Genomic DNA, 63621 nt, shown 5'->3' with positions numbered 1-63621 from the left:
AGTCACGGTTTTAATACAAATTGGTGACTTTTTACTAAAAAGTCACGGAAAAATATACGGAACCAGTTCTGTGGAATTTTGCTGGTGACTTTTTCTTAAATGGTGACATTTCTATGACAATAAGTTATTGAATAATACCATGACATGTTCGTGACTTTATATAGCAACAGAAGCTGCAACAAAATTTCGTGAATATTTTATAATTGTGACATTTTCGTGACAATAAGTTACAAAATAATACTATTACACCTCCGTGACTTTATAGTAACGAAAGTTGTAATAATTTCGTGACTTTATAGTAACGAAAGTTGTAATAATTTCATGACTTTATATTTTTGCAAAAAAAAAATATATAATTATATTATAATTTTTGTTCAATGCAACCATGCACGATTATGTTTTTCGGAATTACTTCGTATCACACTATTTTTCAACCAATGACCTTATAGAACTAGTGACCTTATTAGTTATTAAAGACTTACTCAACCTGTCATGCCAACTTAGCTATCTACTCTAAAGTATTAATTTTTGTTTGTTATTATATTTTAACTATAAAAATATTATTGGTTATAAATTTATATTTTAACAAAATATACATATTTATTTAATATATCATCACGAATTTTCAACAAACAATTGAAGTTTGTCTATTAATATAAAAAATTATTAAATTTATTTAACATATAGTATTTTTTTAGTATTAGAGTTTTTCAATTTCATCTATTGTCAATAAATTATTTATTTTTATTTTCTTATACTCAATCATTTTGTTAAAACAAATCTATCATATAAATTTTCAAAATTAAAAATATATTTAAAAACATTATCAATAAATATATATATTAAGATTTTGCTAATATTCCAATACTTAATTTAAGCAGTGATGAATAGTTAAAAAAAATTATTCAATTACAGTACAAGTCAAAATAAATAAAAATATTGAAGATGATTTTATTATTTTGTTATTATTTTAAATAGCTACGAACGATAATAAGAAGTATTTATAGTTGTTTTCGTTACTTATGTTGTGACATTTGATTTTAAAAAGTCACATAAATTATACCATAACAATATCTGTAATAATTTAAAATGTTGCAATTATTTTGGTTATTTTTGTCGCAACTTAAAATAGTCAAGAAAAAATTTCGTGACAATTTTTGTGACGAAATAGTCAAAAGACACGGAATAGAAATATCTTGAACATTTTCGTTATATAAGTCGTTACTTTAAATAGTCACAGAAAGTTGTTTGTAATTTTTTCTACAAATATTACTTACGGAATAGTCAAAGCAAAAAGTTGTGACATAAATTTGTCACGAAATTACTTTCCGTAACTTTTAATTGTCGCGGATTAAAATTTACGACAAATTTCCGCAATTATCAACCATTTTTCTAGTAGTGAAAAAAAGCTACAAAACGCATAAAGAGAATATACTATCTTGCTAATTGAAAAAATAAATCGATTACTAAAAAATGATAAAGTAGATAAAAAAAAATATTATTGTATTTGTTAATTATATTTTTAGTTTGATAATTTATTTTAATAATAATTTATCTATGATATTTAATAAGGTTTTAATAATATAAAAATCATAAAAATTATACTATAATAGTAAGAAAAATAAAAATAAAAATAAGCATAAATTAATTTGTAAAAATTAAATATAAAAATAAAATAAACAAACATGACACTCTGATAAGAGAATTAAAATTGAAGAATAAAAAGTAATTTATTTTTCAATCTTGATTTTTCTGTCTCAACAATACTAACATATATAGAAAGAATACACTATATTAATATTTGAAAAAAATCAATCGGCAACTAAATATTAATAAATTAGATAAATATATATATTATATTTTTATTAATGTTTTATTTTGATAAGTTATTTTAATAATAATTTAAATATGATAGTATTTCATAAGATCTCTATAATATAGAGAATATAAAATAATAAATAATAGGAAAAAAGTTAATAAATAAATACAAATTAATTATAAAAATTAAATATAAATAAAATAAAATAAATAAACAACACTCTGATTCTTTTTATTTCATTTATCTCAATTTCTCTAGATAATAAACAATTATTTTGATATCAAATAGTATATCACAACAAAATACATGTATGTATCAAGCATGCATATTGTACCATGCATAATTTCATGATTGCAAAAGAAAAAGACTTCAAGGAAGTCCATAATATTTCTTCCGTCTCAAATTTATCCGTCTTATTCAAAATTATTTAATTTTTATATAGAAAATGAATCACATATTAATGCTAATTTGTGGAATAATTTTCGATATACCGTATCGATTCACCATTATATGCAACATATGTTTTAATTATAAACAAATACTCACTTCGTCTCTTAACAATCTATTCATTTTTCTATTTTGGTGGTCTGTCTCGTAACAAAGTATCAATTTTCTTTTTAGTAATTGTACCATCTAACATTACAAATACCTTTCAAATTTACAATATATTATACGAATGTCATTATCTTTATATTATACAATACTAATAGGGGTAATTTAGTCTTTTTACCTTTATTTCTACTTTATCCCAATATAATACTAATATTTCTAAAACCCTGTGAAAAAAGTAAATGGATATATAGATATGAGACGGAGGGAGTAACACGTAATTTTATTGTAATACTCCCTCCGTCCCACCTAATTTGTCCCTATTTTCTATTTTCGTCCGTCCCACATAACTTGTCTTTTCTATTTTTGGGAAATATAATTATGCACTTTAATCGCATTTTAAATTTTAAATTTTATAATTTTTTAAATTTTAATTAAACTATTTACTTATCTTAATCTTAATCTATAATTATTTTTACTAATATATTTTTTAATTTCTTACTAATTATATTTTACCTAAATTCTCATATCTACAGTAATACACCAACATTATATGGCACGGAGGGAGCATGTGTAATGAATACATGTACTATTTGTATAAGTTATATGTATTGATTTGGAAAATCGACACCATAATAATTTTTCCAAATAAGATAGATAACCATCCATGCACATATGGATAGATATACGTATATATATGTATGCAATTATGCATGTTTACCTTTTGAGAGACAAAAGACAGTGATAGAGAAATTGATCCCAAGTGGACATAACTATTTTTAGTTATCAAAGTAGATATCATTAATATACCGAAATATTATTTTAATTTTATTATAATATATTATACCCAAGTTGTACTACTAATAATAATAATAATAATAATAATAATAATAATAATAATAATAATAATAATAATAGTCTTCATGTCCTATAATCATTCTTTTAGCGCATTCCAAAAATAATGATATTTTAAAGTGTTTATACCACAATTATTTTTATTTTTACTATTTAATTCTTATGATTTATTCTAAAAATATATAGACATATCAAGACAAATGACAACTAACACACAACATAAATAGTATTCCCTCTGTCTCAGGAAATATGGACCTATTATCGTATATACAAGAATTTAGGTAAGATATAATTAGTAAGTAATTAAGAAGTGTATTAGTAAAAATAATTATTGTATAATAAAAATAATTATAGATTAAGATTAAAATAACTAAATAGTTTAATTAAGATTAAAAATATTATAAAATATAAAATTTAAAATGTGATTAAAGTGCAAAATCATATTTTCAAAAAAAGAAATGACAAATTATGTGGGACGAACGAAAATAGAAAATATAGACAAATTATGTGGAACGGAGGGAGTAATATTTCATGAAAATAAGAATAGGGCAAGTTGAACATATATCGTCGGAGTTGATGTACTGCATAACCAAATAAGAATATGATGTCCTAATCTTCCAATTTTTCAATATATACTTTCATAACTTTAGGATCATGGGCAACATTCCTAACACCTTCAACACGAAAGGGGTGAACAAAAGCAACCACATCACCCGTGACAATCCGCAACTTCCTACGTATGAGAAAATTTTCATCAATTGTGCCCACAAAATTATAATTATTTTCAAATAGAATAATATATATCGACATATGAACATCCATCTTTTTCATACAAGAAGGAGGTTGACCGCAGATAATTTTACTAATCCAAAATAAAAAATATCACAGAAGTAAAAACAACCAACAAATAATCGAATCAAACTAGAAAATAGTCCTGCTCTCATGCACTGGCGAGCTCTCCGACCGTAGGAATTTTCGGTGTGCATGTGTGGTCCCGTGAGAACCCGCAGCCTCTACTCGACGATGCAATTTGATTAAATCCTCCATCGAACCTAATACCCTGCAAACTAAGTCCGACAAGACAATTCACACTAAGAGTGTGTTTGTTTGGAGGATTGGATTTTGGATTGAGATTTGAATAGTAAAAATTTTAAATATGAAAAATTGTATGATGTGATATAAATATGGGTTGATGTGATGTTTTGAATATAAAATTGATTTTTAGTATAATATAAAAAATAAAAAATAGGTGTTTGATTTGATATTTTTTAGAGGAAAAAATTGAATGAATAATAAAGTTTGGGGAAAGACCTGGAGGCGTCGGAGTTTAAACCCATGATTCATTCTCACACCACCAAATCAATGATATGTATTTTGTTAATATAATACATGTATTGTTTGACTTGCTATTATGTACCCTTATATTATGTATTGTCAGTACTGTACTGGTTTTATGTATCATCACATAAAAACCGTAGTCATATATTAAATACAAAATCAAAACATCTAACATTCAATAAAAACACTCGTTATTTTTATGTCACTGCGACTTGAAGTATTGTAAAAATTAAACAAAGACATGACTTTTTTAAATATGTACTCGATCTGTCCCATCTTAATTAATTTTTTTTTATCATATAAGATTCATTCAAAAAATTTTAATTTTTATATCTCTCGTAATATATTTTTCTCATAAAATATATATATATTTATTTTTAAAACCCTAAATTGAATAGTTTCCACATTATAAATAAATAAATAAATAAAGAAACAAAATTTGCAGATATGGCCCGACCTTTGCAATAAATGGGCTGTATATCAGCTGTGGGCATAAATGCAAAACTATGTGCGCCACCAAATTATTTAAACATATATATATATATATAATTCAATAATTCATGTAAATTGATTCCACTTATCTGCTATTGCAATTATAAATTAAATAAAATAACGAACCAATATATTTATTTATATATGAACAGTTGGGATGCAATTAATTCATATACATTGGGCATTGATGTCTATATTATATATATATATATATTGACTGTAAAATATTGAGTGACACATTAAAGGGTGCACAAAGTCACATGCAACACAGTTTAAATAAACAATAACCTGAATATATATATATAATTAAATAAATATATAAATTAATGATCATCAGTCACTGCTGACACATGCAGCTGCCTTTAATTTCCTGTTTTCATTTACCTAACTTCAATCCCTCCTCTTTTTAATATTTTCACCTCATAAAAGATTGGACTTATTTTTATCATTTTCCTTCGAGCTTACTCTACATTATTTATTTTATATTTTAAAAAATATAATTATAAATTAATATTGAAATATTCTTAATTTATACTTAAATTATAAATATATTATTTTACGTATAATTATTTTATATATAAAGTCAAAGAATAATTATGTCAAAAATACTTATAAATTTTTATTAATTAATAAAATATTATTATTTTTTAATTTATTATAAAATTTTAAAAAAATTATTTGATTTGGAACGGAGGAAGTATAATTATTTCCAAAATAAATAACAAATGACGTGGATAAGTCGAAATGAAAATACTGAATAAAATACTACCCCATTTTGTCATATTTAGCTAGCCCATTTGGTAACATTTATTACTGTATAATTAAATATTGAATTATGATATTATTTTATTATTTTTTAAAAATATAATAATGGGATTAATTTAATGATAGGGAAAAAAAAATTGAATAAAATTGACGGACGACGAAGAAAGTAATTTAAACTATAGATGTGATTGTTCTGTGAAATAGTTTAAAATAATATTTTTTATGTGAGATATAGAGAATTATATGTAATATAAAAATAATAATGATGTGTAATATATTAATTTTTTGAAAAAATATATTTGTTTGTTTTAGCAAAAAGAACATACTCTCTATTTAAATGGATATTTATAATACTTTTTATATTATTTATTAATAGTATTGTTTTTTCAATAATAATTTATGTGGTTAGTGTTTTAGTTTTAAATATTTTTACCTAAAATAGAGAAATTATATTTTTAATATATAAATAATAATATTTTATGTTGAATTTTGATTTTTTAGTAAAAACTAATTTATATCTATATTATGGATAGTGAATCTTTATATATATTAATGTAATATTTTATGTAAAAATTTAATTTTTATTTTTAATATAAAATTAATATTTGTATTAAATGTTATTCCCTTCGTCCCACATATGATTATACACTTTAATTTTATTTTAAACTTTTTAGATTTTACTTTTTGTTATCTGAATATTCGAATTGAATTTTTATTTTAATAGTAATACCAATATTATATTTAATGAAAAAAATTTGAATATTTATTTATTTACTTACCCTTCATTTAATTAAAGCCATTGGACGATATAATTCATAAACTGTCTTAATGAAATTCAGCCGTTACGTTATTGTTATTATTATTATTATTATTTATTATTTATTATTTATTTTTCCATAGGATAGTATCTCATCCACGCACATATATAGCTATGTAATAATTGGACAAAATGGATAATGTTAGATGTCTATAGATTTTAGAGTTGAGTTTAAAATTTTGAATTAAAATAATTATTTGATGGGATATAAATACATATTAGATATGATTTTTTAATATAAAATTTATTATTAGTATTATATAAAAAAATTAAAAATTTGATTTAATATTTTATAAGAAAAAATTAATGAAGAATAAAGTTAGGGTTGGAAACAGAAACAACCAAAGTTTGTGCCAAATGATCAAATTATATGCAAACACAATGACATGATTCTTGTGATTCTTATCTTAACAAGCCATAAAAAGGGTTTAATGTATGGTGGATTTGTTTATATGTGTTTTAAGATGTTTACGATATTAAATTAGGCGACAGATTATGATCCCGCCAAGTCAACATGATATTGATTTGACCAAATCAGCATATGCTATAGAGGTAACCAACATATGTTTATACATATCTCAACATATGTTATGTTATAAAATAACATATACTGAGTTATATATAATATATATTTTATTATAAATACACTGAGATATGTGTAAATATTGTTGATCCCGTCAGCAGCTGATCTTAGCCCATTAAATTAAGTTTTGAATATAATATTTTTAATAAAAATAAATAATTACTAAATATTCAATATTATTTATAAAGAGGTTGGTTACTCCGTTGTTTGAAAATCTATTTGTCAGTCTATATATTTATAAGTGTGTTGTATAAAATTTTTTTTATGCTGAGTATTAATACAATATATATATCATGTAAATTATATCACATATTGTCATTTTATATATTGTCTGTTTTATACCATAATGATGTTAGAAATGTGCTTAATTGTAAAATTCAGTACAGTAATCACCGTATATTACACGAATATAAAATATAAATAAAAGAACAGGTTAGAAAACAACATCCTTGATTACCCGACCCTACCCGGGCCCGGACTGTCTCAAATTCCTGTGCCCAATGTCCCTGAGAACATGGGAGCAATTTAAGGGTGTTTGTTTCAATTTTCCCTTTAATACAATTTCCTCTATAAGTTGTGTATGTCCTCTCCCACAAGTCTTTCGTTTCGTTTTTCCGTCAAAAGTAAGTGTGTTTTTACATTATTGCAATAACATTACAATTACAATGGAGATTGAATTGGCTAAGTGTGAATGTTGTGGCCTCAAAGAGGATTGCACACAACACTACATATCTCAAGTTAAGGCTAAGTTCCAAGGCAAATGGCTATGTGGCCTTTGCTCCGAAGCCGTCGCCGACGAGCCCGATAAATCGACCGACGAGGCCGTCAAAGCCCACATGTCGTTTTGCCGAAAGTACAAGTCGAATCCCGCCGTACGCGTCGCCGATGGAATGAGGCAAATGCTCCGGAGGAGGTCCGAGGAATCGGGTTCTTCTAACTCGTCCCCGTCGCCGTCGTCGTCGAAGAAGTTTTCGAGATCGGCGAGCGCGTCACAAGTGGGTGACGGGTCGAGATTTCCGTACTATTAGGACAAGATCAGAGTGCGCGCGACTGAGAATAAATAATTGATGCGGTGTTTTTCACTTTCTTTTGATTTAACAATGTTTTCATGGATTAAACGATGTTATGACGTGCCAATAAGGTGTTACGATTTTTTTTTTAATATTCATTTCAGGATACGATGATTAAATAGCAATGTTTGTAAGAATGAAATCTAATTTATCATGGTATTGTTGATGAAGAAAATGGATAAGATTGATAATTCAATGATTGAGTAGAGATTTTTTTTTTTAATTATTATTATTTTTTTATGATTCCATTAGTTAACCAACTCTATATAGAAATGGTGACCTAATAATATATGTCAACCGAACTCAACTAACTTAGTCATTAATAATTTCCTACATAATACAAATGTCTGTTATATAGAAAAATTTTGAACAGAGTGAATTAGATGCTGAATTAGGAATTCAGCCATACTGAATTTGATTTACATCATTTAATTAAAATAATTAAATTAAAATGAAGGATTTGGATCAATTTCAGCTTATGTTAAATTCTTTATCACTTCAGTATTTGATCCAAAGCCAATTTTGAAAAGGTTATAAAAATTATTATTAATAAGTTATTAAAAATTATATATATAATATAAATAGAACCAACTTTTAAAGTATTATATTTTTTATATAGTTATTTATTTATACTATCAGATTGCCTTGTTTTAACTAGAATTTTTAAAAAGCTTTTTATTCAATTTTATTATTTTTCAATGGAAATACTTATTCTATATGTAAAATATTATATCAAATATTTACTTATTTTATATCTATCAAAAAATAGATTTTCATAAGAAATGGAAACATAGCAGAAAGTTCTCTCCATAAGTATCATATTTAACATTTATTTTCATACAAATTGTATTCTGTTAATATTTTTGGATGAATTTTTTATTTTATATTAGATATGAAGAATAGTGTTAATAATATAAAATATATATATTGTTACGTATGAAATTTATAATTAGGTTAAAAGGCTCAAGTTAGATGAAGATGTGGGCCTATAATTGGGTATGTTAGATTTATTAAGGGGTATTTTAAGATAATCGGGTGAATTGGACATTTTTCTAAAGAAATAAGTAGGTCGGATGGTCCGCAAGTCGGATGGTTTGCAGGTCGGAAGTTCCGCCGGATGGATGGTCCGCAAGTCGGATGGTCCGCAGGTCGGATGGACCGCAGGACGGATGATCCGTAGAACGGATAGTCCGCAGGTCGGATGGTCCGCAAGTCGGATGATCTGCAGATCGGAAGGTCCGCAGGACGGATGGTCCGCAGGTCGGATGGACCGCAAGACGGATGGTCCGCAGGTCGGATGGTCAGCAGGTCGGATGGTCTGCAAGTCGGAGGGTTCGCGGTCGGATGAATAAGACGGGAGGTCCGCGGACGGATAGATAGGTCAGTTGGGTTGCGGTCGGATGAGTAAGTCGGGGGTCCGCGGTCGGATAGGCGGGTCGGTTGGTCTGTAGTCGGATAAGCAAGTCAGAAGGTCCGTGGTCGGACAAACAGGTCAGTTGGTCCACAATCGGACGAGTAAATCGGTTGTTGTGGGGGTCAGATGCTGCAGAGAGCGAGTGAGAGCCGTAGTTTAGTCGGCTGGATGACGCGGTTGGTAAGACGGTTGAGAACACGTGTTAGCAAGAGAAGAATTAGTAGACGATTGCGATGAGGCGTTGTAACCGTTCGGACGACGGTTCCAGGTACTGTTTCTGGGGATATTTAATGATCGGGGTCAGCAACTGACAAAAGATCTTCAATCATCTTCACACAACAACAAAGTGATTCGGGGATCATCATTTAATTTTCCAGCCTTTAGTTTTATTTTCCGGGTTTATTTATGTATCCTACAGTGTTTAGAGATTCCTAATCTCAAACACTAATTATATCAAATTCGAAGATAATTTCTTATTTTCGGATTTTACTTTATATTGTTAAAAAAACACATTAACATATATATATATATAGATATTGTGTTGAATTATTAATTTTTTTTTTTTAACAATAATATATATTATATTGTTTAATAATATTTATAGAGAATAGTGTAAAAAAATTAAATTCATTATATCTAAATAAACAACCTCTGTTTTAAAATGTTAATTTTTTTTAAGTGGAAAATATTTTTTGGAAACTTTAATTTTGTGGAGTATATAATTTAAAAGGCGGAGATTGATACATATCCAACAATATAATGAAAGACAATATGTGATTTATGTTAATATAAAAAAATACATTAAAAATACAAAATCAATCCACTCAATATAAATAAACTAAATTAATTTATAATACATAATAATTGTCTATACAATACTATTAATATTGATTTCAATATAATAATTATATTGATACGTCGCATTATGTAAGTATGTACTTTGAGCACGTTATATATTCATACGTCGCATTATGTACTTCGTAGTTATATTTATTTTCCATATTTTTCAAAGATATATATTTTATTTTATCTTTCTATTCAAATATAAAATATATATTTGTAATAAATACATATTTTATTATACATTACAAATATTTTTATATTTTTATTTATTAATATTAATACTATTACACAATATTAAATACAAGGACAAAAAAAATACACATAAAAATGTATTTATTACTTATTATTATAATAGTCTTTAAATGTTGTATAGAAAAATAAATATATAGGTTTGTTTACATATTTTTACTAACAAAATTTGTAGTATATTTATTATATATTTCATTTTTTTTATTTACTAAAAATCAATATTCAATATAAAATATTATTTTTATATTATTATTATAATATTTTATATTTCACATAAAAAAAAAAAGAAATTACCTTAAACTAAAACACTAAATAAACACAGGTATATCTTTCAAGTATATAAATGAATAAATGATGGTATTTTAGATCGTGTGGTGTGTGTTTAATTTAAAATGGAATATAAATAATTAATTTTATTTTTTAAATATAAATTAAACTTTAATATAATATAAAAGTTAAACTATTAAAATTTGATTTAATGTTTATATGATTTTTTTTTATTAATGTAAAAATAAGATGAAAATGAAATAAGCAAACACAACTTTATTTATAGTGTAAATGGTGTGTTTGGATGTGAATTTGAAAATTGGGAATAGTAAAAATTTAAAGGAATAATGTTTAATGTATTATAAATAAATATCTTATACCAATTTGTTCACCTAATATATTTTTTTAATGATACGAATTTTTATAAATATTATATAAAAAAATACAATATATAATATATATTTTATTTATTAAAAAAATTAAACAATTTAATATAAAATATTATTTTTTATATTATTAATACGATTCCCACAATAATATATTATTTGAATGAGATAATAAATTTTTTTATCTAATATGTATAATAAAAAATAAATATTTTATTTAATATTTTGTAGATAAAAAAATATAATAGTGAGGTATTGGGGCTAATTTCACCACCCATCAATTTTCATTTAAAGGTAGATTCGATAAATAATATATATATAATTAAAAATGAAATTAATATATATTACTAAATATTTAAAAAAACATTATAGTATATCAATTAAATATTGTATTCAATATTAATATTATTTTGTAATAAATAAAATTTTATATAATATAAATAATATATATATCTTTATACATAACTCAAGGCTCAATATACAGCGTATTTGTTTGTATTATTTATTTTATTTTTTATACTCTATATTTAGTAATATTTTGTTTAGAGAATACTTTTAAATAATATATTTATTTTTAAAAATGGCTGTAAGAAATGACAAAAATAATGGGAAAGAAGATTAATATGTGATTTATTTGGCAAGTCTCAATTAAGAATGAAATAATAATTAGTGACAGTGTATCATACCAGGGGCATAATAGTCATTTCACATCTGAGCTTTCATCTATGGCCGCTCCATCACAAATGACCGTTAGATTCAAAATTCAAAATAATATCGACAGTTTATCGTCGTCAATTCATCAGAAATCGGAATTCTGCAGAGGGAATCGAGCGCGATGGTGCAGAGAAAGCCGAGAATCCTCGAAGAAACGGCGAAAACAGCAATGTCTCTCACTCCGAATTCCTCGGAGAAATCGACCAGCACGACCACGGAGGGCAGTCAATCGGAGAATCGGGAAACCGCTTACTTCCCAGGATGCAGACGAGACGCGAACTGCAACTGCGAGATCTGCATCGCCAGCATCAACGCCACTCTCGATTTGATTCCCCAGAGCGTCCATGGAAGCTCGCGCACCGTCAATTCGAGGCCGAATTTTCCACGAAGCCCTGTTTCCTTCCCCTCGCCGGCGGATCTCCTGACGCCGAAATCGGCGGCTCGTATGAGGCGTGTGGATCAATCGCCGCTCTCGAATTCCATCGGAGCCCCGAATTTGAAGAAGAATCCCGTCGGAAAGGGAGGATTCAGTTCTAGGGTTTACATAGTGAGTTTCATTTTGGGGATAATTCTCTTCTGCTGTGTGTACGGATTACCCCGAAAAAGCCCTAGGGTTTTGAAGGCTCAATTTCCCCCAAATTTCGTGCAAAATTTCGGGGAGAAATTGGGGGAAATTGAAGAACTCAACGCAAAATTCATGTTCCTGAAGAATGAATTAGAATCATTTGTTGGCAACAAGGTTTCAAGCTGCAGCTCCGATGATTCCCAGTGGAAAATCAATCAGGTTTTCCTTCAAAATTCATCATAAATTTTGCACCTTCCTAGTTATTCAATTTTGATTGATTCCCATGTGATTTTTTTGACGTTGTAGAGAATTAGACATGTTTAAACTTTTCAAACAACATAGTTTATCCAGGATAGGAAGTCTAATTTTGTCTGTACAATGCAATCCAGTGTTGATTGATTTTGTTGTGTTCTGTATGATCCTTCAATCCAAGAATCAGACATGTTCAAAATTTTCGAACAATGATAGGAAGTCTAATTTCGTCTTTGTTGTGTTTGTGTGATTTTTCGACATTGGGGAGAATCAGATATCTTAAAAATTTTTGAACAATTTAGTTGATCGAAGATATGAATTCTAATTTGGCTGTAAAATGCAATTTTGATTGATTTTATTATGTTTAGTGCAATCTTTCAATGGTTTGAGAGAATCAGACATATTTAAACTTTTTGAACAAGTTAGTTGATCGATGATAAGAAGTCTAATTTTGTCTGTAGAATGCAATTTTGATTGATTTTGTTGTGTTTCGAGTAATCTTTGGATGTTGTAAGGAATCAGACATATTTAACATTTTTGAACAATTTAGTCCACTCAATAATAGGAAGTCTAATATTGTCTGTAAAGTGCAATTGATTGATTCTATTGTGTTTAGTGTTAAAATTTTGGAACAATTTAGTTGATCGATGACAAAAAAAAGTCTAATTTTGTCCGAAAGAATACAATTTTGATTGATTCTGTTCTGTACTGTATGATCTTTCGATGTTAGAAAGAATCAGACATATTTAAATTTTTCTAACAATCTAGTCGAATTCAAAAATAAGAAGTCTAATTTTTGTCTGTAGAATCGTCTGTTACTGCATTCAAAGTGCGTATTGTACAAATCAATGGTCGAGGAGGTAAGCATTTGGGGGTGGCCATTGCCAGCTGCCGGAGTTCTGACAACAGAGGGTTCTGTAAGAACACTCCTCATTTTATCCGGGAGCATCTCAGAAGTAATAAAATCCAAGAACTCGATTCACAAAACTTTAACTTATCATTACCGTATTATCGAAATTCATGTTTTTTTATTTCTCGCGCAGTGGATAAGCCCGAAAGCGAATTATTTGGTCCGAAAATCGAACAGCACGTGGGCTCAGAGAAAATGGAGCTCGACGGTGGTGCAAATGGAGTCGAACACATGGATTCTCGACTACAGGCGGTCCCTTTTGGTGGACAGTGCTGCCGGGGTGGTGGAGCTGGCGAAGTCGTGGCCGGGGAAAATTGTCGAAAAGGTTGTCCAGGGATTTCTAACCATGGCTGAAATGAGACATTATCGTCGTCGTCATCATCATTGTGATTTTATTACAGGGGGTTGTGTTGCTGCTCCTACTTAGGTTATTAGGAGATTTTTGAAGTAGTGTTTTGTCTGGTTTTTATGTTTGTAAGATAAGATGGTGTTCTTTGAAGAGAATGTGTACTTTCTTTGTATGTAATTCTCATTACTCATGAGAAAGTTTTTTGGTCCTTTTGAATTCAGAACCAATATATTTGTTTTGTCATTTTGATTTGATTTATACGTAGTTATCATTTATTTATTATTTTTGATTTCATGAAATTGTACTAAATTTTTAATATTTTCAAAACAATGTCATCGTCTATTAAATATAAGAAAAAATAATAAAGGCAGAGTTTATGAACTATGAGAGTCTTGTACAATTTTGAACTTTTTTAAGAGTACAATTGTCCATTTATTCATTTATAATATTTCATCTACTTCAAATATTCTACAATATATATATATATATATATTTTTTTTGGGTTTAGTAACACAAGATGTGATGACTGTTTAAATACGGTTGAATTCGACTTGATAAAAAAAATAAGTATATATATATTTTTTACAATGGAGAAAAACTATAAAATTACCTTTAAATTTTAAATTTATAAAATATATTTTGCAATCTTGTGACAAATAAATTTGGGTTGTGGCGTAAAAGAAGGAATGCCCAATGAATCAATGTTTTTAATTATATAATAGGCAAACCCATTTTAAAAATTACCTCGTTGGCCAACACATCCATCCATCATTTTCCTATTCATCCTCTAATTTTCCAATATCGATGGTCAATGGTCAACCCTTGCCTATTGATGGTCAAGAGTCGTACTTTTTGACCTATTTTTCTACAAATCTATCAGGCAGAGTTGACAACATCCCCCAACGGTCTCGTCCATGAGGTCCAAGCGCGTGCACCCCACAGCGGCCAGGCGGGCATTTTCCCGCGCCGGCGCCGGCGCCGGAGCTCCGATCTCCCCTCGTACTGACGGGAGCGCCCGGAAAAGGCTCCGGCGATTGCCGCATGTTTTCCGGACCGTCCTCGAATTGCCTTGCAGGTCAGACGCTGACGTCGCCGTCCAGGAGTTTCCGGGTTACTTCCGATTCATTGCCGACGTCGGAGATTTCGGGTCGGAGCAGGTCAGGGCGCGAGCCATGGAGGTCATCCCCGGCTTGATAAAGATCGTCGTTAGGGATTACGACGAAAATGACGATGACGACAGCGAGCAGCTGCTTATGGACAAATTGGAGATGGACGCATGGCGATTTCGATTCCCATCGTCGACTCGGCCGGAGATGGTGGCGGCGGAGTTCGTTGGAGGATTGCTCGTCGTGACGGTGCCCAAGGGCTGGGAGCTCGGCAACGAAGGAGATGCTTGGCATAGTCCCGGACTTGTCCTTGTCCGATGAAGTAAGCATGTCCTAAAAAGTCGTGACAGATCCCAAAATCGCCGGACTTCCCGGAAACCATTCGGGCGGCATTTCCTGAATTTATTTTGTAATTACAAAAATCGTTTGCATGGCCTGGATGATAAACATATTGGGAATGCAATATTACAAACTAAATAAATATCATTCACCAGTCCAAAATTTGTCTTAATATAATACAAATACAACATATGAACTGATAATACATTGTAATAATCTGCACAACACATAATATCATTGATCTCATCACAAAATATGAATTCATCGACCGAATCCGTAAAACATGTGATTTTGATTACCTCTATTCAGCGCCATAACTATTCCCGTAATCTCAAACATCATCGTACCATTACGGAAAATAAGGTACCAAGAAAAGACACCATGTAATAAATAAGAAGCCAAGAAAATTGCATGCTGATCAATTTAAGCAACCATATCTATCCATAAGAAACCTACATGCAAATCTACGATCGAATCGATCATCTAGAAGCCTCGGTCAATATGATACTATTATCTAAATCATCGATAGAGAAAAGGGTTACGTTATTGCGGCATGAATAGGTAATAATAACAATAGAGCCAAAACAAGTCCAAAATAAAATAAAAAAACGGCAATCTACATAAGTTTCCTAGGATAGCCGGCATGCCACAATTGCGTAAAACAAATTTAATTATTACCGATTAATGGACAAAGGTATAGCCTTCAAGCGGAGCGAACTTCTCAAGAATCTGCGCCTCCTGCTTCGCCGCTTCCTTTTGCTTCACTTCCCATTCCGATTTTTCGAGGTTAGCTGTCTTAACCTCGTTGACGATCTTCGGTAATGAATTCAAGATTCTCTTTTGAGTGGCGGTGAGTTCCTCGATCTGGGCTTCGTTCTCCTCGACAGCTTTCGCTAATACGTCTCTACGAGCCTGAAGCTTCGAAATTTGCTCGTCTATTTCTTGAATAGTCGGCGAATACGCAATCTCAGCCTGGAGAACAGCGATCTTATCCTTCGATAAAGTATATTTACTCTTAAGCTTACTGACAAGCGCAATGTTCGTCTCAAGATCTGCGAAGAATTTACTCGCCTCCGACTTCACCTGCTTCGCACTTAAGAAATGGTTGCTGACGTCGGGAATTTCGAGAATAAGATCGAGCATTGAAAGCTCTTCCAAGGTCAGGTCGGGATCGGATCGAAGCTTCGACGATAGGCTCGTAACCAGAGGGAGTTTGTTCGACGAGAACAGACTCGATAAATCATGAGAAAGAAGGGAAGAAAGCTCCTCCCGTACCCGAGCGAAGTCGACTTCGGTTTCCAGCAAAGACGAGTCCAACGTCGGAGCTTCGGGCACCGACTGATACAAAATGTCATCGAGGGAGTTGAGATAATTGTCAAAATCCTCCGAACTCATCTCGGTTATATGATTCATCTGAGAATTCGAGTCCTGACGCTTGCGGCGTGATCCCGACTGGCCGTTAGCGTTTTTAACCGGAGAAATCTCGGTAACGGAAGTTAAATGGCCAGTGGATACTCCTTCGGTTAACACCAAGTCCGTCGAAATTGCTCGGTCCTCGTTCGAAAGAAGCTTTCTTGTCGAGTTCCTCGTTCTCCGGACAAATGGATTTTCGGTTTCCCCGTCGGTCTTCGGAATCGAGCCCTGGTTAGAATTAGCAGAATTTCTCGTTCTCTTCGCAACTTGACTCCCTGATTCCGCTTCGACCTTTGGAATAGGCTCCTTGTTGGAAATTTCCGAGTTTCTTGTTCTCTTTCTTGTCTGAATAGGCTCTGGTTCATGATTCGGAGGGGTCGATGTTTTCCTTGGCGTAGATTGCTTCCTAGGTGTCGATTTTCTTGCAGGTGTATTCCCGGTAGGCGCAATCGTTGTAGGAACAGATATTTCCTTCTTAACAGACGTAGCTTTTTTAGCTGCAACGGGCTTTTCTGCAGATGCTTCTTTTTTCACTGCAATACACAAAACGCACCTCAATGTACGCAAACACATAAATAGTCCCACAAAGTAATAAACGAGCATAATCCTAAGTATTAGCAGATGTTCAGTGCAGACAAGAATTAAGGTTTAGAGAAGTGTAAGAGTCGAAGCTACCTATTGGCGCAGCCCCTTTTCCCCCCGGTATGTCCCAAGTAAATGATGCGAAGAAAGCATTGACATCCGCATCCGGAAACTCAGAATTAAGAAACCGTATCACAGCATCCTTGCTGCCGAGCCATATTTTCCTCGTCGGGGTTTTTTGAAGCCTTTTCGGAACAATCAAGGACCTATGAGTGTAGTAGCCAGCAGGATTAATCTTGTTTCCCACTTTCCATGTCCAAATATCGCCGGGATTTGGCCAATCTACGGGAGCATATGGATGCCCTTCTCCAGATCCACACGGTGGAATTGGATTATGAACGCCATTTGCCGATACTTCAGTCTCCATTATCTCGAAAAAATTGCTGTCATGTAACAATAATCAAACCACAAAGACAAAGATTATGTTGGAACATTTGTTTAGCGCCATAAACAGAAACAACTATGTATCAAATATACATATAACTAATTAAACCTCCAAATTCGTCGCATAAATGCATTTATAAAAAAGCTTCAATTCACATAAAACTGCGAATAATCCATATACACAACACACATATAACTAGTTAAACCTCCAAATTCATCACATAAATGTTGATACAAAAGCTTCAATTGACATAAAACTGCGAATACTCGATACACAAAACACTCACATATTTAACTAATTAAACCTCCAAATTCATCACATAAATGTGTTGATTCACATAAAACTTCGAATAATCCTCCAAGCATTAGAAGCAGTTGAACTCATCCAAAATGATCAATAACCCTAATTCACAAAACAAAGAAAAGCTTGAATTTGCATTGCTTATTTCCATTTTTGAACTTATCAGATTCACATTTCATCAGAAGCTAAGAGACAAATAATCAAACACTTTACTAGCATTCATCTACAAGTTCCTAGTCACTTCAACAATCTACTCTCCAGTGCACTAGCTGAACAAATTGCACTGTGGAGAATCAAATACGACAAATTCTAGCCACTTTTGTTTTGATTAATCTACCTTCTAAATTGGAAATTTTATCCAACCCTAATCTTCGGTTTTCCGACACAGTAACAAACAACAGCGAAACGAAATCGGCAACAGAAATTAAAATTCCACAAAAATATAATATCAAAGAATCACTAACATATCCAATCTAAACACACAGATCTCTCCCCAGCGTCTGCTTGTAGATTTACAGCTCACCTGGTTTTCTATGATTTTCACAAGACAATAACACGCCGATCGACTTCAATCAAAAGATAAACACAAAAAAAATGAACAGATTGCACAAAGGAGATTACCACGGAAGCCGCGACGGAACTGGGCGCCGGAGGAAGGGTTTCCGAAGAAATCGATAGCCCTTCAGACCGCTTGTGGATTTTATCAAATAAAAAGGAAGGCAGTAGACCGTGGTTTTACTTTTGTACTGTAGGACAGATGCTGAGAGGTCCTGGGACTTCAAACACCAGGTACACGTGTGGGCCGTGTGGAGTAACTGGAGTTTAAAACCCGGAGCTCCTAATAGACGAAGATTAGACATACAATGCTAAATAAATCAACTTAATTACTGTCTATAATGACAAATATATATTTCACTTATCTTATTTTTTAAGTGTTTACAATATGTTACTGCATCTTCCAAATAATTTGTCCTTAGTTTGTATTTTCATTTATCCCACATAATTTGTCCTCTTATTTTTTGAAAATTAATTATGTATTTTAATCATATTTTAAAATTTAAATTTTAAATTTTTTTAAATTTAATTAAACTATTTAATTATCTTAATCTTAATCTATAATTATTTTATTAATACAATTTTTTAATTATTTACTAATTATATTTTACTTAAATTTTTGTATCTAAAGTAATAGAGCCATATTACCTTAGACAGATGAAGTATTTAATTGTTTAAAGTACTTTTTATGCTCATATACTTGACACAAATTTTAATAAAAATAGATTAAAAGATTTAAGTTTTTTTTTACTATTTTTCATGACAATAAAAAAATGCTAGTATAAATTTATATGACAAGATGAGTATTATATAATTTGTTGTTGTTTTTTTTTTATTATTATTGTATTTTTCAGTATAAATTTACAGTGATTTATCTCACTTTCTTAAAATATTTGAATATTAGAGTGTGTTTTATTTTGAATAAAAATTTTAATATAAAATATATATGAATTTATATAGATAATATAAAAATAATAATTGTGTGTACTATATTAATATTTTTAAAAAATGCATTGAAAATTATTTATTAAAGAAACAAACCTTTAATTTTTATTTTTTTTTTTTTGTTGTTGCATTTTTTTGAATTTTTTATGTTATAAGAAAAACTAATTTATATGTTCAAAATATTTATTTATATTACATCAAATAATTATTTAAATTTAAATTTTTATTAATTAAAATATAAAACAACCACACCTTTACTTATATATAGTGTATATATATATATAATACGTACATGCACATATACATACGGGCTCAATTACCCTGTCCCTGTGTCCTTATACCGACTAATCATCATCTGATATATGTATTTAATTTTTTTATTTTATTACCTTTTTTTGCTTTAAAAATATATATAACAGATGATGATTGGTCGGTATAAAAGAGCTACTATACATTGTGATAGGGTAATTGAACCCTCTACGTACACATAATACACATGATATATACTCACTTATATATGTTAATAAAGATGCAGTGCCCGCAATGTGTTTGTTTTGTGAAAATAGTTACTCCAATAAAGATGCAGTACACATAATTTGTTTGTTTTGTAAAAATAGTTACTCCTTCCGTCCTTTAGTAATCTATCAATTTTTTTATTTTGGTCAGTTTCATAACAAAGTATTCATTTCATTTTTTAGTAATTGTACTGTTTACCTAACATTACAAATACACTTATAATTTACAATATATTACACAAATGTCGTTACCTTTCTATCATACAATATTAATATGGTTAATTTAATTTTTTTTACCTTTATTTCTACTTTACCCCAATATAATACTAATATTTCTAAAATTCCGTACAAAAAAAATATATAGATATAGGACGGATGGAGTATAAGATATAATTATTTTATAATAAATATAAAAATAATAGATATTTATAATATATTAATACTTTTTAAAAAATATATATAAAAAAAAATAAAAATTAAAAAGAACAAACCCATTATTTTTATTAAAAAATAAGTAGTTTGTTTGTCATGTCAAAATGATATTTTAGTCGAGTGTAACAATTATACTCCCTCCGTCCCATTGAAAGGTTGTCATTTTTCATTTTTGTCCGTTTCAAAACAAGGTTATTATTTTCTAATTTAGTAATTGTACTACTTACCTAACATAATAAATACTCTACTTTTACATTATACAATACTAATAGGGATATTTTTGTCTTTTTTTCACTACAATTTATTATAATACTAATATTTAAAAATTTACGTGCAAAAAAGTAAATAACAACATAGCACAGGACAGAGGGAATACATGAGTTTAAATAAATTAAAAATAATAATATTTTATTTAAAATATGTAAAATAAATTGGGATATTTTTATTTTTACAAATATAAAAAGATATAAATATTTTAGTAAAATTAAAAATATTTTAAATGCAACAAACAATAGTATTAAAAATAATTTTTTTTAAGACGGTAAGCCAAGTGTAAATAAAAAATTCCAAATTTTAAATTAAAATAATAAAAAAAAATGATAATTGAAGTAATGTTTTAGAGGAAAAAAATTGCTAACACTAGTATTTTATTTTTAAGAGAATATTTGTATAAAATAATTATGTGAATAATATAAAATTAATGAAAATAAATAAGTATATTAATTTTTTTAAAAAAATGTATTAGAAAATTTTTAACCAAACAAACAAAACCTATATATATTTGAATTATGAAAGAATTATCACTGAAAATTGAATAATATAAAATCATCTACCAGATAATCATGGCGTTCGAGTAAAATTCCTTGATTTGAAAACATCAGACCCCGATAATGGCAGAAGAGACGGTACCTGGCTTCCATCATGTTGCTAGAGAAACCCTTGATGTCAAACGTCTAGCCCAGTTCTACGCAGAGGTTGCGCTCATTTCTGTCAATTTTCATTCAATAGATTGAAAAATTGCAGCTATGCGATCCATTTTTCCGTGAATTTATTTTTGAATCTTGAATTCTGCTGTTGAGTTTTTTAATATATATGAAGTCTGCTTGCGTAGAAAGTCTCGCTTCGTGTTTGAGTAAATACGGATGAATCGAAACTTTTCGATCTTTTGGATTTGTTAATTTTTAGGTTTTAGTATGTGGATGGGGAACACAATATTGAATCCAATTTTGTGTTAACTGCAATATTTTGTGTATCTCGTTGTTCTCTGCATCCTTCGAGATTTTTTTCCCCTGAATTTGAAAAAGTTAGGTTGTCCTGAGCTGTGGTTTTGTTTCAGATTTTCGGTTTCGAGCAAATTGAGAGTCCAAAATTTCCGTGTGAGGTGATATGGATGAAATTAGGTTCATTTTATCTGCATCTGATTGAAAAGGATCCTGAATCTAAGCTTCCAGAAAGTCCATGGAATGCAACTGCAGCAGTGACAAACCCTAAGCATCTTCCCAGGGGACACCACCTCTGTTTGTATATGCCTAATTTCGAATCCTTTGTTCAGAGCCTTAAGGTGAGCTGCATAGATTACTGTCTTCATTTTATCAATTTGTTCTGCCTAAAATTCGATATTATGTTGTGTGTTGAAGGAAGACTAGTATGGCCAGTAGTGTTGTTCTCCATTTCCTTTAGCTCGATGAATCTGTTAATAATTGCCACAAATGGAGTCGAATTTTATTGTATGCCTAATTTCGAATCCTTTGTTCAAAGCCTTAAGGTGAGCTGCATAGATTACTGTCTCCATTTTATCAATTTGTTCTGCCTAAAATTCGATACAATGTTGTGTGTTAAAGACAATTATGGCTGGTAATTTTGTTCAGATTGTTCTCGACTCTGTTGATAATTGCCACAAATCGAGTCGAATCCATTGATTTATACTTCTGTTTGTATATTCCTAATTTCGAACCCTTTGTTCAAAGCCTTAAGGTGAGCTGCATAGATTACTGTCTCTATTTTAACAATTTGTTTTACCTAAAATTCGAGATCATGTTTTGTGTTAAAGATGAGTATAACATTTAGTGTTGTTCTCCATGTTCCTTTAGCTCGATGACTGTTGATAATTTCAATGAACAAAGTTGAATTCAGTTGCATATTGATTTAGAATTCGACGAAATTGCAATTTGGTTGGGTGTACAATGGCTCCAGTGGGGTTGATTATACATAGGGTCAAATGTAATCGATGACTTTAATTTTTTTGTAGATTCGTTGATGTTCTCCATGTTTAGGCTTTTTATTTTTGCATGTGATTTTTGAACAGATGACAGATTCTAATACTAGAAATTAAAGAAATTATTCTTTATCTTATTTTGATGGCTTCAAAATCTTGTTTCTTTGGAGTTTCGCCTATTTTATAGAGTCAAGTTCGACTTTATATAACACCCTACCACTTCGAAATACAAATTTATACAAGTATTTTCCAAATCGTTTAGCAAACTTACGTAGTTTTACACATAGGAATATACATTATCTGGCGCTGACTTTCGTAAGTGACAAATCCAAATCTGAAAATTCGATAGTTAAATCATTGAATTTAGATGCTTTCACTACTTTGTGATATAGGGATGTAGGCAGTGCATTTTATAATTTCGCTAGTTTTCTTGCGCTCTATAATTTCTTGCAATCATCTTCTTTCTTTTTTAACTTTCGGATCAGGAAAAAGGCATCGAGATTCATGAGAAGACCTTACATGATGGGAAAACCAAGCAAGTGTTCTTCTTCGACCCTGATGGTGCGTCCGTCATTCATTATTCAAAACTGACATCGGTTACGACTCTGCTGAGGTCTCTAAACTTGACGGAATTTTTTGGTTCTAATTTGGCAGGGAACGGTTTGGAGGTTTCGAGCCGGCTGCATTGTTGCTACTAAATAGCTGTAGAGGTACGCGCCGTAAAAGGTACGGAGAAGAAGTGGAAATACATGTACTTTGAAACTTCAGCTAATGTTCATTAGTATGTATTAGAAGCTCGAGCATGCTCGACTCGACCGTTGGCGTCGAGTTGAGCCGCTCGAAAGTTAAGGTTGTTAATCATAATGACGAATAAAATTATTTACATCTTTAATAACGGCGGCGGTTAGAGTGCTAATGATCTAATTAGCTCGAATTAACACACAATAGTAAAAATTTGATAATAGTTCTCAATTGATCTTGTTGTGGTAAGAACGATAGAATATGGTAAAAATTTAGACAATACATGTTGACTTAATTTAAGTCGAACAGTTATTTATATGTTGCACTTTTACGGCCCCGTTGAAAAGCACATATATATATATATATATATTGATTGTGTTATAAAATAATTAAATGAAGGACATATATAATTTTAGAGGTTTGTATATTTAAGTAATTAATAGTTAAATTAAGAAGTAATTATTGTTATTTTATAAAGTTCAACAACGCAATAACCACAGTGCGTACTTTCGGGTATTAAGTTCGACCAGGGTTTACCCAGTGCGCACTTTCGAGTAGCAGCTGTGGGTTCCCACGTCATCCAAAAATAAAAATAAAAAATATATGGTTATACAATAGACTTGTCTAGCTATTAGATTTGGCCGAGATTTAGACAGTAGAATAAAAACAGAAACGGTTAATAGTGGTGAAATTCAACATAGGAACAAAACAGAGAAACAATGTATCTTCAACAATTATTATCCTCCTTATTGACCATTTCATTACAATCTGATAACAATGCATATTCCATGTCTGCTGCTGATTTTTATTCGATTGATTTCACGCCTCGACCGGCAAGTTCTCCGCCTCCTTTCTGACCGACTCGAACAACACTGACGACAGATATCGCTCTCCAAAGCTCGGAAAAATAACCTACAACAAATTGGATCGATGTCATTACAATTTACTTACTGCAAGAGTCTTACAATATATATCTTCTCTTAGGTTGCGGCGCACTTACCACGATGAGCTTCCCGGCATTTTCAGGGTGTTTCGCAACCTTAATAGCAGCTGCTGCCGCAGCACCGGACGATATCCCCACCTATACATGTTCGCCGGGTTGTTAAAGTGTTCGACATGTAAGAAAAGGTCGTGAATAGGATGTAATGAAAGGGGGGGGTTCAAGGGTATTAGTTATTACTCTTGTCAACGAAAAGACTAAAAAAATAAACTAAAAATATTTCAGAAATTTCATAAACACAGTATAATTGATAGATAGTGTTTGGCAACAATATAAAATGAAAAGTAAATATAAATTTGGTAGATTGTGTTTGGCAACAATATAAAATGAAAAGTAAATATAAATTTGGTGGACGAAAAGAATACGTACCAAAAGTCCTTCTTTTAGAGCCAAAAGCTTCGCTGTCTCGATAGCCTCCTCGCTCGAAACCTTAAAGCAAACGGGGAAGAAAGACGAGGGCGCCTCATTACTTAACCGAAGAAATTACAACTCTACGTGAAGATACAAATTCGGGCAATTGTAAACTTACTTGAACAATTTCATCGATGAGATCGACATCCAAAATTTCAGGTATGAATCCGGCCCCGATCCCTTGTATCTTATGTGGACCTTAGCCATTACACGAATTCGTTACGTCAAAAGCATTTGACAACTAAGAAAAGAAAACACAAGAAGATCAAGAACTTAAAACTCACCGGGCTTTCCTCCCGAAAGAACCGCGCTCTCAACAGGTTCAACAGCGTAGAGCTTAAAAAAAACAAGGAAACCACGAAGAAAACACGATAAAAAACACAACAACATAGCAACAAGAATCGAACATCGCAAAAAAGAGACAACCTTAACGTCGGGATTCTTCTCCTTAAGATACCTCCCGGCGCCGGTGATCGTGCCTCCCGTCCCGATTCCCGAAACGAACGCGTCGATCTTACCGTCGGTTCCTCTCCACACCTCCGGCCCCGTGGTTTCGTAATGTATCTAAAAAAAAATCGACGTATCTAACAAAATCTCTGGGAAACATGTGAGCAAAGTATTGGGACAACCTTAGGGTTAGCCGGATTGGCGAATTGTTGAAGTATGTAAGAATTCGGCGTTTGGTCCCTCAATTCCTCGGCCTTTTGGATCGCGCCTTTCATGCCTTTGGCGGGGTCAGTGAGGACAAGCTTTGCGCCGAATGCAAGGAGGATAATTCGGCGCTCGAGGCTCATGGTCGAGGGCATGGTAATGATGAGTTTGTAGCCCCGGGCAGCCGCCATGAAGGCTAAGCCGATGCCGGTGTTGCCGCTCGTCGGTTCGATTAGGACACTCTTTTTTCCGACACGACAAACAACAATGTCAGATGTCCAGACAATCGAACAACAACGATTGTAGCAACAAGGAACATAGTAACATCCCAATGATTTCACAACACAATAATCCAACTCATAATAGATACATTCAATGCGTATCGGAAAAATCAGCACCCATAAAATATAAAAACTCTTTATTATAAACAACATATATTGCTTGTAATAATGACATGCGTTGTTTGTTAATAATTACAACGTGTGTTGTATAAGTGTATGTAATGTGCTGATTATGTGTCATATGCATATTGTTAGTTCATGTGTTGTGTTTGTATTATATTAATATAAATGATGTGTTGTCTGTTTTCTAGCTACTTGTGTGCTATTCAACACTAAGCTGCCGTCATTAATATTAAAAATCTCTTTCAATATTGTATAAAATATCGTATTAAAATATTATTTAAATAAAAAAATAAAAAAAAAAAATAAAAATAAAAATAACTGTGTACACATAAACACTTTATATAGTTAGTGTGGTTAGGGGCATATGTTTACATATATCATCAATTACTTTTGACAGTTCACACTATTAGTTAACAATAACTATTATTCTAAAAAATATATATTACACTACTAAATATTTAATTAGCAAAATATATATATATCATCAAACATCTATTTTTATACAAAATATTTTACTGAATATTTATTTATATTACATTAAACACCTCAATTTTCCAGCATCTCCGGATCATTCTTTCTCCGGACCATTCCCATCAAGCAATTTAAGTTTTTAAAAATTTTCCAAACTTTACGAAAACATTTTTGTAAAAAAAAAAAAATACAAATCACGTCAACGTATTCTTTTTCTTCTTATTGAATATTATACTCTCTTCGTCCCATTAAAAAGTTGTTATTTTCTATTTTTATCTGTATAACTGTACTATTTACCTAATATAATAAATACTCTTTTCAATTTACACTATATCATACAAATACCATTACTTTTATATTACGCTATTTTAGAAGAAGTATTTTTATATTTTTTACTACAAATCCAATATAATATTAATATTAAAATATTTACATGTAAAAAATCAAACGGTAATATTTATACCGAACGGAGAAAGTATCAAATATTGACATTTTCTTTTAATTGTTTTTAAAATTTTCGAATCTCCAAATATATAAACACGTAGGGAACGTACCTCTCCAGGTGTGATTAGGCCTTTGGCCTCAGCATCAGCGATCATACTGTAACCAATCCTGTCCGTTCATTCCAAATACACCACATTGATTCAAACAACATTAGATAAGGGGTTTCTGTAGGCTTTTGAAAATTTGGAAGCTTGGAAGAAATAAAATTTGTAATCTAGGTCCCGTAATTATGTATCAATTTGTCTTTTTTACGGAGTTTTAAAAATATTAGTATTATATTGGGATGCAGTATGAATAAAATAAAAAGGACTAAAATAATCTTATTAGTATTGTGTTATATAAAGGTAATGAGATTTGTATAATATAATGTAAGTTGTAAGGGTATTTGTAATGTTAGGTAGATAGATACTTTGTTATGGGACGAACTAAAATAAAAAATTGGATAATTTTTTATGGGACTGAGAGAGCATTTGATTTGATGTTTTGTGAGAGAAAAAATATATTTTGATATGATGATTTTTAAAAATAAATAGTGCCAAAATGAGTTAAAGTGAGCCTATATAAATTAAATTAGACGAAAATAAATACCAGAAAAGGATTCAATAGTAATAATAATAATAATTAAATAGACAATCTATTCATTTTTTATTTTTATTTTTGCCTATCTATTTTCTTTTTAGGAATTAGCATTACAAATATCCTTTCAATTTATCATATATTACACAAATATCATTACTTTTATATCATACAATACTAATAGAGTTAATTTAGTTTTTTTACTTTTATTTTTACTTTATCCCAATATAATATCAATATTTTTAAAACTCCATCTAAAAAGCAATGAATGTATATAGATATGGGATGGAGGGACTATATATATATATATATATAATGAATAAAATTAATTAATTAGATAGGGTACCTGTCCTTGACACTGGAGCAGGGTTCCATGGATTCGAGCTTGGCGGCGACACGAGCAACGCATCCATGGACAATATTATTCAGGTACACCAATGGAGTTTCCCCAATCAGCTGCAATTAATTATTCAAATATTCTATTCAATTCGATAAATTAATTAAATCAAATAATTCATACTAACTTACTTGAGTGATATCCTTGGCGATTCCTGCACTTTTCTCCTCAGCCATATGCAAAGGATCTGCAGGCACTTCAAACAAGTTTTAAAGATTAATCAATATTATTATTCTTACAGAACAACTGCAAATGTAATAGCTAGCAAGAACAAACCTAATTTTTACCAATTTCAGATCTTCTATCTGTTGAGATCTGCTGTCTGAAAATTGACAATAAAATGACCTCCTAGAAATTCTCGATATATATATATATATATATGTATATAATGAATGTGTGTGAGTTGGACTTTTCCTTTGGAAACCACGACTGGTTCAGTTCGTCTGCTTAATTAATTCATCATATATATATATATATAGATATATATAAATATATATATTTTCAATAAATAAATAATTCAGGTTGGGGATTAAATTAAATTAAATTAACGTTAATCACTCGATGAATGTGGCCCGGATTCCGGTGTTGTGCAACTACAAAGAATTATTACATTTTTCAATTATATATATATATAGATAGATGAAGTCAATGCATAGGAATATATCACACACCATCCACGGATTACTTGTGTGTTGGTGAGGATTGCTAAGAACTGTATCATATTCTAAAATAATTTCATATTTTTGAGAAAATAATTATATATTATTACTTCATCCATCGTAAAAAGATACTCAAAGCACAAATTTTAATATAGTCTCTACTTTTTTACTATAATAATATATTTTTATTAAATAAAAAAAATAAGAATATTTTAAAATGATGACAAAGTAAAATTAAAGAAAAAAAAAACATAAATTTAAATAATAGAAGAAATATTATTTTATTCTACAAAATAGCGGGTCTAACCAATAAAATATGAACACAAATTCAAAGTAAATAAAGTAAAATTAACCGTTATAAAAAGTATATATATATATATATTTATATATCCAAAACGAATGCAGACATAATGATGGTGCCTTATTTATTTAAGTATTATTAACGAGGTTGAAACTATCATTATATTATGAAAATGAAAGATAAGGATTAGTCAGAAATTAATTTGCTGGACGATTTTGGATGCTTCTTTTGCATTATGGCCCACACTCAAATGAACAAAGCCCTATTTAGGACAATCATTCATCCCACATTAGTAATAATAATAATAATATGAACATTATCTATAAAAGATTTCCAGACAGTGACAGCCTAAATTAGAACAATAGTACTGTAATAATAATAATATCTTCTTTAACTTTATGCAATTTGTACTTTGGACAATCCCAAAGGCCACCATTGGTATTGCACCACTTTGTTCGACCCTAACTATTTTTTGAACCAAAATACAAAAAAAACTATCATTTGTATTTTTACAAAAAAAAAAAAAAAAAAGATTAAATTTGCTGGACGAAAGAATATTGTTTATTCAATTTTGACCCCAAACGAATAACATGCAAATGTGGATTTTTTAAATCAACACAGTAAAATACAGAAACAACACATGTCTTTATACATACAACATATACTATTTGTTTATAATTACAATATGTATTATACAAAAGTATGTCATGTGTTAAAATCAATCAATTATTGTATGTGTTATATGAGACTATATCATTTGCTGCTAAGTCATGTGACTATTTACTGTCCGTAGTAATACCGTGTGCTGCACACGGTGTGCTATTTAGCACAGTGCTGAATTTTACATTCAACACTATAGCCAATTTTACATTCAACACTATAACCACCGATATATATATATATATATATATATGAGAGATTTAAATTCAAAAGTGCATTGATAAATACAATATACACATGCAAAGGCATTTCAAATGCAAATTTTTGACCATAAACTCCACAAGAAATTTCAGCAAAATCTGAAAACAAGAGGATTCCTCAAATCTTTACCTAACAAGTAAAACCATCTTCAAAAATTAATTTTTATTCATTTATTTTTGTTGGGATTGCCTGAATTCCCTCATGCTCACAATTGTGACCTTTTTCCTGATGTCATAACTAACCTTGTCAAGATCAGCAACTGTTGCTAGATGGCCATAGAACACCCTCTTCTTCTCCCGCGACTTGGGATCGAATTTCACCAGATTCGGATTGTTCTCGTCGTCCTTACCCACTGTCGGGGGCTGAACACGAGACCAATCCCTTAGCCCGCGCTTCTCCCTCTCGAAATAGTCAGCCAGCTTGAGAGCTTCCTTCAACCCCGATTCGTCACCCGAGAATTTCACCGCATGCATTCCCAAAAAGCCTTCTCGGGCATGTAAGGACGTCGACTTGCCACTCGCAAATCCAAGATCTAATATATATATAAATCACACAAAAGAAGCTGATGTAAGGATCACGTGGATTTAAACTGCAATTCGAAAGCCTAAGAATTGAAACACACTAAATAAGAAAACTGGAATTTATGGATCAAACTGCGACAGTATCACTACGATGTCAACTGTAAAATGCAGATGAAAGATCGTATGCATTTGCATTCAATCAGAAGCTGATGAATAGAACGACACTAAAGGATGCTCACTTTAGCACCCGGAAAGTTCAAGAATATATGCACAGTTGAAAATTAGCTACGAGGGTATCATCGATAATCAACAATTTCCCTAATCTCCTTTCTTCTTATTTCCTTTCAAGATATAAAATCCATTGGACCAATACATGCTTTGAAATTATTTTAGAGACCGTAGCTTCCTGCAGAATCCAATACCTAATCCAATTCTCCAAGAAAGTCTTGAAAAAGAAAGCTACTCGTTACACAGAAAACAATGCATCTTCTGCAATGGAATGCTCTATTTGCTCAAACAACAAAATGCATAAATTAAAATATATACAAACCTAAACTAGATACCAAAAGTGGGGATGCGGCGAGAATAGAGAATGACAGAATGATTCACGTCATGAATAGACTCCTAAAATGCTATCTCAATGGGAAAAAAAATGTACAGATAGTAATCCACTGCAGAAAGGGAGAAAGATCGATTATAGTAACGAGCAGTTACCCCCTTTAATTTTTTTCCTTTCAACTATCACAATAAGACAAACTAAGTTTTCAGATACACAAAAATCTTGCTAGTATTAACTACAAATCAAAGTAAAATCAAGAAAATAAGAGCTAAAATTTTCTCTGCAATGTGATAATAACACCAGCATATAGGATTGTCACGGGTAACTTCAATTTACACACCAAGGGTGTGATCTAAACATGGACTAATATAATTGCAAATGAGTTCAACAAAAGAATTGTTGTAAGAAATCAAAGTCGATTACATAAAACAATCCTAACATTACAAGGGACATGGCCACCAGTTTATGGCCTCAGGCAATGATAAGCTCCTCAGCTTACCAAAACAAACTAGAGTCTAAATTTAAATTACCGCACAGCTTAACTAAGGAGGGCATACTGGAACAAAATTGGATAAAACGTAAATCTCCAAAAGGTTCCTCCATGCGGCTCAATGTTATGGCGATTAGACAGTTCTCCCTTCAATGAAGGGTGGGTGATTATTTAGTGTTTACTATAAGGTTGAAAAAACATATGGATAATTTATATCGAAACATGCTTCAGATGTATTAAAATTGTCTTCCCAAGGTGTGCGCACATAGGAAATGTTATAGTGCTAGGGCAAATGGCACAATGAGTGAATGCACCATTGAAGCAACAAAGAGCCGGTGATAATTATGCTTCAAAATATGCCATAACTTCCAAGGTGCGTGTGCTTCTGCCCTATATAAAGATCACTGCATAATGTAGAGGCAGATAAAAATTGCAAAAAATAAATAAATATATAACAATCCTAGAATAATGACAAGGGTGCTATAGCCATGTGCACAGTCACGGAGTACTTACCCGTAAAGGTGGTAACAATTTAAAAAACATGAAGATATGGACTATAATGGTGGTAACATTGATCAAGTTATATAAGATAGCAAAAGCTAAATCAGGGGAAGACGAAATCATTCCGAGGATGCTATAAATCACAAATATGATAGATCAATTACTTCCATCACCATGGAAGATCAATAATCAACTCATAGAAAAATCTAAATATTGAACAGAAGAAAAATATGACAGAGAATGGGATACGTGATACCTCTAAGAATACTATCCATTGCTCTGTTTCCTAAGCCTTCAATACGTCCATCTCTACCTTTTCCTGAGATGGTATTATGGATTAAGACAGTGGGTGGCCACATAATCAGGTCGTACTGATTAGCATGTGCATCATCCGCAGAAAAATTCCGATAGGCTTTAGAATTATCAGGGGGCACCGAATAGTTCCAACCCATTAGAATGCATAAAGCCTTGTGGAAAGCCAGGTGATCAACAACTGAATCTGCATTGTCTGTGTTGTATGCATGCATAACAAGACTATGTGTGTCGGGAAACTCTTTCGAGGACCTGTATTTCATGTCAAAACCGTGCAGTGATAATCTCAGTGCAAGCACTAGTTTACAAAACAAGAAGATAATAGGATGTCACACTTGCATTTTCTGCACTGAGCTGGAGATGAATCAATTATGATTCACATACCCACACACAAAATATAAGGCTTCGAAAGCCAACTAAATCATGCAATCAAAAGATCAAGTGGATAGGTTAAAGAGTTATTTCTTGGCAGCATCCTGGCTGCAAGATTGATTCAGCTATTGGAAACAAAATGTAGCTTACTCTAGTCATAAGATCATCTGTCAGTATATCATATATATATATATATATATTTCATTGCAATAAAGAGAGATTTAGTATTTATGTCTGTGTGAACACAACTGAATTCAGCTTCCAGACAATAGCCAGAATCAGTGAAACTTGAAGTCTTCAAACAGGCACGAATAGCCATACACCCATAAAAAGCAACGTAGAATTAACAATAACACAATAGGTCTGCTAACAAATTTTTAACTAATAAATGTAATCCACTAAAGAAAGGACATTGTCACAAATTCTCTCACAATCTAATTTAGTAAATAAAGGACAGAAGTCATTTCTTGGAACCATTGCAAGCCTGACCGCATAAACCATATCTTCCCCTTTTCTGAACCCCACCAGAAAATGATCTACCAGAACATGTCTTTCTACTAAGTCTCTAAACTCTTTCATACGCACAATGTCTTGCATGTCCTTGAATCTCTCGCTCATATAATACTATATGAAACCATCCCCACCACAAGCAATGGTATTCACCCAGTCTGTTCACCTGAAATGTTCTAAAGCAGTCCTCTCTCTATCCCTACTCAGCTCCGTGAACTCCATAGATGTCAAAGTGAGAGTGGTTAACTATATAATAGTCAAGTTCTGTGAATAGAATCAGAAACTCCCTTGGAGTCCAACTATATCCATTTCCATCGCTGAAACAAATAAATTCCCACTAATACCTTCATCGGACACAGAAAACTTTGACCACTTTGAATCTAGCCAAACCTAGCTTTACCTTCATTCAGCTTTAAGTTTCTACAAACAAGATCAAATGTAAAAATTCCCCCCTTTTGGCAGGAAATATACGTAGTATAGTAGCAAGAATAACAAGAAGAAAAAACAAAATATATGAAAGAAAAAACAAATTGATCTAGAGATGATCCTATAGTGTGGTGACACACCAGATTTACCTACAGGCTCCATAACAATAATTTATGCTTCAAAACTTAATTAGAACTCAAAAGCATGTGAAAATTAAATAGGATAAATATGAAATCATTAACATATCAAACCCCCTCAAGTAAGGTGATAAGAAATATACCAGTGGTGAAAGCTTTTCAAAGAATTATCGGTGTTCCTAAACTTCGACACCAACAAGAATAGGAAAACAATACAAAAATAATTCACATCTTGTACCCCCATGAGTATGGTGACCACAAAGACACCTGTGAATTCAACAACAATTATGATGCTCTTAAACTTCATTAGAAACTAGCAGTAAATAGGACATGAAATTTTGTACATATAACACCCTATGATAAGTTGAGAGCCAAAGAAGTACTAATACAGGATCCCATAAGAGATTTTGCAAATAAGGATTAGTATTCTTCCCATTTGAACAATACAATATTTCAACTTTCTGAATGTAACACAAATAGAATTTGAGCGAATAAAATAAGAAAGCCTACTAAAGCTTCAATTCTATTTATATTCAGCGGTAAAGTCTTATGAGATTGTCAATCACCTGAGAGTGTGACTACTATGGGAAAAATAGATTATTTTATACATCAATAATCACATGTTTGCTCTGAAGTATAAAGGCCCGTACAAATCCTTATACCTGTGATTCGTATACTAATACGATTTTCATATACTATCAAATAAGTATGATATAATAATATTTTAAATTATGATCATATATTATAATCCTATCATTTTAAGTAAGCACACCGTATCTAGATTATTATGCCACAAGTGACATTGATGTCATTCATTTTTTATCCCACAAAGTTCTACATGTAAAGCACAATTTTCAAGGATCACAAAATAAGTGAAATATGACTTTCTTTGAGGGATAAACAAGACTAAATACCTTTCCATTTCCTATAGGTAGACCCAAACAACTGAAAGGCAAGTATGTGTATAGAACTCCTAATTGCCCCCAACCAAGCTTTGGGTGCTGCCATGGTACTACATTAACAAAGCCCAAGAAAAAAGGACCGATTGTATACTTAGAGAAAATGGAACACCAAGGTAGAATGCTAAAGATAAATATCATGTACATACTATAATGTGAAAAAACGATTCCTATGCAATGTGCCAAGATTTCAATAATATTTTGCAACCCAATCCCTGTATCTCAAAGATAAGGCAAGATCTGTCATCATTTTGTGTCATCTTTTTGTGAGACGTCCCTCGGTTGAGAGCTAGGTCCTGTATTCGATCCCGGGTGGATGCGTATGTGCTTGAGTTGGGGGAAATCCCCGTCTGGTCCGTGTGTGGGTAAAAAAAAGTAAATAGAAAAAAAAAGATGAGATCTATAATATTATCCACGAGTACTACTCACCAGAAGATGCAACTGTTGTAACATCCCGGTCGGCTCAAACCGGAGCGTCACCGCCACGCCACACCGTAAGGCTCGTTCATCAACCAACTAGCCCTACATTGTGGCGCTAAAGCTAAAATAACCATTACAAAATAACTATTTAGAGATTTAGAATTAAAGCGCACCGGTTTATCATTTATTTTACCCCAAACTCAATTTTATTCCTAATTTACAGCCAATTCCTTAATTTCTTACACCAAAAGCTCAAAATAAATTAGGCCTAAAATAATATTTTCCGACTCCGGCGTCGAAGTCCGGCAAGTTCCGGCAAACTTCCGGCGAGTATTTTTACGGGGTATTACATCCTCCTTCCCTTAGGATATTTCGTCCTCGAAATTGATCTCCTAATCAAGACTAGGCCTAATAAGCTCTCACTAATCAAATAGCATAACCAATGCACATAAACACATGGAACGAACACTAATCAAATAGCATAACCAATGCACATAAACACATGGAATGAACATAAAATGCAATGCATGCCATGAATACACCCAAACCCGACTAAACTCATGACCTAATTGATTTTAGAAATTCCGAAATCTTCAATTTTTATTAACCAAGAAGCATGAGCCTTTAACCTAGGCTCTGATACCATCTGTAACACCCCGGTCGGCTCAAACCGGAGCGTCACCGCCACGCCACACCGTAAGGCTCGTTCATCAACTAACTAGAAATACGTTGTGGCGCTAAGGCTAAAATAACCATTACAAAATAACTATTTAGAGATTTAGAATTAAAGCGCACCGGTTTATCACTTATTTTACCCCAAACTCAATTTTATTCCTAATTTACAGCCAATTCCTTAATTTCTTACACCAAAAGCTCAAAATAAATTAGGCCTAAAATAATATTTTCCGACTCCGGCGTCGAAGTCCGGCAAGTTCCGGCAGACTTCCGACGAGTATTTTTACGGGGTATTACAACTGTAGTACTACAAGTCTATAGTTACTTCTCTCTATTAAATAGTTTCTATGTAATAATTTACACATAAATATTATTTAATCAAGTGAACTGAACAGTCTCCAAGTATAATTCTTGCCTTAAAGCTGTAAGAGTACATATAACAGTCAATGCCATTCGAACTAAAACTGCAATTAGCTGAAAAAGTAAGAGCCACAGACCAAAGGCCAACGAAGTTGTGAGCCAGTGACCCACATAATCCAGAACTCTAAATGTGAAGGAATTATATACAGAATAATTCACAGAGAAGAAGAGTAATCCGAAACAAACTATTTACAACAAGGCCACAATGAACTAAATCACAATGAATCAACTATGCAAAAGATACTGCACCCAGTTATCCAAAAAGATTTCACCAAGTCACCTGGACAACCAATAAAGTCAAACTTATTTCAAGATCTATCAAAGAGCATAAAATAAGTAGAATCTACCCAAAACACTACCAACGTACTAACTTCCAAATATAGTAATAAAATATCAAAAAAGAGTCCCCCCATATACATTTGTGCTCTGTAGGTTTGCTAACATAAGACTACTTGAAAAAAAATAATAAATAAATAAATAAACTCAAGAAAAGAAAAAAAAGATCCACAATAAAACAACTAGTAAATTCTAAAACCTAGAAGACCAACAAAAACAAAGTTCTAGAGTTAATATTGATTGTACGCCCATAACATTAAGGGTGCAATTGGTCCATAATCTTGGAAGAAGCCAAAAGAAAAACACAATATGTGCACATAATAGGGTAGAATAATTTGCATGTTGGAAAGAAAAGAAGGATCATAGAATCCTTGATGAGTGTGAGTGATATTTCCTCTAGGAGTTATCACTGAAATAAATCAAACATATACATTGCAAACGATGATTCTCAGATAAAAGAACTTCCGGGAGCCGCATCTTTACCACTATATCAATCATAATTTCATCAATATTAATCTCTAGCATTGTCTGACCCATAGCTCAGAGAATGACACAACAGCATAAATGCCACGGGACGTTTAAAGTTAGATACAGTAAATGAGCTTATCTATTTAGGGTGTGTTCGTTTGTAAGATTTTTAAAAATCTTACTATTCATCCAATTTTTTCCCCTCAAAAACATCAAATCAAACACCTATTTTTCATTTTTTATATTATACTAAAAATCAATTTTACATTCAAAACATCACATCAACACCTATTTATATCACATCATACAACTATTCAAATTCAAAATTTTTACTATTCAAATCCCAACTCAAAATCCAAACCCCCAAACAAACACACCCTAAGTCAACATAACTGCAAGCATAATTTTGGTTAGACATATTACCCAAACAAATAACTTCTATATCCGACGAAAACAAGCTAAAGATGAATTAAAGCAACAAATCAAAATTGGGGCTTTTCTAGTGAAGCCAAAATCATAGTCCTATTCATCTAGTGAATTATGTAAAGTATGCAAACCCTTGCAAAGTTTTCTACTTTCCTTACAGTTGCTTTCTATGGCTACGGCCATTACAACTCGAACAACTACTAATATCAAAGGATTATTCACAGGCACACAAACAAGAACCACAAATGCCACATAAAACAATGAAGATCAAACTAAAAGGAAAACAAAATCTTAAATCCAACTTTATTTACTCTAAACCATAAATTCCCATCATACCTTTCGCAGGGCAGGCAGGGCACACGTCCCTGTTTCCCATCTGCCAAATACTTCTTTCTTTGATGTGCAGACTCAAAAATCAATTTCACAAAATGGAGAAACGCCTTCTTCAATGCATTCTGATCAACCTCACTATGCTTGAGCTTGCCTACATTCTCCTGAAACAATCTCATGTTTTTAGGAGCTCTCTCCTCTTCCCCTCTCCTAAAATCATGGACGCCGCTCGGCCCCGGCACATTTACATTTACATTTACATTAACATTAGCATTTGAATTTGGATTTGGATTAGCATTTCCATATTGCAGAAGCTGCTGCCTCTGTCTCTCAAATCCATCATCCCTCCCTCTCCTCTCCTCTTCCCCAAATTTTCGTTTCAATCCACTCTCAGGTCCCGAATTCCTAACCCTAGCATCCGAACCGAGGAATTCAGGACTCATCGGAAAAGGAGGTCGATCAAGTCCGAAACCGTGGAGTTGGGGACGGAAACCAGGCCGCGGCATAAGAGGAGCATTCTCATAATCCGGGGGTAAAGCGAAGTAAGATCGGACGGAACCATCGGCTAGGGCTATGCTCCGCCGCTCGAGCATGTGGAATCCGTAAGCTGGGGGCGGCGGCGGTTCGACGAACGGGAAAGAAGGCCTCAGCTCAGAGGCAGCGGTAGGGTTTTCAGGCCTCGACGATGGGCCATCGGGATTATTGAGTACTAGAGGTCTCTTGTTGGGATCTCTGTTGTTTTGTGGAGTGGCGGAGGGATTAGGGGAGGGTTTGGATTTCTGGTCGGCGGCGGCGGCGGCGGATGAAGAGGATTCCCAGCGGGATTTGCGGTGGTGGGCGTGGGCGGCGGAGGAACCCTGAGGAGGAGCCCGGGGAGGGTTTTCACCGGCCATATTGTGCAAAGCAACAAATCGACTAGCACTCAATAACTAAATATGCTTAATAAAAAATTAAGGGTGTGTTTGTTTCGTGGTTTTTAGTTATTGGTTTAGATTTTTTAATAGTAAAAAATTGAATTTGAATAGTTATTTTGACATGATATAAATAGAAAAATTTGATACGATATTTTGAATTAAAAATAAATTCGTAATATAATATAAAAAATAATAATAATTTTTTAATTTGATATTTTTTTGAAAAAAAAATAACCAGTAAAATTTGTGGTACAATCCAAAAAAAAATACAACAAAAAAAATTTAAGAATGTGTGATAATTGGTGGTATGAATTTTGAATTTGAATTTTTATTTGAAATTAATTTTAATTTAATTTCAAAATATGATATGAATATTTATTTATATATTTTTAAAAATAAATTAATATATTACATATATTAATTAATTTTATATTGTTTATATAATTTATATATATAGCATAAAAAAATATTTTTCAAATTATTTAAGAAAACAAATAATCTCTTATTTTGCAAATATAAAAATATATAGATTGATTTTAAATAGAATAATATTACTATATTATAAAAATTAATTTTAATTAGTTCAAAGGCCCAACTTAATTTAGTTACGTCCATAAAACTCCAGTGTGTTCAAGCCCAATTAGATAGGCCCAATAGTAATCCTAAAGTCCATCATAATTACGCCCGGCCCAATTAATATTTTAAGTGACAATTAAAAAAAAAACACACACACACACACACACAAATTTTGACAAATGAAGTATATAGTCTCCAATTCTCTTTAGTATGTTATTTTTTCTATACAACTTTTATATTTGTTACAAAAATATACTTCATCCAACCGGCTCTAAGGACCACATTTATCTTTTACGTTATTGCACTTAACATTAAAATATATCCTTATATTTATATAATTTTTTTTTTGCACAAATGTCCTTCTATTAGTACTATAAAACACTAATGAAAGTATTTTTGCAATTTTTTCTTAATCTGTACTATATTTTGATATAATAATTAATATTCAAAAATCAACAAGCAAAAAACAAATTAAACCCTTAGAGTCGGACGAAGAGAGTATTAGGGTTTTAGTTTTTGGGTTTGGATTTTTTAATAATAAAAAGTTGAAATTGAATAATTATTTATGTGATATAAATAGAAGTTGATATGATGTTTTTAATGTAAAATAAATTTTTAGTATAATATTTCATCCGTCTCATAACAAAGTATCCATTTTTTCATTTTAGTCCGTCTCATAACAAAATATTCATTTCTTTTTTTTTTTTAAGTAATTGTACTATCTACCTAACATTACAAATACCCTTACAATTTACAATATATTACACAAATACCATTACCTTTATATCACACCATACTAATAAGGTTATTTTTGTCATTTCTACTTTATTTCTACTATATTCCAATATAATACTAATATTTATAAAACTACGTGCAAAAAGCAAACAGATACCTAATTATGAGACGGAGAGAGTATAAAAAAAGAAAAGATTGTTTGATGTGATATTTTTTTAGAGAAAAAAAATATCGAATAGTAAAAACTTGTAAAACTCACCAAAAAACACAACCTTAATTATCTCACAAAAGGTTATTCAACTTATTATATAAAGTAATAATGTGATACCTCCGAAGCTGAGCCGGTGCTAGACCAACTCCCATGGATGAGCCAGTAAGAGGTCATCCGAGGTTGAATATAGGTTAAGGGTGTGTTCTTTTGGGGGATTTTCCCAAATTTCTACTATTCATCCAATTTTTTCCCTTCAAAAACATCAAATCAAACACCTATTTTTCATTTTTTATATTATATTAAAAAATAATTTTACATTAAAAACATTACATCAACACCTATTTATATCACATCATACAACTATTTCAATTCAAAAATTTTATTATTCAAATCTCAATTCAAGATCCAAACCCCCAAACAAACACACCCTAAATAGATTGAATAGACTACTCATGTCAACAATATGTACATTCCTTTTCGCGAGTCTACAGAAAGAACTTTAGAGTTAAATACGTTTGTATCTAATTATAAAATAAACTATATATTTATTTAAAAAAAAAAAAAAAAAAGACTTGGAATGTGTTTGCTTGAAGGATCTTGGTGATTTGTACTATTCTCATAAAAATTAAAAAAAAAATTCCAAAAAAAAATATCAAATTAAATATATTTCTTATTTCTTTTATAAAAATCAATTTTAACATTCAAAATATTACACGAATATTTATTTATATCATATTATACAACTATTTTAATTCAAAATTTTTAGTATTCAAATCTCCATCCAAAATTCAAATCCGTCCTCTCGTTGGTGTAATTAATTGGCAGAATAATGTAATGGAAGTCACTTTCAATTATAGTTGAGAATCATGCATGCATAAGTTGCAAAAATTGACATTATTACATTACATGGACCTTTCGATAACACTTGTTCATTGATTTACATTCTTTATTTATTTATTTATTTATTTTTATTACAAGCTGACTTGAGAGTTGAGGATAATTATTCCTTTGAAAATCCATTGAAAATTAATAAAATGACAAAATCTCAGATAATATATACTCCCTCCGTCCCAAATATCATGTTCACGTTGCCGTTTCTATCCGTCTCACATACTATGTCACTTTTTTTTTTTTAAAATGATTACACATTTTAATCTCATTTTAAATTTTTTAATTTAACGTTTTTTTTAATTTTAATTAAATTAATTAGTTATTTTAATCTTAATTTATAATTATTTATATTATAGGATAATTATTTTCACTAATACATTCTTAATTATCTACTAATTATGTCCCTCCTAAAACACCGTGTCTACAGTGTAGCAGACACGGTATCTGGGACGGAGGGAGTAATATTTTCTCTGTCCTATAACAAAGTATCAATTTTTTCATTTTGGTATGTCCCATAACAAAATATCTGTTTTTTTTTTTTTTTTAGCAAATGTACTATCTACCTAATATTATAAATACCCTTACAACTTTCAATATATTACATAAATACCGTTACTTTTATATTACTCAATAATAATAAGATCATTTTAGTCATTTCTATTTTATTCCTACTATATCCCAATATAATACTAATATTTCTAAAACAACGTGTAAAAAATAAATGAATACATAATTATGAGATGGAGAAAGCATATATTATATTTATTTGTCATAATATATTTATAATTTATATAAAAACTAAAAGATATATTTTTATATTAACGTGTGATTAATTTATTATAATAAAAAAAACTTTTTAATATTACAAACAAAAATGACTGAAAAAATACTTTCAGTTAAGACTGATAATATATATATATTTATAATATTAATTAAGAATCGTATTACTAAAAAATTATTGAGTGAATATATATATATATATATCTCGGTATGATATCAATATTTTTTTATATAATTGTTTATTAATTTATTTTGTGAAGGCTCATACACACATCAGCTGGTCAATAATGAGATCATGCCAAATCAAGAATTAAATGTTGTCATAATAGTTTCACCAACTCCACAAGAAATATTCGAATTTATTTGCTTTTAATTTAAATATTATTTTAATATAATATTTTATTTTAAAATATAATATATTTTTAATAAAATATGTGTTAAAGTTAATGATTGGGCTTAAAACACAGATCAAACACACATTCAAGGGCATTTTTTTTTATTAAAAGTTTTTCAAAATTTATTATTTAAATTCCACATTTTTTAAAAAATATACTTATTTATATTAAAAAATATTTTATCCAATATTATTTTAATATTAAAATCAAACGAAAAATTTTCAAGCCAAACCCAATAAAATTTTGAAGTTTTTTAAAAAGTAAATTTAAAATAATAAAAAATAATATTTTAATATGATATTTCATTAATATTGATGTGATATTTGATTTAAAAAGTTATTGTAAATAGTGCCAATTATTTTAAAGTGTGTTCTCTTATCAAATTTTATCCAATTTTTATTATTCATTAAATTTTTTTTCCTAAAAAATATCAACATTGGTTTATATTACATTATACAACTATTTCAATTAAAAAATATTATTATTCAAATTTCAAACCCCCGGACAAGTATGTCGTACTAATTCAAAACATGCATGTAAACTTATATACTATTTCATTTAATAATTAAAATTAATTAAAATCATGATAATTAACTTTAATGAGCGCCTAACCCTTTCTCTACCTAAGCACAAAAAAATAATTCTCTTTAAATTATTATTATTATTATTATTATTATTATTGTACCTTTTCGTACAAGAAGTAATTTTGTCCCAAGTTCTTACAAATTGATTCTATTATGATAACAATAATAATACTATAATAGTGATCGAATTTTACTCTAAAATGACTCTTGAGCCAAACTGCCAATTAATTTGCATTTGTCTTTATATTATATATGAATGTTGTCACATTCAAATTTCCCTTCTAGAAAGGGTATTTTATATATATATATATATATATATACACACGCACGCGCGCAGTCGCGCTAAGTGACGGAACCAGCCATAAAATTTAGGAGGGGCAAAATATCAATTTTTTTTTATTTAATACTCCCTCCATCCCAGATACCGTGTCTGCTACACTGTAGACACGGTATTTTAGGAGGGATGTAATTAGTAGATAATTAAGAATGTATTAGTGAAAATAATTATTCTATAATATAAATAATTATAAATTAAAATTAAGATAACTAATTAGTTTAATTAAAATTTAAAAAAATTAAAAATTTAAAATGAGATTAAAGTGTGTAATCATTTTCCAAAAAAAGAAAGTGACATGGTACGTGGGACGGACATAAACGGCATCGTGGACATGGTATCTGGGACAGAGGGAGTATTGTTTTTTTCGATTTCTCACAATGGAACCGAATAAACAAGAAAAAAAATAGCTAAAAATTAAAATTTTAGAGAAATATTTAAGAAAAATTAATAAAATTCAATAATTTCTACTAAAAAATTTAAAATTTAAAAGTATAAATTAACAAAACTACAAAAATTTTATTATTTTTTTACACTATAACGTAAAAAAAAAAGGAAAAATATGGGAGACAAAATAAGAAAAAAAATACATAATTTTATCATTTCTTACACTAAATAAATCATATATTTAGGGGTTGGGGGGTCAACTGCTCCTAACCCCTAGGTAGTTCCGTTTCTGGCTGCGCTAATTTTATCTAATCAACATATTTTTATAAAAAGACAGTGCATTTTGTATACAATATAGCACAACTGATATAGAAAGATGTACTGTGTAGGTTATTATTTTCTTCGTCCGGCTCTAAGGGTCTCATTTACTTTTGCTTAATCGTACTTAACATTAAAAATATTATTATATTTGTATAATTTGTTGCATAAATATCATTATAATAGTATTATAAAACACTAATATAAGTATTTTTGTCATTTTCTATTGATTTATACTGCGTTCTCATATAATAATTAATATTCAAATATTAACACGTAAAAAGTAAATGAGACCCTTAGAGCCGGACGGAGATAATATTTTATATTGTGCAGTATAATATACTTATTGTATGCGTTTATTTTATAGGATCGTATTATAATATTTAATACTACATCCGTCCGGCTTTAAGAGTCTCATTTACTTTTTGTGAGTTAAATTTTTTAATATTAATTATTATATCAAAACCTAGTATAAATTAAGAAAAAATACAAAAATATTTCTATCAGTGTCTTATAATACTAATAGAAGGACTTTTGTACAAAAAAATTATATAAATATAACAATATTTTTAATGTTAAGTATAATGACGCAAAATATAAATGTGACCCTTAGAAGCGGACGGAGAAAATATAATTTTATTTGATTAAATATACAATAATATAAACATATTATATTATATTATATATAATTATATGAAAATATGTTATATATTTTATGTTATATGTGCTATCAAAAATATATATATAAGCTTAATTAGAGTAATGAATTTTATAATTCATCCTAACAATAAACTGACATATATATATATATATATATACATAACTACAAATAACACAAATACTCGTTCCGGTCTCGGTGCAAGGTTGTCATTTATTTTTTGCGCGTAGATTTTTTAATATTAGTATTATAATGAGTTGTAGTAAAAAAGACGAAAATATCTCTATTAGTATTGTGTAATATAAAAACAATGAAATTTGTGTAATATAGTATAAGTTGGAAGGATATTTATTATGTTAGTTAGGTAATGCAATTACTAAATTAGGAAATTGTAACCTTATTTTGGGACGGACGAAAATGGAAAATGACAACCTTTTAATAAGACGGAATGAGTATAATATAAATATATCATATAAACTAACAACATATAAAATAATTTCATAGAGTGTATGTCACCATTGATTTCATCACAAAAAAAATATATATTTTCATATAACATACCAACAAGTATGAACAAAAAAAGTAAAATAAAAAGATTTTTAACTATAACACTTTTTATATTACATGGTTCGCCTAGTGTGACTTTTTCGTCAGGCCTGGTTTGCAGGGTATTAGGTTCGGCCGGGGTTTATCCAGTGCGCACTTTCGGGTAGCGGCTGCGGGTTCCCACGTCATAAAAAAATAATAATAATAAATTATGAAAGTTATTAAGAAAAAAACATTTGATAAAATAAAATAAAAAATAAAAAATTTAAATTTATGAATAAGAAAAGAGATTTAATATACAAATAATGGAATTAGTGAAATTAATTTGGCTAAGGGACATGAATTGGCATGGTCACATGTTAGAAATAATTTGCTTTAGGATTCCTTTTAATCTTTTTTCTTGCCCTTATCAAACTTATTATTATTATTATTATTATTATGATTTATTTATTTCATTTTCTATGTATAGTGTGGGCACATGGAAAGTCACATGTGCACACATGCAAGTACATTTTCAAACTTGCCTAGTTATTTATCTTTATTTTTATTTATTTATTTATTTATTATGACACGAGAACCCACATCCGCTATCCGAAAGTGCATACTGAGTAAATTCTCAGTCGAATTTAATATAACAACTAAATTAATTGAGTCTAACAAAAATAATTATCTCCCAATTTCAGGGAAATTTATCTAAAATTTAAAACCAAATTTATTTTTATATAGTAAATATACAGGCTAATTATAAATTTTATTAAATTGAGTGGCATGCACTTTACAGTGTACATCACAAAAATATATTTTAATTACGACTTATTTTTGTTTTTACTTAAATTAATATATTAAAAAAATTGATTTCAAATACATTAATATATTTTCTTTGTCCAACTCTAAGGATCTCATTTATCTTTTACATGTATTTAACATTAAAAATATTTTTATATTTGTATAATTTACACAAATATCATTATAATAGTATTATAAGACATTAATAAAAATATTTTTGTTATTTTCCTTTGATTTGTACTATATTTTTATTTAATAATTAATATTACAAAATCAACTCGCAAAAAAATAAATAAGACCTTAAAACCGGACAAACGTAGTAAAATTTTTATTATTTTTTATACATATACTTACAAACGTAGTATTAAACATATACTTACATTATAGTAAAAATTTTATACATTCCAAATTTTGATCATGTACTATTTATTTTTTTTTTCTAAAATATAGAATAAAATATTTATTTCTATTTAATAGTACTATTATATAGTAGTAATGTATATATATATATATATATTATTTTTTTATTGTTTGATCTTGAAATCGTAAACAAATTAGTGAGTTTGTTGCAATAATTATTTATTTGAAATTTTATTTTACCAATGTGAGGATTTCTTTGCAGCCACTTTTGACTATTCATCGGATAGTTTTCACATTACTAACGTATATATATTTGGAGTTGATTTTTGGTATTGATAATATCCAATTTACATTTTGAATTTAATAATTAATTTTTATATGAGATATATTATTTCAATAATTGTTATTTAAAATTTTAAAAGTAAAAAAAAAATAAAAATTATTGAATATGTATAATCTTAACTCAATATATGTATAGGTCAAGAGTGATGTGAAAGTAATTTATCTATATTTTTTTAATCGGATAATTTATTTATATTATATATATATTTATAACGAAATTTATTTATATTATTGTTTAATGATAAAATTGTTTATATGTATATATTGCATTATTTATACTAGTTTGTAGATGTACTCATTTTTTTTCTTCTATAATTATTTTTTATAGAAGAGATTTCACTAAATAAATAAATACAAAATATTTATTTATTTTTTTTTTTTAAAATACAAAAAGATATTGTATAATTTACTCTAAAAAATACTTAGGAATATCATTGAAATAAAATATTTCACATTGTTATCAATAATCAATACACACATGCATGTGTAGGATGCTGGTGAGTGGTGACCAATATATATACAAATGCATAATAATACTCACTAAATAATTATTTACATATATATATATATATACATATTTATAATAATTTAATAAAATGTATACATAGTTAGGTTGCTAATATGTTATAATAATGATTGTAATAATCCAATTATATTTTGGCTTTGCGCTGATCCGACCAAGTTAGCATAGTGTTGATTTGATGGATTAATATATATACTTATACATATTTTAGTATATGATGTGTTATAAGATAATATAATTGAATTATAATATAATATATATTGTATTAAATATGATGAGATATATATAAATATATACTAATAATTTCTATAACATATATATACTGATTCGATCAAATCAGTATCATGGACATATCGGATAAGCAGTTGATCTATGCCATAATATTTTTATATGATGATTAAACTTCGGTCTCAACACCAATTTTCTTATAGGCGTATACATTTTTTTATCGCGATGTTTTATTAGATATAATACTACATCCGTCCGGCTCTAGAGTTCAAATTATTTTTTGTGTTGATATTTGAATATTAATTATTATATAAAAATATAGTATAAATTAAGGAAAAATTACAAAAATATTTCCATTAGTGTCTTATAATACTAATAGAATAATATTTGTACAAAACAAAATTATACAAATATAATAATATTTTTAATGTTAAACACAAAAGATAAACCACAGAAGCAGTAATATATTACATGTATTAAAAAATATATATATAAATCCTAAGAATAAATAATAAAATATATTTTTTTTAACAAATAGTGTGTAAGTATCTTAAATTACCTAAAGAAACTTCTAAAAGTAACGTGTAAATAACCCATTTGAAAATTGAGGGCAAATATAACATTAATTTTTTTATTTTTAGAAATCATTAGCATCTACAGGTAGAGACGTAGTCCTTTGTACCAAATGTGGGAATAGACCATCGGAATATAAGCTTTTCGCCGCCGCAAGGTGGCTCGGACTACAAGAACTATACGGCGGCAGCGGCGGCGGCAACGGCGGGTCGTAGCCGGAAACCTTGTAGATAACGCCATTCTTAATTGAATTCAACGGCGGGTACGTCGTGAACTGCTTCCCATTGCTACCGAACTTTTTAAGCTCATCGTAATCGACTTTATCTCCTCGACTCGTAGTTGGAGCGTCGGGATCGGGATCAGATTTCGATGCCCGATTGCTGGGATCCCTCGATCGTATCGTCATCGTCGTCGACGGTCGATGTCTTGTCTCGTTGTCGATGTCATTATCGATTCCCTCGACGTTATCCTCAGTTTCATTTTCATCGTCGAAGTGGCGGTCACTACAACCTCGGGTAGTGCCATCGTGGTCCTCCTCGTACTGTCCCGATACGTCGTTGTAATGAACTTCTGCCTCGGATCCTTCGAATTGGTAAGTTATCTCTTCGAACCGGCCGTGTACTTGCGAGCTCTTAGCCGGTCGTTCGGACGGCGAAAAAGCGTCGGCGTCACAATTTTGACAGCAACCTCCGATGTTGTAATAATCGGGACAATCTTCGATTCTGACGCCCTTTTTCCAGTCGGGTACCAAGGACGCTATCTCGCCATCGATCATTTCGGCTATTTTAGTCACGTCTTGATCCATGATGTCCAGCTCGGCCACCATTTCCGTGGCGACACTTAGAGCCGTGTCGTTCTCAATGTCGAACGGGAAGTAAATGTTTCGAACTCGACCTAGAAAGAGGACCCGATTAATGACGACTCGTTAACGTAACTCGGAAAGACGTAGCAAGTACAAATTTACCTTCTTTATCGGCAATTCGGAGCCTCAGAAAGATATTATCGTCATCGCTTTTTCTTCCTTTGATCGTGATATCCACGTTCTCCGAGTCGTCGTCTTCAAGATCGTTCGTTTCGTACTCAAGCGAGTGCGAATCGAAGTCGTGCTCTGGATTGTAACATACGTAATTGGAGAAACCGTTCACCGACGAACTCGTCGCGCTGTGATGAGCACTCAACAGAGGCTGTCGTAAAACCGAGCCTATTTCGTCGTAATCCCTTTGGTAATAAATCAACGGCCTCAAATCATAATCGTTGATTTGAAGGAAAGGATCGTTGAGAAGCTCCCAAGCCGATCGCCTGTTTGAGACCGAAGCCAAACATATGTCGACGAATCTACGAATCTCAGGATCCTTAACTTTGTAAAGAGCATCCGGTTTCTTACCCTAAACAGAAAATACGATGAATCATAATAAACAACTAAACAAATCGTACAAAAAACATTCGATAAAAGCTAAAATCGAGCGCTTACGGAGATCACTTTCTTGTAAATTTGCGCCGGGTGCGTGCACTCACTGTACGGATACTCAAACGTCACCATTTCCAAAATACACATTCCGAAAGAATATATATCGACCAATTCATTGTATTCCTCTTCGTAAACTTCTGGAGCCATGAACTCCGGCGTTCCTAATTACATATGTATACATAAACGAATACCAATTCAATGATTTCTACATAATCAATTCAGGTTAAGCTTATTACCGACACAACGAGCAGCGTGCGATTTCCTGAGGATTGCAGCGAGACCGAGGTCGCCAATCTTGACTTCTCCCTGATTTCCATTGATGAAAATGTTGTCACATTTAAGGTCTCTGTGAATCACCGGCGGGTCGTGGCTGTGGAGATAAACGAGCCCCTGTAGAATCTGCCGGCACCAGTGTTTGATCGCTCGAATGTTTATCCTCTTATGCTTCATCCTATATCTTTAACAAATCCAAAAAATCGAGCGAAAATTAGAAACTATCCACGATCAGAGGGATTGTAATGTAAGAACAACACTAACTGTCTGAGAGTGCCGGAAGTGAACATTTCGGTGACGAAATTGATGTTTCGATTGGCGGTATCCACCCAAGAGGTGTAGAATTTCATAATGTTGTTGTGCTTCAACGTCTTGAGGAGATGGATTTCGCAGTAGAGTCGTTCAAGATCCTCGGGGCTCTGTAAGAAATCGTAGAGCTTCACCTGGTTCCAGGCGACTTCAATTCCTTCGTACTCGTCGAAAGCTCTGTACCTGTTGCAGGAATTTAACAAATCAAAAGAGAATCCATGGATGCAAAGCTTGTGATTCCATAAGGTTCAGAAAGGAAATTACATACACTGTTTTGGAAGCACCTTTGCCGAGAATCTCATTGTACTGAAAGGAGATTAAGGAATTTTGTTTAGGATTTTAGAACATGAATGAAAATGATTGAATTGAAAAGAAGATTCGACACAAAATTAGGGCACAAAATATGCATAAACACATACCCTTCCATATCTTCCAGACGGATCAACTTCTACAAACTCTGAATCCTCTGAATCAAAATCGATTAAACCACCATTCATTTCTAGAATCTACGAGAAGTTTATTCCTCTGCCTTCTGAAGGGGAAAAGCTTATCCAACACCACTCAACCCCAATCTTCAGGCGTTAAACTCATTAACAGACAACACTGTGATCAAATTAGCAAAAAAAGCTCAAAATCTCCTCAAAAACAGAAGAATACCTAAGAATAATTTACATATCCACATCTTCTTACCGACACCACAGCTATTTCTCTTCGCGAATTAAAAAAATTCGAAGGAAGCCACTGAAGACGTCACTGCTACCTCTCCAAACGCATAGATCTCATCAATCGTCTTCCTGCGTAGGTTAAAATCGATTCAGTAATCAATTACTGCTTTATTTTAGCTCCTTCGCCTGGATTTGCTCCGATTGCTGCATAACAAAAACATACGCCAATCGAATACAAATTAAACAATGAAAATGAAGAAAAATTATGCTGAAGATTACCGGAAATCGATGGAAGAGATGGAATCGGAGGACGGAGGAAGGTTTCGGATGGGATCAATGGCTCCTCTTAACAGCTTGCGGATTTTATCAAATGAAAATAGCGCAGGAGACGAATAGACAGTAGTTTAACTTTTGTGCCGTACTTTTTTTGTTTAGCGGCCCCTGGACTTTAACTCCAGATGGAATCTATCACGGAGATGCTCTGATTTAAATGGTGTGGATCTTTGTGGTGTTCTGCACCTTGGCGTTTCTAACATATAGTCTCTTAAGAAGATTCTACATTGGTCCAATTTAGTAATCATAGTCATTAATGCTAATCCTTAATTGTAATTAAGGAGAGGGGCTTCATCCTAAACAATTAAATACTGCTGCTATGTTTAGCTCTTAATTAATTTTATTATTATGGAGTAAAAATTACCTTCTATATTTATTTAAGATTTTTTCTTTTATTATTATTATTTTTTATATGAGAACCTATCGTTGCTATCTCAAAGTGTGCACGAAATAAACCGCTATCAAACCTAACCCCATGCAAATTAGACTTGACAAAAATATTGAGCATGTTGGTTTAGCATTTTAGTTTAAATATTTTTTTATTTAAGATACTACGGTTTGTTTGTTTTTTGTTTTGATTTGAAATTTTTTTTTATATATAAAATATTCCTTTCGTCTCATATATATGTATTCGTTTATTTTTAACACGAAATTTTAGAAAGATAAGTACTCCCTCCGTCCTATAAATATAGTCTTAATTGGGTTGGATACGAGATTTAAGAAATATTGATATTATATTGGTAATTGATAAAAAATATAGATAAAAGACTTTTTTGCCCATGCGAGTGTATTAGTGTAAAAAATAGTCACAATTGTATAATAAAAAAAATAGGGGGACTTTTATGATGATATGGTTATTTATGGAAATAAAACTATTGTATTGAGACGGATGGAGTATTATATTGGGATACAGTAGAAATAAAATAGAAATGATTAAAATAACCTTATTAGTTTTGTGTGATATAAAAGTAATGCCATATGTATAATATATTGTAAGTTGTAAAGATATTTGTAATGTTAGGTAGATAGTAAAATTACTAAAAAAAAAATTAAATCAATACTTTGTTATAAGTCAGACCAAATAATGGATAGTTTATTAAGGGATGGTGGGAGTATAGAAAATTGTATATACAATTGAAAAACAAAATAAAATCACCATGGTTGACTTTTACAAGAAAATAGAGTATTTATTAGAGTAAATTGCATAATAATTGTTTTTATTTTAATATAAATGTATAAAATATCTCATTTCGTATTTATTGCGTGAAATCTATTTTTGTTAAATTAACTATGCACAAAAGATACTCTTGTGATGTTTGATAATATATACACACTTAATTATATTTTTTTATACAAATAAAAAATATAAAATATTTTAAATAAAATAAATAAATAATTTTATCAATCCCTATTTTTTTAATAAAAAATTACATAATAATTTGCCTCTACAAAATTATTAAATTAATAGTCAATCAATTATTTATTTATTATTTTTTTTAAAAAAAATTAAAATATTTTTATCCTTTTCTATTAGTATTAAATTTACATAATTAAATAAATATTTACGATCAAACATTAGCTTTAACGAAAAACATATTTTGGACATTTATGAGAAAGTTTACGTATTAAATATTATTTTTTATATTATCGATATAATTTTATAAATATATATTTAAAATACATATAATACTAATATATACTATCATTCTATAAGATATCAAGTATTAAAAATATTATTTTTATATTAGCGATAAAATTTTATAAATATATATTTAAAACACACAAAGCGAATACATCGACTTATGTTATTTTTATTATATTAAAAAAAAAAAAACATAAATTTGCATTAAAATAATGGGAACCTTACGTTCAAAAAGTTGAATAAAATAATGGATACTTTTCTTGAATTTTATTTTGTGGATAAAGTGACTGATGGCTGTTTCACACACACGTCCAGCTGTGGGTTTTTCTTTTCTTTTTTTTTTTTTTTTTTTAATAATGTTGAAATTCATAGTAGTTATTTTTAATATGTTTTGAATAAATGTTCGATCGAATTTAATTACCTACATATTAGACAAAAAAAATAATATTAGACGTATTATATATAGCAAATAAAATCTGAAAGCATCGGAATTTGAATCTATGATCTTACGGTGGCAAGTCCACCGCCTCGTTATCAGGTCATCCTGGGACATAGGTGGTTTTTTTTTTTTAATCAAAATTTCAGTGTGTTCTTCGTAGGTGGGTATGGATTTTTAAATTTAATACGATAAAAATAAATATTAGAAATATATTTTAAATATAAAATTAAGTTTTATGTACTATAAAAATAAAAATAAGTATTTAATTTAATTTTTTATATAAAAATTAATAAATAATAAATTTGAATTGAAAATTTATGGTAAAAAATTGAATATTTTATTAATATTTTTGTAAAATATTAAAATAAATAGTTGATGGTGTGTTTGTCTGGAGTTTGAATTTTGTTTGGAATTTGAATAATAAGAATTTTAAATTTGAATAATTGTATCATATAATATAGATAGATGTTGATATAATATTTTTTAATATAAAATTAATATTTAATATATAATTAAAAAATAAAAAATAAATATTTGCCATGATGTGTTTAGTGGAAAAAAAATTGGTAAATAATAATTTTGTAAAATTTGACATAAATACTTTTTTATTAATAATTGATGTAGCGAGAAAAAAATAGAATATTTTTCTTGATAGGACTAAATAGTGATGATTTTAGCTTGAAATATAAAGAATTTGTTTGTTTATTATTTTGATTTGAATTTTGTTTTTTAATATGAGGTATATGAAATTGTGTCAATAATATAAAAAATAATACTATTTTCATCTACTTTGAAAGTTTATATTTTTTTTTTTTTTTTTTTTTTCAGTGTTGATATTTAAATATTAATTATTATATCAAAATATTGTACAGATCAAAAAAAAAGAGGCAAAAATACTTTTATTAGTTTCTTATAAAACTAATAAAAGGAAGTTTATATAAAAAAAAATTATACAAATAAAATGGTATTTTAAATGTTAAGTACGAAAAAAAAATAAATATAAACTTATTAAGTAAACATAAAAAATATTTTATATTAAATATTGATTTTTGTAACATACATAAAATATATTTAAAAATCGGAGAAAAAAAATATGTGCCAACAAACCCAAACCAAACACAAGAAGTGCACCATTTTAGTTTGTTTGGTTTTGTTTCTACATGAACATATATTTTGTAGAAAAAAATGATACTATATATTTTTTTATATTAAATTTAAAATGAAGATTTTCAGTTAAAACATAGATAAATATTTATTTATATTATATCAAATAATTATTTTAATTTAAAATTTATTATTATTATTATTATTATTATTATTATTATTTCAATCTGTTTTCTGGACATTCCAATTTCTTCAATCTTCGCCCATATAGTCTCTCTCACGGTAACGCATGCCATACCAACTGTGGAATTCGTTTTGATTTTCTTTTGTTGTTTGGACGAGTTTTTATTGAATTTGCAAATTATTTCTGCACTCATTTCAAATAACTCGCTACTAATATAATATAATTATAATTTATTAATTTTGGTTCAAATATATAAAAAAAAATCTCATCAATTATAATTTAATTATAAATAATTTTTATCAATTTTAGTTATAAAGTTGAAAAAATGTAAACATAACTAATGTATTGTCATAATATGAGAAGACATTTGCTCCCGTTACTCGTTTGACATATATCCGTTGTCTCATTGCCGTTACCGCTGTTCGACGTTGGCAACTATTACAGTTGGATGTGAAGAATGCATTTCTTCATGAAGATTTGTCCGAGAAAGTCTACATGATCCCTCCACTTAGTACAGAATTTTCAGGAAAAGTATGTAAGCTGTGTCGTACCCTTTATGGACTGAAGTAGGCACCCGTATTCATAGATAATCGATCCTCGTCCCTCCGATTTTCACCATTAAAACCTGCATTCTCCCAAAGTAGAAACCACTCCTCTCATAATCATTGCCACATCCAAACATCAAATCCTCCCCTTCGGGATGCTCTGATCTCGATGAAGCATCAACCTCACTCTTATCAGATACACAGTGTATCTTTGCACTCAAACCAACCGCTCACTGAATGACACGTCCCATTTCTTTTATCTAGTTCCTACAACCTCAATCCTTTCAATTCATGACTAACCCCCGGACAATTCACTATGCTGCTATATTGCGCATCTTTTATTATATAAAAGGTATATTTTTACATGGTCTTCACTTCTCTGCCGACTCTTTATTGGTCATTGTTGATCTCTCTGAATACGACAGTGGCTTTTGGTGCCAATGATTGGGACGATTCTGTTCAAAAAAATGCACTTGAATCGATTCCTTTTAATGCTAGAATGAATGTCATCCTAATTTCTATACCGAACAATTGAATCAAGTGCATTTCTTGAACAAAATCGTTCCAATTATCGGCACCCGTATTCATAGCTAATGGATCCTCGTCCTGCTGATTTCATCGTTAAAACTTGCATTCTCCCCAAAGTAAAAACCACTCCCTCTCTCATCATCACTTCCACATCCAAACATCGAATCCTCTCCTTCCAAATGCTCTGATCTCAACGAAGCATCAACCTCACTCTTATCAGATACCCGGTGTATCTCTGCACTCCAACAAACCGCTCACTGAATGACACCTCCCTTTTCTTTTATCTAGCTCCTACAACCTTGATCCTCTCAATTCGACGAGGCTGTGGCATCGAATGGTAGTGTGCTCTGAGCCTGACATAGAAGCACTCGAACCACCATCTCTTGATGCCCGACGAAATTGAGGCTGATTAATCCTACTAGCAAACTTTGACCCCATGGATTCACCCGCATCGAGCATCTTTTAAATGTAACGATCATTTACGTCATCTAACACTACTGATGAGGATAAATCATGTAGTGGCTTGATTCTACTGCAAATGGAAATGTCGGATCGCCAGATATGTAACCTGAGGGCATCGGTGATTTCGCATTGGAATGAATCCCAATCAACACCGCCATCGCGACGGAACACAATCATCAAATTTGTAGGGAGCTAGCTTTTTATTCCTCGGCCGCGATTCGGAGGGAAATTTGGAGAGGAGAGGTGGGTGAAATTTCAAACCCAGACATTATGAACAACGACCGTGTTATTTGATTCGGCCAACTGCGGACTACGACGATATGACTGTGTTGTATTTTATACTGTCGTATCTTGGGGGATCAATTGTCGTATAGATAACTTCTATTTAATTTTCAACGGTAAAATTAAAATTGATTAAAAATATTTATAATAAAATTAAAAATAAAAATAATGAGTTTTTTACATTGAAAAATTGATAAATTTTAATTATATTGAAACTAATACATATATATATATATTATATTTTATAACTTATATACGAATACTTACTGTCGGGTTTGATCCATGGCCGCACTCCATCCTTTCTTCTTCTGGATAAATCTATTTCGTTTCGTCTTTTCCCATCTCCCTCGAACAAAAGCCCTAGCATTCAGATTTCTCTGTGTTCATCGCCATCCATCCAATCCACCATGCACCATCTCTCCTTCATTGTTTGCTATTCGATTCAGTTTTCATCTGAACGGTCGTGTTTTTCTTTTCTGCATTTTGCACTGTAATTAAAGTTCCCAATTTTAACAAGTGAGAATTTCACATTATGTCAAGACCAATCAAGCCACGCATTCTTTTGTTCTGATCCTCTAAAATTAAATTCACGTAAGCCAGGAGGAATAAATTGAATGAATGAATTAATTTTGATTGATGGAATTGATCTACGGGGAAGAAGTCGTTGAACAAAATCGGTTCTTTGTCTGTGTTTAGGCTTGAGGTTGGTTAGTTACTTCTTTCCTTTCGCTTTTCCATAATCATCATCGTCCAAAATCTATGTAGTTTTGTAATTATGCATTGTTTAATTTATTGCTAGTCATTTCAATGTATGGTGTTATTTCGATTAAATTATTGAGAAATTTCCAGTAGCTTGTTGTACTCATCGAGCTATCTTAGCAATTACAGTGATTTATGTCCAAATTTGACTTGTTTATTATTATTATTATTATTATTATTATTTTGTTTTAATGACGTGGGAATCTACCCTCGTTACCCGAAAGTGTGCACTGTGTGAAACCCAACCGAATCTAATACCCTGCAAACTAGGCTCGACGGGCAAGTCAGACTAAGCGAACCATGTGTGGAGGTGACGTGAAGTGTCGGGGGTTTGAACCATGACCTCACAAGTCTTTTAACTCAGTATGAAGATGTCTTATGAATTCAATATTTTTGCATATTGTTATCTTTTAGAGGATTACGTTTTTACTTTAAATAATATGTGTTTCATTTGAATTTGTTGTACTGAAGATACCACTGAAATTTACCTTTTTTTTATTTTTTATTTATGATACTCTCAGTGACAATCTGTGAAATCTTGTAGTTCTCGGTAATTAATTTAATTTCCTTTATTAATAAATTGCAATTTCTGGAATATCAAACTAAACTTTGAATTTTAAAAAATCAAATATAGTTGAAATACATTCAATTGATATTGATTTTTTAATTTAATTTAATTATTTTTATGCACAGCTAAAATGGGGATGACAAAACTCGAAACATCTTTGCAAGTTCTTCAACAATTAAACACAATAATCAATACAACCTATATTATGAATGTACATTTTCTTACATAGAAAACTTTCTAATCTTGTGTGTTTGTTGTGTTTCCATAATTTTTATATGAAAGATATAAAAAATTGAGTATGTAATATAAAAATAAAGAGCGTATAATATATTAATTATTTTAGAAAATTTTGTTGAAAATTTCTATTAAAAGAACAAAGCTATCAGTTATTTTAGAGATCCTTAACATTATGAAATCTAAAAACATTTTAAAGATACTTAAGGTTATCAAATCTGAAAACGACCGCTTTGGAGACCTAAAATTGCGAAGATACTGATTACCGCTTAGTGTCTGCTGTCCTATTTGAGTCCGCCGCTGCTGCCCTCTCTGGCGTTGACCTCTCTTTCGGTTGTTTTCCAATGTCGCCTCCGCAGCCTTCTCTGGCGATGGCCCCTTTTCGGCTGTTTTGCCATCAGGGTCTCCAGTGGCGCTTCTGATTGAGCTGCTGGCTCCCATTTGGGGAGTAGAAATAAAGTGATTTTTCTAATTTTTTTTTTCAGTATTTTTGAAGCTGAGGGAATAGGGTGATTATATAGTTTCTTCTTGGAATGTGTTTGTTTAATTAGATTGTTGGAAATAAAATTTTTTATATGACATATAAAAAATTATTCAAAAAAATATAAAAATAATAAATTTGTATAGTATATTAAATCTTTTGAAAAAACTAAAAAAAATTATAAAAAGAACAAATCCCTCTGGGGGCCGGAGAGTTAAGAGTGAAAATGTGCAATGAGAAGTAAAAAAAGTGGAGGGTGTATGTATATATAGAGCCAGAGAAAATAATTTTTAAAAATTATATTATTATCTTTTAAATATAAAAATTATACATATCGAATATTATTGTATTAATATAATACAATAAATAATATGTTATTTTTTAATTTATTTTCATTATTTATTTTTATTACTGATAAAAAAAAATTAAATAGGAACTAGTATTTTTGTTTTTACAAATTTTTATTTTGATAAAATAATAATTTTAAATTTTAAAATAACTAATTCTCAAATAACAATTAAAAATATGGCTACTTTTAACAATATATCTATACTAACACAATAAAAATATTCTACACACTACTTTTAACAATATATCTATACTAATACAATAAAAATATTCTATACCCTTATAAAATTTTAACATTTCAATAAAAATATTTTACACATATTTAATATAAAAAACATTCAAAACTAAAAACACAAAATAAACACGCTTTTACATTTTGTATATTATATTAAAAAATAGTTCAATTTTTAAAAATATCACAATAATAATTATTTATATTATATCAAATAATTATCCTTAGTGAAAATATTATAATTCCAAACATCAAATTCAACTTTCAAACATAAGATCATACCAACTCTAAAAGCAGAAGTATTAATAATTTAAATAGTATAATGTAGTTAAGTTTGTAATTTGAATTATTATTTATTAATTATTGTTTTATAGGGGAATGTGATTAAATTTATGGGATAAATAAATTTAAAAAAATACTTTTGAAGGTGTGTTTGTTTGGGGGATAAATAAATTAATTTTACAGGGAAATATTCTATACTCTTTAAGGTGTGTTTTGTTTGGGGATTGGATTAAATTTTCACTGTTCATCCAAAATTTTTCCCCCAAAAACATCAAATCAAACACCTATTTTTTATTTTTTATATTATACTAAAAATCAATTTTACATTCAAAACATCACATCAACACCTATTTATATCACATCATACAACTATTCAAATTCAAAATTTTAACTATTCAAATCCCAACTCAAAATTCAAACCCCCAAACAAACACATAATACTTTTATATTAACTTTTTTAAGCAATAAATGAACAATGATGATATTTTCGGCATTAAAAAAAAAAAACATTTGAACTTTCAAGGGGAAATACTTGGGTGTGTTCACTTTGTATTTTTGGATGAATACATTTTTTATATTAGATACAAAGAATCGTGTCGATAAAATAAATATAATATTTTGTGTTGAATTGTTGACTTATTATTCGTTTGATGATTTTTATTGTTAATTTAACGGTTGATTTTAATCGAGAATATTTTGGATATTTTAAAAAATATATAATTCAATAACCCTTAATAAGAAATACTATCTCCGTCCAATTTAAGGGTCTCATTTACTTTTTGCGTGTTGATATTTGAATATTAATTATTATATCAAAACGTAGTATAAATTAAGAAAAAATTATAAAGATATTTCAATCAGTGTCTTATACTATTAACAGAGGGACATTTGTACATAAAATTATACTAATATAAAAATATTTTTAATGTTAAGTATAATGACACAAAATGTAAATGTGACCCTTAGAGGCAGACGAAAGAAATATGTAATTATGTTAATGAGTTACGGTATATTCGAAAACTTAATTCTATTAAAAAATTAAAAACGTCTTGCAATTAATAATTTTCTAAATCGTTTACATTCAAAACGTAATGGTGCATCACATATGATGTTGTTATAAAATTGTTAGAATGTTTGTGGTAAAATGTTTATTGTATATGATTTATTGAAACAATATTTACATAAGCGCAAATTTTCAACGTACGGATTATTCATTATAATTTTATTCCTGACAATAAGTCCTTAGGGTGTGAAGATTTTTCCATGTAAAAAATTAAGTTTATCTCTTTTATATTTTATTTGCGCATACAATTTATTATTGTTTTTTATATTTTTCTACAGTGACAAAATATTATATATTTCATAGTTTATTAACGCATATAATTTTATTTTTATTTTTTATCATTCTTTATATTATTGTAAGGGGATTACATTTTTCCATCCATATATATAAATGAATTCTTAAAGTATTTTTTTTTTCAAACTTTTAAATTTAAGCTTGATTATATAGAAATTAACCATCATATTATTTTTATATTGATTATCTTATTCCTATTGTTATATATATATTTTATGAAAATTTGATTCGTTTATTTAATATTCGCTATTTGGTTTAGTTACCATATTTTAAAATTTTTATATTGTTTAATGTTTTTAACTACAGGTCAACGACGGGACAAAAGTTATGATATGAATATCAATATTTTTTTTTTCTAACTGGTAGATATAATATTTTTTAAAAATTTTATTTTAATTTTAAATTTAATATTGATTGTGAGTATTTATGTTTTAATATAGTTTATTTTTTATTTTTAAATTTTGTTATATATAATCCTATAGTTTCTTTATTATTATTATTATTTTATAAATGAATTCGAACGATTTTTTTAGGAATTAAATTTCGGCCTCTCAGGTTTACGATTTAGGATTTAGGTTTGCGACAAGAAGCTTGAATACAATACAATAGTAGAATCATTCAGAAAAGAATGTAGTAAGACAAGAGTGAGAGAGGGAACATTAATAAATATATATACTATTAATTTAATTTGATAATAATAGATTTAAAATAAAAACGAAGCACACCTCTCAACTATTATATACTCTCTCGGTCCTGTATTGAAAGTCTTGGTTACTGTAAATACAGAATTTAAGAGAAATATAATTAATAGATAATTAAGAATATATCAGTGAAAATAATTAATCTATAATATAAATTATTGTAAATTAAGATTAAAATAACTAATTAATTTAATTAAAATTAAAAAAATTAAATTAGAAAATTTAAAATGTGATTAAGATATGTAATCATTTTTTTTTTAAAAAAAAAGAGAAAATGACATGAGACATGAAATGTATAGAAACTACAACATGGACATGGTAGGTGAAATGGATGGAGTAATATTATATTATTAGTTACAATCAATTTAATTTCTAAATTTAAGTTATTTGCTTTTAAACAAAACATTAAACCAATAAATTATGTGTAAAATATTTTTACTGAATTATTAAATTTTCATAAGTGTGTAGAATATTTTTGTTGTGTCACTGTGTGTATATATATATATATATATATTTAGATTCGGCATAATGAATTCTCCCTTAAAGTATCATTTTAGATGTGTTGTTGTCGGTCGATATGTTCAACGTATATCTTCAATAAGGTGTGAATTATATAAAAGTAATTACAAGTTTTAATTTAGAAATTTTTCGGTCTTTATAACTTGTTATTATGATCTTATAGGCATTGGATGGTGTAATTTGATTATTAGAGAAAATACCGATTTCACAAAATGATTTGTTCGCTTCTCTATATTATATTGCCTTTTATTCAAGAAAATAAATAACATACCATTATCGTCGAGTTTGAACCACTGTAAATACTGATTTATTTGTGCGCTTTTTTCGCCTCAAATTATGTCTATTCAAAAAAGTAAAGAGCATAGTACTGTCGTCTTTGAGCCCGCCGCTGCTGCCTCTGTCGTCTTCGACCCACTTTATTTTTTTCGAGCAAGAGTGTTTTTTGTTTTTTTGAAATATTTCTTTTTATGAGAGAGTGGTCTCTTGAGTTTGTTTTAAGTGAAGGATGAAAGGAATTATATATGTCTTATAAAAAAAAATATATATAATACTATAATTTATTTAAATTATATAAATATTTTTGATTAGATTGTATATACATAATTGTCTCTGGCTGTGAATCATCTTGATCTATTTTTTCGTCTAAACATTCATCAAATTTTATATATAAAATTTTATATTTTTTAATATAAGTACTAATAACTAAATAAAATAGCTAATAATAATTAATTAATTAATTTAAATTAAATGTAATATTAAACAAACTATATATATATATATTATAAGTGTTCCATCTCCCTAGCATCAATAACTGCAAACAAACCTCAAAATTTAAAATCTAAAATGATCCTTTTATAGAAAATTTGGTTTGCTTGTTTTGTGAAAAAAAATTTACATATTTTTTCAAAAATATTAATAGACTATACACTTATTATTTTTATATTGCCTACATAATTCTATATATTTCGCGTACAAAAATTTTCTCTAAATGAAAACACAAAACAAAAGCACGTTGGCTCTTCTGCCAAATTTAACAATATATAATGTATGTAGTACGGATGGCTACTTTTAACAATATATATATTATTACATTAAAAATATTCTACACACTTATTAAAATTTTATAATGCAATAGAAATATTATATATATATATGCCTAATATAAAAAATATTTTAAACTTAAAACACAAAACAAACACACTTTTATATTTTTTATATATATAATTTAAAAAATACTAGTTTAATACTTATAAATATCACAATAATATCCTAATTGAAAATGTTATTATTTAAAACCTCCATTTGTAAATATTTATAAATATCACAATAATAAGAGCCCTCACGGGAGCACCACTACTGCATACACCCCCTCCACCCTCCCCCTACCCCTACCCCTACCCCTACCCCCAAGAAATAAATAAACAAAAGTTTTGGAATTTTTTGAAATTTTTGAGAATGATAAAAATAATAATAATAATAATAATTAAATATTGATGGTGATATTTTGATTAAATTAAATAGTTATTTTAATTTATAATTATTTATATTATACAATAATAATTTTTACTAATTATTTACTAATTATACTTCTTTTAAAATTTCGGTGATGAATTATATCATACATATATATATATATATATATGAGGATAGTGAGTGACAAAAATGGATCGGTTTTCATGCATCAACCACCACTCTACCCTACGTCCTACCCACCTCACCCCACCTCACCTCACCTCACCTCACCTGTGTAGTCCAATCAAATTCTGCATAGTATAGTATAGTA

At 29.8% G+C, this 63621-nt stretch overlaps 8 protein-coding genes across 11 annotated transcripts; 4 read left to right on the top strand and 4 right to left on the bottom strand.

The window, feature by feature from the left end:
• The first annotated feature begins 7795 nt into the window (after positions 1 to 7795).
• Positions 7796 to 8489, top strand: LOC127250324 (uncharacterized). Its single transcript, XM_051273539.1, has one exon. It carries the CDS (start codon positions 7884 to 7886, stop codon positions 8244 to 8246), a length of 363 nt encoding a protein of 120 aa, XP_051129496.1. The 5' UTR covers positions 7796 to 7883; the 3' UTR covers positions 8247 to 8489.
• Positions 8490 to 12240: 3751 nt separating this feature from the next.
• On the top strand, positions 12241 to 14483 carry LOC127250136 (uncharacterized). The gene is made up of 3 exons (XM_051273298.1): positions 12241 to 12945; positions 13785 to 13934; positions 14022 to 14483. Exons 1-3 carry the CDS (start codon positions 12283 to 12285, stop codon positions 14313 to 14315), a joined length of 1107 nt encoding a protein of 368 aa, XP_051129255.1. The 5' UTR covers positions 12241 to 12282; the 3' UTR covers positions 14316 to 14483.
• A 668-nt stretch (positions 14484 to 15151) lies between these two features.
• Positions 15152 to 15664, top strand: LOC127248065 (uncharacterized). Its single transcript, XM_051270227.1, has one exon. It carries the CDS (start codon positions 15152 to 15154, stop codon positions 15662 to 15664), a length of 513 nt encoding a protein of 170 aa, XP_051126184.1.
• A 425-nt stretch (positions 15665 to 16089) lies between these two features.
• On the bottom strand, positions 16090 to 19125 carry LOC127250066 (uncharacterized). The gene is made up of 3 exons (XM_051273223.1): positions 19044 to 19125; positions 17771 to 18120; positions 16090 to 17628 (listed from the first exon to the last, which is right to left on the bottom strand). The coding sequence occupies exons 2-3, from the start codon at positions 18102 to 18104 to the stop codon at positions 16364 to 16366; spliced, it is 1599 nt and encodes a 532-aa protein (XP_051129180.1). The 5' UTR covers positions 18105 to 18120; positions 19044 to 19125; the 3' UTR covers positions 16090 to 16363.
• Positions 19126 to 21680: 2555 nt separating this feature from the next.
• LOC127249036 (uncharacterized) lies at positions 21681 to 23979 on the top strand. The gene is made up of 4 exons (XM_051271632.1): positions 21681 to 21843; positions 22206 to 22430; positions 23570 to 23645; positions 23739 to 23979. Exons 1-4 carry the CDS (start codon positions 21760 to 21762, stop codon positions 23780 to 23782), a joined length of 429 nt encoding a protein of 142 aa, XP_051127589.1. The 5' UTR covers positions 21681 to 21759; the 3' UTR covers positions 23783 to 23979.
• Positions 23980 to 24486: 507 nt separating this feature from the next.
• On the bottom strand, positions 24487 to 28682 carry LOC127249011 (cysteine synthase-like). 4 transcript variants are annotated; one of them, XM_051271606.1, is made up of 11 exons: positions 28527 to 28682; positions 28371 to 28435; positions 28189 to 28298; positions 27317 to 27374; positions 25866 to 26129; positions 25663 to 25800; positions 25521 to 25572; positions 25355 to 25434; positions 25195 to 25254; positions 24826 to 24906; positions 24487 to 24737 (listed from the first exon to the last, which is right to left on the bottom strand). In XM_051271606.1, exons 2-11 carry the CDS (start codon positions 28413 to 28415, stop codon positions 24645 to 24647), a joined length of 981 nt encoding a protein of 326 aa, XP_051127563.1. In that variant the 5' UTR covers positions 28416 to 28435; positions 28527 to 28682; the 3' UTR covers positions 24487 to 24644. The 4 variants fall into 4 exon arrangements, with proteins under 4 accessions (XP_051127563.1, XP_051127568.1, XP_051127573.1 ...); XM_051271611.1 differs by having other exon boundaries at positions 28371 to 28426; positions 28527 to 28675; XM_051271616.1 differs by having other exon boundaries at positions 28516 to 28658.
• Positions 28683 to 30089: 1407 nt separating this feature from the next.
• On the bottom strand, positions 30090 to 38901 carry LOC127249520 (uncharacterized). The gene is made up of 3 exons (XM_051272349.1): positions 37989 to 38901; positions 32448 to 32755; positions 30090 to 30652 (listed from the first exon to the last, which is right to left on the bottom strand). The coding sequence occupies exons 1-3, from the start codon at positions 38873 to 38875 to the stop codon at positions 30291 to 30293; spliced, it is 1557 nt and encodes a 518-aa protein (XP_051128306.1). The 5' UTR covers positions 38876 to 38901; the 3' UTR covers positions 30090 to 30290.
• Positions 38902 to 48049: 9148 nt separating this feature from the next.
• On the bottom strand, positions 48050 to 51200 carry LOC127249812 (probable serine/threonine-protein kinase WNK9). The gene is made up of 9 exons (XM_051272822.1): positions 51118 to 51200; positions 50864 to 51042; positions 50593 to 50776; positions 50442 to 50479; positions 50129 to 50356; positions 49828 to 50048; positions 49595 to 49752; positions 49088 to 49508; positions 48050 to 49017 (listed from the first exon to the last, which is right to left on the bottom strand). The coding sequence occupies exons 3-9, from the start codon at positions 50668 to 50670 to the stop codon at positions 48188 to 48190; spliced, it is 1974 nt and encodes a 657-aa protein (XP_051128779.1). The 5' UTR covers positions 50671 to 50776; positions 50864 to 51042; positions 51118 to 51200; the 3' UTR covers positions 48050 to 48187.
• Positions 51201 to 63621: the final 12421 nt, after the last annotated feature.

This window comes from Andrographis paniculata, unplaced genomic scaffold, assembly GCF_009805555.1.
Source record: "Andrographis paniculata isolate CXL003 unplaced genomic scaffold, ASM980555v1 Contig11END, whole genome shotgun sequence".
Classification (NCBI taxonomy): Eukaryota; Viridiplantae; Streptophyta; class Magnoliopsida; order Lamiales; family Acanthaceae; genus Andrographis; species Andrographis paniculata.
Note: the sequence above shows the minus strand (reverse complement) of the source record. Positions and strands in the feature narration are given on the sequence as shown.

Coding starts and splice junctions, on each gene's coding strand:
- LOC127250324 (XM_051273539.1), top strand. CDS start 7,884: ATGGAGATTGAATTGGCTAAGTGTGAATGTTGTGGCCTCAAAGAGGAT.
- LOC127250136 (XM_051273298.1), top strand. CDS start 12,283: ATGGTGCAGAGAAAGCCGAGAATCCTCGAAGAAACGGCGAAAACAGCA. Junction 12,946..13,784: donor CCCAGTGGAAAATCAATCAG/GTTTTCCTTCAA, acceptor TTTTGTCTGTAG/AATCGTCTGTTACTGCATTC. Junction 13,935..14,021: donor TATCCGGGAGCATCTCAGAA/GTAATAAAATCC, acceptor TTTCTCGCGCAG/TGGATAAGCCCGAAAGCGAA.
- LOC127248065 (XM_051270227.1), top strand. CDS start 15,152: ATGAGGTCCAAGCGCGTGCACCCCACAGCGGCCAGGCGGGCATTTTCC.
- LOC127250066 (XM_051273223.1), bottom strand. CDS start 18,104: ATGGAGACTGAAGTATCGGCAAATGGCGTTCATAATCCAATTCCACCG. Junction 17,629..17,770: donor AAAAGGGGCTGCGCCAATAG/GTAGCTTCGACT, acceptor TGTGTATTGCAG/TGAAAAAAGAAGCATCTGCA.
- LOC127249036 (XM_051271632.1), top strand. CDS start 21,760: ATGGCAGAAGAGACGGTACCTGGCTTCCATCATGTTGCTAGAGAAACC. Junction 22,431..23,569: donor CCTTTGTTCAGAGCCTTAAG/GTGAGCTGCATA, acceptor CTTTCGGATCAG/GAAAAAGGCATCGAGATTCA. Junction 23,646..23,738: donor GTTCTTCTTCGACCCTGATG/GTGCGTCCGTCA, acceptor CTAATTTGGCAG/GGAACGGTTTGGAGGTTTCG.
- LOC127249011 (XM_051271606.1), bottom strand. CDS start 28,415: ATGGCTGAGGAGAAAAGTGCAGGAATCGCCAAGGATATCACTCAA. Junction 25,573..25,662: donor AGAAGAATCCCGACGTTAAG/GTTGTCTCTTTT, acceptor GTTTTTTTTAAG/CTCTACGCTGTTGAACCTGT. Junction 24,738..24,825: donor ATGCCGGGAAGCTCATCGTG/GTAAGTGCGCCG, acceptor AATTTGTTGTAG/GTTATTTTTCCGAGCTTTGG.
- LOC127249520 (XM_051272349.1), bottom strand. CDS start 38,875: ATGGCCGGTGAAAACCCTCCCCGGGCTCCTCCTCAGGGTTCCTCCGCC. Junction 32,756..37,988: donor CCCTGCCTGCCCTGCGAAAG/GTATGATGGGAA, acceptor CATGAAATACAG/GTCCTCGAAAGAGTTTCCCG. Junction 30,653..32,447: donor AATGGATAGTATTCTTAGAG/GTATCACGTATC, acceptor TATATATATTAG/ATCTTGGATTTGCGAGTGGC.
- LOC127249812 (XM_051272822.1), bottom strand. CDS start 50,670: ATGAATGGTGGTTTAATCGATTTTGATTCAGAGGATTCAGAGTTTGTA. Junction 50,480..50,592: donor CGTCTGGAAGATATGGAAGG/GTATGTGTTTAT, acceptor ATCTCCTTTCAG/TACAATGAGATTCTCGGCAA. Junction 50,049..50,128: donor ACTTCCGGCACTCTCAGACA/GTTAGTGTTGTT, acceptor GATTTGTTAAAG/ATATAGGATGAAGCATAAGA.